The sequence below is a fragment of the Zophobas morio genome, unplaced genomic scaffold (assembly GCF_036711695.1).
Source record: "Zophobas morio isolate AGI-343-1 ecotype UQ-CSIRO unplaced genomic scaffold, CSIRO_AGI_Zmor_V1 ptg000004l, whole genome shotgun sequence".
NCBI lineage: Eukaryota > Metazoa > Arthropoda > Insecta > Coleoptera > Tenebrionidae > Zophobas > Zophobas morio.
In genome coordinates this window covers 18,087,333-18,148,280 of record NW_026972109.1, presented here as the reverse complement: position 1 = coordinate 18,148,280, position 60,948 = coordinate 18,087,333, and the positions used below count along the sequence as shown (strand labels likewise).

Below are 60,948 nucleotides of genomic sequence, written 5' to 3'. Positions count from 1 at the left end.
GTTTCTCTGCAATCGTGAACACGTTTTCGTGTTAGGTATTTCTAAAGAGTCTGAGACAATATACGAATAATATTGTATTTATGTTTTATGCAGTACTTAATTACAAGTAGCTGTGTGAAAAATCTTAAGCCATACCTCTGTTTATTCCAAACACCTAGATATTTATTGCGGCTGTATTTCATACATGAAGCATACATAATCTTAAAAAATGTTAAGAAAAAAATACTTACCATAACTGATATCGAAATGTACGGAAGAAATCTTTAAATATTCGTGAAAATTATTGACGCGTTGGATGTGCAATTTTTTTTCTGTCCCGAACAGTGAAACCATTTTGCAATTATACTATAGAGTAGTGTCACTACGATGTCTTAAACACCTTTTTTTATAATTAAGGTTATCAAAAATGTCTTAACAAATATCTAGGGCAGTGTTGTGTTTAGCTTTAAGTGCTAAAAAGGAGTTGTAGAGTCTTAATAATAAATTCGGTTTTATTTGCCTAAATAAATTTATATTAATACAAATATTATGTTTACCATTATAACCATTATTTTTTTTTTTATTATAACTATGTTCAACATTTACCTCTTACTCTTTACTACGGAAGGTTCCCCATGCGTGATAAAAGGAAGTAATATATTCTTATCCCTTGTAAAAAATTTTCAATGTCTATATGTTCATCACTGTCGTGTAATAGCGGGAGTGTGCGGATAATGGGCGAAAAACCGACCACTGGTACTCCAATCTCTCGTAAATGACGACGATCTGTACGACCCGGGAAAACTTCGCTGTGAATCTCTAGGTCACTATAATAAACCCTTGTTTTATATGACCTTTACGGTACAAATACGTACAAACCCCGAACTTCATATTTAATAGCCCTCCAATACTTATCGTTGAGTTGTGTGTGGGGAACCTGTTGTTCCTTGGCTAGATAATCAATCCTTATATCCCCAGAAATGTCTCGGCACCATTGTACCATTGTTGTATGGAAATCTTCAATATTCTGTCTTTCGAGGGGAATGCGACAATCAAAAATTAGCACAAATTCTGATTTTAGCATATTATTCAAATCAGGACCACCCTAGAACATGCATTATACAAAAAAATAGTACTTATTACACAAGATCGTTTCCTACTTCAATCTTTGTTAGATTCATGGTGACGACATTTGCAAGCGTCCACTCAGGGTTGTCTTTCAGTTTTTGCATTTCCTCCAATCTGAAAGTGAAAAATTTCTTCAAAACACGAGTCATTTTTTCTCCCGCACTGTTGGCCAAGATAAGCGATCCATCTCCAAGGTCGCCTGGACAGTGTATCCGTACATCTAAAAACCAATATCACTTTCGGTTTTTTTATCTGTTAAACCTTACTCCAGAAACATCTTTCCCCAAAAAACACCGTAATGTCATCATCAGGAGTCGCCATTCCTGCATCTAGCGCATACCCAATATTAAGTTTTGCAAAATGCGGCGAATGCACGAATTTATACATTCCATCTAAACCACCTATCTCTGCATCTACAAGAAACTTTATTCAACATGTCAGAAAAAATCGTGTTTTACCTGGCATAAAAGTTATATAGATCGTTCGTTTTAACCTTTTATTAGCCAGCTTTAAGCGCCTCACAGCTTCAAGATATTGCATGCCAACACATTTTGAATCTTGAGCCCCCCTAGCATAAACTCTGTCCTCACCACCACGAACGACACTATAAGGATCGTTATCCCATTCATCAAAAACTCGTGTCACGTCCATGTGGCTGTTGAGAAGAATTGCTGGAAGGTCCGGTTCAGTTCCCAACCATTTCATCAAAACGATGATTTTGCCTGACACTATTTCGAATTTTTCCAGGCGTAGCCGCAGCTGCCGGGCATGAAATTCAAGAAAGTCCACGCAGGGGCCTGTGAATCAAATGAAGGTATAGGATTTAGGTTTGTTAATACTCACCGTATTGAGCACCAGGTTGTGCGGTATTAATTCGCAAATAGCTCCTAAAATTATTTATCGCGAATACATCGTTATCCCTATTCATATGGACAGACATTTTGAATACTTTATTGCGGTTTCAGTTGTAGGTATGAAAAAAGGTAGACATCAAGAGAGTTTTATGATAATTTTTTCGTATTATCAGATTACAGAAATAAACACGTTTTTAAACAAGGTTAATTAGTTAAATGTTTCCTACTCAGGTTAGAATTTGGCTGTAGATTTCAATTCCCTTCGAAAACGTTTTGATATTCAAATATACATTGTGGTTATGCGACATCTTGGTATCATGGCTGAGAAATCGATAGCACACAATGATAATCCTCGAATACAGCGACCATCCGTCGTGTTTTCGCATATTTTGGTTTTCAGTTTCAAACCTCTTTATCTTACGCCAAGTCCATCTTTCTCCATAGAACAAGTAAACTCGTTCTTTCTCTAATCTGCAAAACCGAATGCTTTGAAATCTTGCAGATATTTTAAAGTTACGATAAGCATGATAAATATTTATGGAAAATATATTCGCTTTTCTCCTCCAAACAATTGATGAATTTTGACGAATATATTCCTATCTAGTGATTTATCATTCCATTCACATTTTTTGGAATTGCTTATACATGGTGACTCAAAAAAAATTAATGAATGCTTGAATTTATTTTATCGATTTAATCAAGAACTGCAAAACCGAATGCTTTGAAATTTTGGGAATAGTTTAAACTTATCATAAGCATGGTAAATTTTTGACCAAAATACATATTCCTCCTAACAAACTGATGACGTCGCCTCCAAATATTGCTGAGTAAATCCTGTCTTAAATGTGCACAATATGATGAGTGTGTACTAGTGATTTATCACTGCATTAATATTTTTTAGATTTGCTTATACAGGATGTCTCAAAAAAATTAGTGACTGGGTCAGTTTATTTTCTTGGTTAAACCAAGAATTGTAAAACCGAATACTTTGAAATCTTGCAGACATTTTGAAGTTATTGTAGGCATGGTAAATTGTTAATCAAAATATATCTGTTTATTTTCCCCCTAAAAATTGATGACGTCATCTTAAAATTTTCCCGAACAAATTCGACCCAAAATGTGCAAAATATGATGAGCTTTTACTTGTGATTTATCACTGCATTCATATTTTTTGGATGTGTTTAAACACGTGGCTCAAAAAAATTAATGAATGAGTCAATTTATTTTATTGATTAAATCAAGAACGGCTCAATCCATTTTCCCAGAAAATTCTAGCAATAAAATAATGTTATTTTTAGTATTACACTGCACGAATCCATGTTGTCCTTGTTTTTTCTTGCACTGGTAATACGTTGTGGCTATTTTTATTTTGTGCTGTGACTAGTATTATCCATGTTGACGACGTCGTCATGAATTTTTTATTGGTCAAATTAAGAACCTCATTTTCTCGAAAATGTGAAGAATATGAACGTCTTTATATAATAATGATAAAATAAGAATTATAATATTCAGAACATTTTGTTCGATTGTGGTTTAATTAATAATTTTAGTCCTGTGTTTTGAGAAGACAAATTCATTCAACTCAGACTAACTTCTACTTGACATTCTTTCGATGTATAAACATAAATAAACATTTATCAGGAAGCTATTATCTAGTGTTGAAGGACAAGGGTTATTAGAGATGGATTATTTTAAGTTCAGCATGGTGAATGATCAGAATCTGACAACAGACTGTCAGTCAGTAGCGTAACATGCACATTTCAGAAGGGAGCAGTTTTTAAATTAATTTTTTTAAATCACAAACAATAACACAGGGAAACATAAACTTTAGTGAACTGGTCAACACGCTAGCGCGAATGCACTAATCTAAACAGGTACAGAAATCCATCGCAGGTTGAAAAGTTCATTATTACAGAGAAACGATGACAGACGCCCATTCGAAAATGCTGGATATGTTTCATTGTACTTGAGGAGCGAGGGAAGTTCTGTCGAAACAACTTTTGACGAATTTTTTAATTTTCATAATTATATAAAATCGAATAGAATAATTTTTCGTTTTCTTCATATCCTTTTTTTTAATGTTTCTTTCGATTTTATAATTGTTCATTTATTCAATTTTTCAAATTTTCAATTAATGATTTTTCAATGCCTCGATTTTCCAATTTTTAAATTTTGCAATTTTTGGATTTCCAGTTATCCGATATTCCGATTTCTTTAATTTTTCGATTTTACAATACATATTTTGTTTTTTAGATTTTACACTTTTTCGAATTTTACGTTTCTCAATTTTTAATCTTTCGCTTGTTCAAATTTTCGTTTCTTCAATTTTTCAGATTCGTGACTTCCAGTTTTTAGATTTTTCAAAATTTTCATTTTTGATTTTACAATTAATGCAATTTTTCCATTTTTTGATTCGAGAAGTTGAAAAATTGAAAGATTAAAAATCGGAACAAATTGAAAAATCAAAAAATTGCAAAATCGAAGAACTGAAAAAACGAAAAATTGAAACATTGAAAAACTAAAAATCGAGAAACTTAACAATCTAACAAAAAAGAAACGGAAAACTGGAAGGAAAATTGTAAAATCCAAAAATTATGGAATCGTCAGAATTGTAAACTCGAGAAGCTGTAACACTGCAAGATTAAAAAATTGAAAAATTAAATTTGGAGGAACTGATAAACCCAAAATCGAATATTTAAAATTCGAAAAATTGATAAATCCCATAAATGAAAAAGTTTTAAAATGCATTAATTGAAAAATGGAAAAATTCTAAAATCGAAAAACTAAAAAATTTTAAACTGAGAAGAGTTGCATTTCGTAAAGTTGAAAAATTCGTCAAATTATATTAAAACCATGAATTGTTAAAAATTTTATCATGAACTGCAAATTTAAAAACACTAGTTGACGAATTCGCCAAAATTTCACATTTCCGATTAATAAATTGTTAATTGACTGGTCTTACATTAATTATACTCGTTGCAGGGGGACCGTGGCCTCGAATGCCATTCAATTTTGTTTAAACAATTGTCCTTTTATAAAATTACATTCTAAATGAAACCTACCATTATTACTTTCCGAAGCTAAGGAATTATAGTAATCATGTCCACTGGATAAACGGCCAGTTTTATGTTTTCTCGACGTTTCATGGCCCCTAAAGTACGCAAAAAATAATCTCCCGTTTCCATCTGGCTGTCTGTCTGACTGGTGTGTATCGATTTTTCTTAGACACGTAATCGTCATCTCGAAACTGCTGGACCGATTGTTGTCAAATTTGGTATGTGTATTAGAAATATCATGTAGATGGTTAAACGACAACCAAAAGAAGTCTATGTTTATATGATTTATGTATAGTAGTGTATGTTTTATGCAGTACTTAATTACAATTAGCTGTGTGAAAAAATCATACGATATATCTTTTTTGATTCCGAATACCTATATGTATATCTATTGCGGTCATGTTTTACACCTGAAGCATATATAATTAAAAAAAAAATGGTCTAAAGAGTTTAGACAGTGCTTCCCTCGCTTTCAGAACCGTGTCTTTATGTCCATCATAGATTCTTCTCATTAAAGTTCTGTGACTGGATATTTCAAATAATTCGCTTACACTCTGGAAGTCACGGCTCGTTCGTAATTTGATCAATAATAACTTGACTGATTCATTAATTCTTTTGATTCACCCTGTATATGCAGATCTAAAAAATATGAATGCAATGATAAATTACAGATATAGTCTGATCATATTTTGCACATTCCCGAAAGGATTTTTTCGACAAAATTCTGAGATGACGTAACCAACTTTTTGGGGTTGATAAACAGATACATTTTGATTAAAAAGTTAAGATTCTTACAATAACTTCAAAATGTCTGCAAGATTTCAAAGAATTCAGTTTTGCAATTCTTAATTTAATCAATGAAATAAATTGAGTCATTATTTTTTTGAGACGCCCCGTATAAGCAAATCCAAAAAAATTTAATGTAATGATAAATCACAAGTATTGTCTCATCACACTTTGCACATTTAAGATAGGATATATTCAGCGAAATTTTGAGGTGGTCATACATTTTTTAGGAAAGATGAACAAATACATTTTGACTAACCATTTACCATGTCTATGATAATTTTAAAACATCTCCAAGATTTGAAAGCATTCGATTCTGTAGTTCTTGATTAAATAAATAAAATAAATTCCAGCATTCATTAATTTTTTTGAGGCACCCTGTATACGCAAATCTAAAAAATTTTAATGGAATGATAGATCACGAGTATTGTCTCATCATATTTTGTGCATTTTCGACAGGATTTATTCAGCAAAATTTTGGGGTGACGTTATAAATTTTTAGAGAAGGTGAGCAAATACATTTTGATCAAAAATTTACCATGCTTATGATAACTTTAAAATACCTTCAAGATTTCAAAGCATTCGGTTTGGTAGTTCCTCAGTAAATCAAACAAAATAAATTTGCGCATTCATTAATTTTTTTAAGTCACCCTGTATATGCAAATCCAAAAAATTTGAATGAAATGATAAATCACAAGAGGAGACTCATCATATTTTGTACATTTTAGATAGGATTTACTCAGCAAAATTTTGGGGTGACGTCATCAAGTTTTTGGAAGGGATAACCAATTATATTTCGACTAAAGATTTATGATGCTCTTTATAGCCTGAAAACATCTGCAACATTTCAAAGCATTCGGGTTAGCAGATTCAAAATTAAATTGCAAAATGTTTTATAATTTTGATTTTGACGTTTCGGGCAAAAACCCAATTCGGAGTCGTAAACTACATGTGTAGGACTATGTTATTTTATACAATTTAAAATCCATTTACTAGGTACAATTTTGAAGTGGCGTCATCGCATTAGTGGTGGGGATGATTAGAGACATTTTGGTTAGCGTTTTACCATCTACATGATATTCCTGATATAACAAAATTTGACAACAATCGGCCCAGTACTTTCGGAGATTATCTGTCTAATAAATATCCGTGACGGCAGACAGACGGACAGACAGACAGACAGACAGACAGACAGACAGACAGACAGAAACGGGAGACCTATTTTTTCTTCCTGTAAGGGTAATGAAAGATCGAGAAAACGTAAAAGTAGAGAGTCGGCCGACGGACTAACTAGATTACAATACCTCCTTTGCTTACGCTCTGGAAGTAAAAATGTTAACAAAAAAAAAAATACTTACCGTAACTAATATCGAAATGTACGGAAGGAATCTTTAAATATTCGTGAAAATTATTGACGGTTTGGGTGTGCAACTATTTTTTTTTGTCCCGAATAGTGAAGTCATTTTAAAATTTACTTTACTACTAAAAATATACAATAGAGTACTGTCACCCCGACGTCTTAAATACATTCACTTCTTTTGGCAATCAAGGTAATTAAAAATGTCTTGACAAATATGTAGGGTGGTGTTGTATTTAGCTTTAAGTAATAAAATGTGCCGAAGGAACAGATAACAGCTGTTTACTAAGGAATTGTGGAGTCTTAATAATAAATTCGGTTTTATTTACCAAGATAATTTTTTTATTAATATAAATACTATGTTTATTTTTATAACCATTAATTTTTTTTTAATATGTATGTTTAACATTTACCTGTTATTCTTTACTACGGAAGGTTCCCCATCTGTATTAAAATATTGTAATAAATTTTTATCCCTTTTAAAAAATATAGAGTCTCTATATGTTCATTATTTTCGTGTAAGTGCACCGGCGTGAAGGGAATGGGCGAAAAACCGACCACTGGTATTCCCATCTCTCGTAAATGACGACTATCGGTACGACCCGGGAAAGTTTCGCAGTGAATATCTAGACCACTATAATAAACCCTTGTTTTATTTGACCCTTTAAGTATAAATACGTACAAATCCTCAACTTCTTTTTTAAGAACCTCCCAGTACTTATCGTCGGTTTCTGTGGGGGGAATCTGTTCTTCCCTGACTAGATATTGAATCGATACATCATCAGCAACGTCTCGGCACCATTGTAGCATTGTTTCATGTACTTCCTCTGTATCCTCTGTTCCGAGGGGAATGCGACAATCAAAAGTTAGCACAAATTCTGATTTTAGCATATTCCGTTGAGGACCACCCTAGAACATGCATTATACAGAAAAGTAGTACTTATTACACAAGATCGTTTCCCACTTCAATTTTTGTTAGATTCATGGTGACGACATCTGCAAGCGTCCACTCAGGGTTGTCTATCAGTTTTTGCATTTCCGCTGTTCTGAAAGTGAAAAATTTCTTCAAAACACCAGTCATTTTTTCTCCCGCAGTGTTGGCCAAGATGAGCGATCCATCTCCAAGGTTGCCAGAACAGCGAATCCGTAGATCTAAAAACAAATATCACTTTCGGTTTTTTTCTCTGTTAAACCTTACTCCAGAAACACTTTTCCCCAGTAAACACTGCAATGTCGTAATTAGGACTCGGCCTTCCTGCATCTAGCGCATACCCAATATTAAGTTTTCCAAACTGCTCCGTCCGTACGAATCTATACATTCCTTCTAAACCACCTACCTCTGCATCTACAAGAAACTTTCTTCAACATATCAGAAAAAATCGTGTTTTACCTGGCATAAAAGTTATATAGATCGTTCTATTTAAAAGTCTGCCGGATATCTTTAACCGCCTCACAGCTTCAAGATACTGAATGCCGACACATTTCGAATCTTGAGCGCCCCTAGCGTAAATTTTCTGATCATTAGTATCTAAATAGGCACTAAAAGGATCGTGCCTCCATTCTTTAATAATTTTTGTCATGTCCATGTGACTGTTAAGGAGAATTGCTGGAAGATCCGGTTCAAGTCCCGTCCATGTCATCAAAACGATAGGTTTGTCTGGCACTGTATCGATTACTTGCATGGATAGCTGCAGCTGCCGGGCTTGAAGCCTAAGAAATGCCACGCAAGATGCTGTGAATCAAATGAAGGTATAGGACTTTGGTTTACTGATACTCACCGTAATCAACATCTGGTTGTGTGGTACGAATCTGCAAATAGGTCCTAAAATTATTTACCGCTATATCATCGTTTTCGGTATTTATATGGACAGACATTTTGGCTACTTTAATGCGGTTTTGGTTGTAGGTATGAAAAAAGGTAGACGTCAAGAGAGTTTTTTGATAATTTTTTCTCATTATCTGATTACAGAAATAAACACGTTTTTAAACATGCTTAATTGTTAATTAGGTTAGAATTTGGCTGTTGATCTCAATTCCCTTTGGAAACGTCTTGATATTTAAGTATACATTGTGGTTATGAACAGCATGTGACCATCCGTCGTGCTTTCGCATATTTCGATTTTCAGTTTCAAACCTCATTATTTTACGCCAAGTCCATCTTTCTCCATAGAACAAGTAAACTCGTCGCTTGGAGTAGCTACTCCTTCAGTCTACCCATGTTCTGTCTCTAATTTAAAAACTCTCTTTTAATATTAAGTTTAAAATTTTTGCTAGAAGGGCATGTGGAGATCGCTTTTTTTATCCTTGTTATTTTCGTCTTCTGAGAACTTCCAAACACTGGTCCCACAGATTTCATGTTTTGTGTCCCCAAAGCTGGGGCATAAATGTTATTTTGTTCGTCTATGTCGGCACTGAAAGGTGTGTGAATCTAATTATTTTAGAAAACGGGAACCACATCTACGTGACTGTTGACTAGAATGGTATGGGCAAATTCTGCCAATACGATTATCAATTATCATGAGGGGTTCGACATGGTAGGTTTTGATGGGAAGGCCCTGAGTAGTATTTTAGATCATTTATGATACTGTTTTCTCAAAGTTTATCTTCACTGAAACGATCTGGCTATCCATTTTTGCTTTCACTTAACCATTCAGTAAATGCTGATTTTCTCGTGAACAAGTGTTCGCGCCTGGCGTAGGTATTTAGCGAATTAATTAAAGTAAAATTACTTATCTCTGTTTTTGAATGTTTTATTTTCGCAATTAGCGTACGTTTAAGCGCATTTTTCAATCCAGTTAGTTTTAGTTTTTCTTTATCTCAGGGGAAGATTTCTTTGATTTCCACTGAATTTTTAGTTTTAATTGTTTTTAGCAGTTTTGAGAGTACTTGGCTAACGTGTAAATACCCAGTCGCAGTTTATTAAATGATTAAGTACAGTCCTCGAATTCTTATCTTGCAGTTTTCTAGGTTTAATTATCACACACGTATTATTATTGTTACGAAAGAAACCCCCGGTACTACGCCTATGGGTTTTAGTATGTACGACGATGAGGATTCATCGCCGGTGACGGCGGCCGAGCGGCATTCGTCAAAGAAAAGCCTGGAAGCGGAAGTCGCGATGGGCAATCCAGAAAGACCTCGACTGAGGAACATCTAGAAGAGAAGTGTGGTTAAATAGGGGTCACCTCCGGGAACGATTATCATTCAGTCAATTCAGTCGTATCGAGTCCAGTCAAAATTTGAGCCTGATTGTAAAAACATAATTAACTCTTATCGACAAATAAGATCTAAGAACTTCAAGGAGGGGAAAAGAACACCCAAAATTATCAAGTTTATGTAGCAAAATAGTATGAGAAATTCTGTCAAACATACGGGAAAAATCCCGATAAATAACAGCAACCTGTCCACGCGCGTTGATTCTAGATGTTCCACGTTTAATGTTCAAAAAATTGTAGCATGCAACAGGATTCGACAGGATATTTTGCTAAGTTTTAGAAATGTAAGAATGTAAGAACGATACTATACTTGCCAAGAAAAATTTTTATCGCATCCAAATATGTTTATTATAATTGTAACTACATATTTTTTATTCTAACTGCTCTTAACATGTATCCTTCGCTTTTTCATTTCTACACAACGTTCCCTAACGATAGTATAATATTGTAATATATTTCTATACCTTTTAAAAAAGCGTCAAGCGTTAAGTGGTGACCATCCTCATGTAATGACACAGGTGTGTTGTTAATGGGTGTAAAACTTAACGCTGGGATTCCGAAGAGTCTAAAATTGCGACAATCTGTATAACCCGGGAAGATTTGGGTCTTCATTTTTAACCCACTAAAATAAACCACAGTTTTATGTGAGCTTATAGGTAGCTACAAATACGTACAGTTTATCGATCGCTTCTTTAAAAGCAACCCAATATTTATTCGAACCGTCAACTTTTGTGGGTTTGATTTGTGGCTCTTGCACTGCATATTCAATCCATGTATCATAACCAACGTCTTTGCACCATTTAGTTATTGCTTCTTGGAACAGTACAACATCCACGTTTTCGGGAGGAATCAGACAATCAAAAGTTAGCACAAATCCTGTTGGTACCAAAAAGTTTTGGATACCACTCTACAACATCCATTATATAGAAAAACAATATTTATGCAAGTCGTTTCCTACTTCGATATTTGTTAGATTAATGGTGATGATATCTCCAATCGTCAGATTAGGCTCCTCTTTTAATATTTGCTTTTGCTGCATTCTAAAAGCGAAAAATTTGTTTAAAACACGAGTCATCTTATCGCCAGCAGTGCAATCCAACAAAAGACCGTGTTGAGCGTTACCTGGACAATGTACTCGAATTTCTAAAAACAAACATCACTTTGGTTTTTGATCTGTTAATAAATCTTACTCCAGATACATCTTTCCCCGTTAAACACCGTAAACTCGTTCGTAGGACTCGGGAGTCCTGAATCTAGTACAAATCCAATGTTTAATTTGGAAATTTCATTTGTCGTTATGAATCCTGCCATTCCTTCCAAGCCTTTCAGCTCTTCATCTACAAAAATCTCTATTCAACCCGTAAGAAAAAAATCGTGTTTTACCTGGCGCAAAACATAAGTGAATCGTTCGTTTTAAAGTCACTCCGCTATTCTTCAAACGTCTCACAGCTTCAAGACATAGAATGGATGCAGTTTTCTTGTGTGCACTGGTTCTAGCGTAAGTTTTTTGATCATCAGTGTCGCCACCAAAAGGGTTGTTACTCCAATTGGTTTCACGAAGTGGTACCACGTCCATGTGGTTGTAAAGGAGTATTGCTGCGAGAGTCGGTTCTGTTCCCACCCATGTTAACACAACTACGGGTTTGTTGGACATCGATAAATGTATTTGTATGGGTAGATCCAAACATACGGCTTGAAATTGAAGAAATCTCACAAAGGCTTCTGTGAATCCAATGTAGGTAATAATTTTGAATTATTGTTGGTACTCACCGTAGTTAACATTTGGTTGTTCGGAAGGAATTCGCAAATATTCCCAAAAATTGTCAACCGCTATTTCGTCAAAGGAGTAATTTTTGTGCTGAATTGAAGACATTTTGGCTGCCTTAACGAGGTTAAGGTTGTAGGTGTGTAAAAAGTTAGACAACACGAAGGTTTCATGATGCTTTTTTTATTATCAGATAACAGATATAAGCGCGTTTTTAACAAGGTTAGTTGGTTTTGTTTCCCACTGAAATTAAAATTTGGATGTAGATCTCAATCCCTTTTAGAAATAGCTCGACATTCGAGTATTCATTGTGGTTATATAACAATATTGGGTGAGAAACCGATGGCTGATATTCCAACACCTCAGATGTAGCGACCGTCGGTAGCTCCGCCACATATTTCGGTTTTTAGTTTCCGCCATCTGGAAAAATTGTTATTGTTTGGTTTTTTAAATGCTGCATCTTACAGTTTATCGGTGGTTTCTTTAAAGGCAACCCAGTAGATGTTGGAGTTGTCACCAATTTCTTCGTCTACAATTAAAAATATAGTTATTTACGACACTGTGTTGTACACATATCACCGGAAACAAAAGATATCTGAATCGTCCTTTTCAGGGCAACTCCCTGTTGTTTCAATCTTCGAATAGCTTCCAAATATTGAACACCTATACTCTGCATATTCTGCATATCACGGGCATAGAACTTTATTGTGTTTATCTACATCGGCATTGAAAGTTTTGTGGGTCCATTTGTGTTCAAAAACTGGGACCACATCCATATGACTATGGAGTAAAATGGATGGTAGATTCGGTTCAGTTCCCACCCATGTTAACACGACGAATTTTCGATTTTTCGACTTTCGATATTTCGTGTTTTCTACATTTCGCTTCTTGGATTTTTCGGTTTTTCGAAATCTCGAATTTTTGTTTTCTCGGTTTTTCGATTTTTCGATTTTTACGTTTTTAGAATTTTCGATTTTTCGTTGTTTAATTTTTTTAATTTTAATTTCTTAATTTTTCCATTTTTCGACTTTGCGATTTTTGGATTTTTGAATTTTAAATTTTTCGACTTTCTATACATTGCTTTTTCTACATTTCGCTTAAAATTTTCGATTTTCCAGTTTCTCGGATTTTCGTTTTTTAAAAAATTCCAGGTCCAAAGTTTTGGCCTGTTTTTGCAAGAATTGGACACATTCAACTGAAAAAGTAAATAAAAAATGCAATTCAAACTTGAGGTGGTAACTACCGTAATTAATGTTTGGGTGCACAGGCGGGATTCGTAAATATTCACAAAAATTGTTAATAGCCTGTGTGTCTAAAGGATTTTATTATGTGATAAGACATGGTATTAAATTGTTGACGAAAAAATTTACACTTCTTCTTAAGTGTGTTTTTGACAATGTTCCTTATTATCAGGCAGCAGAAACAAATTAGAACGTGCCTTCACGTTTAGTTAATCGATTAAAATTTTCCACTGTGGTATCCCGAGTTGAAAAACATTTTTTTTAAATCTAATTCTAGAGAGTTTTGTAGAGCAGTGTAGGTAGAGTTCTACATATTTTTAGCGCATCACTTCTTATTTCGATGTTGTGATGTCCGAGAAAAAAACAACGACGCGAAACCGCATTTGAATAATTTTAGTTCGAAAAATAAATTAAGAGAATCGTTAAACATAGGCAACCATGTGCAACTTCAGTTAGGGTGGTAGCCCGTTCTAGGGAACTAGGGAATACCAATCTTTAAGTCGGTAGTGGTAAGGGGTTGGTAATGGTAGTAATGCATGGGAAAGGAGACTCGTTTTGGTCCCTTCTGGTGAAACGGCGCGAGTGAAAATAAGAGTAGGGTTTAGTTTACAGTTTCATAAAATAGTAATTGTTTAAACGAAAATTAATTATTAATTTTTCTAATCTGAAACGTGATTTTCGTCGAAGTCAATAAGTGATCTAATTTTTTATTTTATTTTTTGGAAATTCAGAGTTAAAATGTCTAGTGGTTCCTCCTATAGCCATGAAATTGTTCATCTAAACCATGTTTTAGGAAATTCACTTATTCAGGTTTCATTCTTTTGTTTATCAACTTATAATTAAAGTTTCTGGATGTTTTTACTGAAGTAAAACTCGCTCGAGATTGCTAATAGTTCATTTATCGTATTTAAACTAATCTAAATGTTGGTTCCTTTTAAGAAAAGGGATCTTGAGAAGTTGCAATTAATTTCATACCTTCGTGGGCTCGAAAAACGGGAAGAGTTTAATATTTGCTCACAGCTTTACTAGTTTATTTCAAGTCTAATTTGTGACGGGCCATCACTAAATTAGTTCACGAGAAATTTGCAACAAAAAGACGAAAAACAAATCCTCAGACCATAAAAAAAATTCGCAAATTTGCAAATCTTAATTATTATTTAACACGTCCTAATCTGCACATAATACTATCAAGCAGATAATAATCAGACTCAACCACCAATCCCCGAACGTAAGAACAAAATCCGCATATTCGTAAATTTCAAACATCATTGCGCTTGTCAGACATTGCAAACAACACGCGCAGAACTGTTCACCCATAAAAACCGCCAATCGCAATCACTTTCATTAGAATTCGTATTCAAATTAAAACACTAGCAGGCGAAACCTAGACGCATAATAAACAGATCAAAGAACGCCGCTTTACTAACAGAGATGCAGCAGGCTGACGCAACGTAGCGATGACTACATGGGAATCATGATGCAAGTTGAAAAAACCGACAAATTTAAGATACCGAACTCGCGTAAATCTGTAAGAAACCAAATCTTATTCAAACGAAATTACACCTTATAAAACAGCAAAATAAGACCTGAAAGTCGCGTTCCGAGTAACCCATAACTTAAGTCTTTTTATTGCTCACTAACGTCGCAAAATCCTTATAAAAGCAGTAACACAGAAAGCGAATTTCATTCAAGTTTCGAGTTGCCGTGGGCCACGCTGTCCGTTTGCTGATCGATTTTTCTACCATTTTTGGCTGAATTTTGAAGAAATCCGGACTTAAAAATTTGCTGAGACCGAGAAAAAGAAAATTTTCCATGCTGCTACTACCAGTCTGACTTAACTTGTCTCGCTCTCGCTACCATAATGTGTTCTCGATTTCGACCGTACCTATCAAGCGTTAACAGATGTTACCGATCACCTTTTATGAAAATTAATCCAAAGTTTTCTTCGACCCGTGCGTCGCGACATGGATATTTTAGATGAGTTTTTGGGAAGTTTCCAATGCGGAACCACTTTAATCTGATTTCTTTGCAGTTGATAATTTTACTTTGAATTTATTACCGTTCAGTATGATCTTGTTCTCTGATTGTTTTGCGATAAAGCCCATTTCATGTGAATTTAATGCTTCCACCGTACTTTAAAGCATTTATGATACTATTTTCTCAGCGTTTATCTTCTTTGAAATGCTCTGGTTATACATTTTTGCTTTTGATTTATTCTTTTACTAGCTTTTCGCCCGCGGCTTCGGTCGCGTTGACGATTCGTTGTGTTTCAGAGCATTATTACCAACCTTTAAGTAAAAAATGTGTTGAAGGGCGTTAATACAATTCCCAGTAAAAATCGACATAAAAATATTTTTGCTCATAAAAACTTTGTCACTACCTTTCATATTTTTAGGGATGGAGTCTCGAAACAATCTGAAATACGTGTTTCATTATTTGTGTTGAAGACTATTAATACCAAGTTCCCCGTAAAAATTTAAATTTACAGTAAAAATACTTTTCCCATACAAACTTTGCCACCACTTTTCATCCCCTTCGGGGTTGAATCTCGGAAAATGTTTAAATACGTGATGGATTATTTGTATTGAAGAGTATTTAATATTAAGTTTCACGTAAAAATTTAAATTTACAACAGAAATATTTTCCCATACAAACTTAGTCTCCACATTTCACTCCCTTAGGGGTTGAATTTTAGAGAATGCTTAAATACTTTCACTATTTGTGTCGAAGAACATGAATACCAAGTTTCACGTAAAAATTTCAATTTATAGTAGAAATATTGTTTCTAAGTATACAAACTTAGCCGCCCAAACTTGGATACCACTTTTCACCCCCTTAGGATCGAATCTCCGAAAATGCTTAAATACGTGTTCCGTTATTAGGGTTGAAGAGCATTAATACCAACTTTTAAATAAACATTACCATTAAAATATGTTTGCCAATACACACCCCTTAGGGGTTGAATATCGGAAAATGCTTAACTATGTGTTTCATTATTTGTATTGAAGAGAATTAATACCAGGTTTCACGTAACAATGTAAATTTACAGTAGACATATTGTACCTATACAGATTTTATCACCCATTTTCACCCCCTTAGGGGATGAATTTCGAAAAATCCTTTCTTAAACGATGCCTCCAGTATAAAATGAGCATTTCTCCAAATTTCAATTTTCTAGCATTAGCGATTTGGGCTGGGCGTTGATAGGTCAGTTGGGACATTGCCTTTTATACATATACAGGGTGTTATTGAAAGGTACGTACAACAAAATTGACAGCCTTAGCGAAGTCTAAGAAGTCTAAAAAACTTAGTTTGCGTTATCAAAATTATAAGGAGAAAATTAACGCTTATCCAACCTTTTTAGACGCTACTCAAGGATAAATAATAGGGATGTACCGACTAGTGGCCGACCGGTCGGATAAGCCGACTATTCGGCCGTTTTTCATCGTCGGCTGGCAGTCGGCGACTGGTCGGCTAAACAGCCGATCGGTCGGCTTTTTTTTATTAAAATTGAAATAGTATATAAAATAAAAAAACCCGGTTTACAGAACCTCAATTGAATATTTAATTGCGATTTAATTTTTAACACCGCGTCAAAGTACCATGTGATCGACTCTACGCCAATCAGACGTCGCTAATGGCCTTGTTAAATGCGCGATCAAATTAATCTCAGTTAAAATATTGTATAAACTGGCCCTAAATTGTGTTATTCTTTATTTTTGTACTGAGTTACTACAAAAAAATTAAATGTTAGAATTATCCAAACAAATTTAACACATTTTTTGGAAAACAAAGGAACTTTAGTTATTCCTTTTATTAAAATAAAACAAATTTTTACGGTAGTCATAGAAACAGAAAAAAAACACACTGTCTGTCGCATTTATAAACCGGTTTTAGCAAAGCCGAACAGTCGGCCGACTAGTCGGTTTTTACTGGCCGAACAATCGGCTAGTCGGTTAGTCGGCCAGACCTACAGTCGGTACATCTCTAGTAAATAGGTAAAATTAATTTATTTTAGTAAATCCTAGCAACTGTAACAATATTGAAAAATAAAAGACCTTTTTATGCTACAGAAACGAAAGATGACCTTTTTATCAGAGGCGTACAACGAATTTGGACATAAATTTTAATAATTTTTATTTCCAAAAGGGGAATACTTTTATCTGAACTTTTTTTTACTTTTAGCATCCATACTTCGAGACCAATTGCCGATTTTATTTTGTACGTACCTTTCAATGACACGCTGGATATAGATTGATAGATTAAGCTTGTAGTTTATATTTTTCAATATATGTATCAAAATCTTAGGAACGTTTCCCCCACATGCAGTTTAGATCTTCCATTTCCAAGGAAATGGGCCTACACCTAAATAAACAAGTTTGTTAATGTCCAAATGGTCGGTCGCGGTCAAGAACAATTTGGGCACGGTATATTTTTCAAAAGTCACTGAACGGTTAATAAACACTAGAGAATGGCGCCGACGCAATTCTGTCAAGCTTTAGTGCGTAAAAAAATGTCTACATTGTTATTTCTAATTTTTAATTACAATTATTCTTCAAAATTATAAAATATTTATAATTTTAAAATTTCCGCCAATATGACGTCACGTGCGTCTTCGTCTGGCGAACCTATCACGTGATCAATCCTGAATATTTAGCTAATTACGGAAAATGTGGGTGTGGTTAGTAGCCAGTGGGAAAGGCTAGGCCAATGACGTCACCATGTTTTAATAATTACGGTACAACGGGGAGGGGGTTAAGCTAACACTATGGCTTAAAATAAAATAATCTCATCTATCAATTTACTAGCACATTTTGACATAATATTTATTATAGGCGCTCGAGTTAAAATATTGGTGTGGCTGAAAAACGTGGAATATGAAACTGTATTTTATTTAGAGGGTAATATGGAACAATCAATTTTATTATGCAGCAGTTTAATAAAAAATTTAGCACACTGAAAATATCTTCTGGACTCAAGGGACTGCACTCTATGGCGTTGTAACAATAAGTTCATTTCAGTCGAGCATCATATATGTTGATTCATGTAGATGCAAAGTAAAGAGATTTCAGAAGACCAGGATTATTAAATTCGTTATAAACACGCATTATAAAACCCGATGATTTATTTGCTAAATTACTTACGTCCTCAGTGTGAATATTTAAAAGTGAGTAAAAGTTACACGTTACATCAAGATCTCTACAACTGACTTTTTCTCAAGTTCAGGTCATTAATCTTATAAAAAGTCTCAATAGAATTGGATTTAAGTGTATATGATACATAAAAATATTTATTAGTGTTCAAAATAAACTTTTTTTCGGCGCAGAATTACATGAAGTTGTCAGTCCAGTCATTAAATGAGAAAATTATACGACGTATTTTTATGGCATCAGCAAAAGCAAGACCAGAGATAACAATAAATCGTTAAGGAAAATGCTGAAAAGCAGCGGGCCAAGATTTGAGACTTGAGGAACACCGGTCGTTGAGATAAATTTATGAGAGGAGAAACCATTTTAAAAAGATAATTAATTCGATTCGACAGATAAGATCTAAGAAGTTCAAGGAGGGGAAAAGAACACCCAAAATTGTCAAGTTATGTGGCAAAATGGTATGAGATATGCTATCATACACACGGGAAAAATCCAGATAAATAACAGCAACCTGTCCTTGTCGATCCAATACCTCATTGATTTTTTGAATAAAAACCGCCAGATTTGTTATAGTGGACCTTCCATTCATGAAACCTTGCTGGTTCAAACCGACAAAAGACTCGATAAAGGATTTGTTCTAATCCCTTAGCAAAATTTGATATAAAGATTAGCCTATAGTTGCTTAAAAATTGTGGACTAGCTTTGTTAAAAACAGGAATAGTTTTGCCTGTTTTTCACCTCTTTGTAAAATTCTTAAGTAATGAAAGGGGTTCAGCAAGAACAAAATTCTATTTCATTCGGAGTAATGGAAGTAACCATAAATGAAGACATTGAGTTAGAATCAAATTGACTATTTGAAGCGTCCAAAAACGTTACCATATGTCTCAGCAAATGCATCCACTAGATCTTTAGGATCCGTGTATTTATTGCCATCTTCATCGCTTAGTTGATTTTAAAAGCTCCACGTTTAATGTTCAAGAAACTCTATCATGCACTTGATATTTTGTTGAGATTTACAAATGTAAGAACGATACTATACTTGGCAAGAATTAATTTTTTTTATCACATCCATATATGTTTATTACCATTATAACTAAGTACACATTTTTTATTCTAACTGCTCTTAATATTTATCCTTCGCTTTTTCGTTTCTACACAACGTTCCCTAACGATAGTATAATATTGTAATATATTTCTATACCTTCTAAAAAAGCGTCAAGCGTTAAGTGGTGACCATCTTCATCTAATGACACAGGGGTGTTGTTAATGGGTGTAAAACTTAACGCTGGGATACCGAAGAGTCTAAAATGGGGACAATCTGTATAACACGGGAAAATTTGGGTCTCCATTTTTAACCCACTAAAATAAACCACAGTTTTATGTGAGCTTGAAGGTAGCTATAAATGCGTACAGTTTATCGATCGCTTCTTTAAAAGCAACCCAATATTTATTCGAACCGTCGACTTTTGTGTGTCTGATTTGTGGCTCTTGCACTGGATATTCAATCAATAGATCATAACCAACGTCTTTGAACCATTTAGTTATTACTTCTTTGGCTAGTGCAACATCCACATTTTCGGGAGGAATCAGACAATCAAAATTTAGCACACAGTGTTGGTCACCACTCTACAACAAGCAATATAAATATACAAAAACAATATTTAGACAAACCGTTTCCTACTTCGATTTTTGTTAGATCAATGGAGATGAGATCTCCAAACGTCTAATTAGGATGATCTTTCAATAATTCGCATTTTAAAAGCGTAAAATTTGTCTAAAACACGAGTCATTTTATCGCCAGCAGCGATACCTTGACAGTGTACTCGTATTTCTAAAAACAAACATCACTTTGGTTATTTTGAGCTGTTAATAAATCTTACTCCAGACACATCTTTCCCCGTTAAATACCGTAAACTCGTTCGGGAGTCCTGAATCTAATGCAAATCCAATGTTCAGTTTATCAAATTCTTCTGTCCTTAAGAATCTTAACATTCCTTCAAAACCATCTACAAAAATCTTTATTCAACACGTAAGAAAAAAATCGAGTTTTACCTGGCGCAAAACATAGGTTTATCGTTCGTTTTAAAGTCACTCCGCTATTCTTCAAACGTCTCACAGCTTCAAGACATTGAATGGAGGCAGTTTTCTTATGTGGACTGGTCCTAGCGTAAGTTTTTTGATCATCAATCTCTCCACCAAAAGGGTTGTCACTCCAATTGGTTTCAAAAAGTGGTACCTTGTCCATGTGGTTGTTAAGTAGTATTGCTGGGAGAGTCGGTTCTGTTCCCACCCATGTTAACACAACTACGGGTTTTTTGGACATCGATAAATGTATTTGTAGGGGTAGATCCAAAATTAAGGCTTGAAACTGAAGAAATCTCACCAAGGCTTCTGTGAATCCAGTCTAGGTAATAATTTTGGTTTATTGTTGGTACTCACCGTAGTTAACGTTTGGTTGTTCGGAAGGAATTCGCAAATATTCCCGAAAATTGTTCACCGCTATTTGGTCAAAGTAGTAATTTTTGTGAACTGAAGACATTTTGGCTACTTTACCGAGGTTAAAGTTGTAGGTATGAAAAAAGTTAGATAACAGGAAGGTTTTTTTTATTATCAGATAACAGAAATAAGCGCGTGTTTAACAAGGTTAATTGGTTTTGTTTCCCACTGAAGTTAAAATTTGGATGTAGATCTCAATCCCTTTTAGAAATGTGTCGACATTCAGGTATTCATTGTGGTTATGTAACAATACTGGGGTGTTATTCATGGGTGAGAAACCGATGGCTGATATTCCAACACCTCGGATGTAGCGACCGTCGGTAGCTCCGCCACATATTTCGGTTTTCACTTTCAGCCCTCTGGAAAAATTGTTATTGTTTGGTCTTTTAAGAGCTACGTCTTACAGTTTATTGGTGGCTTCTTTAAATGCAACCCAGTATATGTTGGAGTTGTCCAACTTGGTGGGAGTCACTGGTGACTGTTTATGGTCAAATTCTACCCAAACCCCTTTACCGGCATTTTTGCACCACTGGTTTATGGTTTCTTCCCACTTTTTAAAATCGACTCGTTCTGGAGGGATGCGGCAGTCGAAAGAAACAACGAATTCTGGAGGGATTACATTGGTTTGAACGCCCCCCTGCAAGAACGACTTTTCAGTATTCTGTAAAAAAAATCGACCCACTCTTACCGTTATTTTCGTTAAATTAATACTGGTGACGTCAGCCCTAATCCAGTCAGGGTTATCTTTGAGCATCTGCAATTGTTGATTCCTAAATTCATAGACTTTGTCCACAATGTAAGATAATTTTTCTCCTGCCGTATTTTCCAGAAGTAAAGATCCATGTCCTGGATTTCCAGGGCAGTGGATATGAAATTCTAAAAAAATCGTGACTTTTCTTATATCGATAATAATAATGTCGTACTTACGCCACAGGCAGCGTTCGCCATAATAAACTTTAAATGTTTCATCTGGACTGGCTACGCTTTCGTCCAAAGCTACACCTACATTTAATTCCTTGAATTCCTTAGTCTGTACAAATTTTTTCATCCCGTCTAAACCACCAATTTCTTCGTCTACAATTAAATATATAGTTATTTACGACACTGTGTTATACACAAATCACCGGGAACAAAAGTTACGTGAATCGTCCTTTTCAGGGCAACTCCTTGTTGCTTCAATCTTCGAATAGCTTCCAAATATTGAATCCCTACACTCTTCATGTCCTGTGTACCACGAGCATAGATGTTATTGTGTTCATCTATATCGGCACTGAAAGGTTTGTGGGTCCATTGGTCTTCAAAAACTGGGACCACATCCATATGACTATTGAGTAGAATGGATGGTAGATTTGGTTCAGTTCCCACCCATGTTAACACGACAATGGGTTTTTTAGGTACTACGTTGTGTACCTTGATGGGGAGGTCCAGACTTTTGGCCTGTTTTTGCAAGAATTGGACACATTCATCTAAAAAGAAATAAAATCAAGAGTCACACTTGAATGTGTAGCTACTCACCGTAATTAATATTTGGGTGCACAGATGGGATCCGTAAGTATTCACAAAAATTGTTGATAGCCTGTGTGTCTAGAGGATTTTTTCTAGTCGATGGAAGTTGGCACGAAGACATATTAACACCGAATTTCAAATACAAAAGAATTATTGCTAAATATACAGATTTACTTGGTGTTTATGTAGATTGTTTTAATGAATAGGCTTTGTGTATGATTTATATTTATATTGTGTGTGATAAACTGTGGTATTAGTTTGTTTACGAAAAATATTTGGAATATTTGATAAGAACAGTGCTTGTTTTCGCGATGTGTTTGTCTTGTTTTGCACTTATTTTTTAGTGAATAGGAAATTTATACGTGTAGTACTGAAGGTTGACCGCAAACATACATTTATTGCTTATCTGTGTGAGGAATGTCAACGTAATGATGAGTGGACTGTCATAGAACTGTGGAGTAATTTAGTTATTTATTGATACATATTTGGAAAATACTAGTATTTACTCAATTTTGTCACTTTTGGTCACCACGTTTTGTTTTTTTACAAGTCGAACGTAAGCTAAAGAAGTTTTCTTGAGGTTTCATGACACCTGCAGTGCGAAATTATAGGTCTCCTGTTTTCGTCTGTCTGACTGCCGAATGTCCGGGTTTTATTAGACAGATAATTTCGGAAACTACTGAACCCCCATCGTTTTCAAATTATGTACGTGTATTAGTATTATCGTGTAGATGGTAGAACGCTATCCAAAATTTGGCTAATCATCCTTACCGTCATAGGATGACGTCATCTCCAAAATTTACATTAGATCTTAATTAAATTTTATAAAATAAGGTATTCGTGAGCTAACTTGTGGTTGATGAATCCATGTTGAGTTTTTATCCTAGACGCCGAGATTTTTGGAAGAAAATAAAAAACTTCAATTTTTCTCAATTTTGCAAAATTCTATTCTGCAACATTTTGCCATAACTTAATTTTTTCATATTTCATTTTTGGAATTTTTTCAATGTTTCGCTTCTTCAGTTTTTCAATGTTTCAATTTTTGATGTTTCTAAATATTCGATTTTTTGATTTTTCAACTTCCGATTTCTCGATTTTTCGATTTCTTGATTTTTAGACTTTTCGACTTCTAGATCGAAATATTGAAAAATCGAAATTTTCGATATTTTGATACGCCTATTTATCGATTTTTCGATTTTCAGATTTTCAATTTTTCGATTTTACGGTTCTTTATTTTTCAATTTTTGATATTTCAATTTTTTTCTTAAATTTTAATTTTTCAATGTCTTGATTTTTTGGTTTTCGATTTTTCAGTTTTTCATTTTTCAAATTTTAAATTATTAGTTCTTTTAAATTTTCCAATTTTTCGATGTTTCGATTTCTCGGTTTTTCGATTTATCAATTGTGTTATTTTTCAGTTGTTGGATTTTTCAATTTCTCGGTTCTCAATGTTTTGATTTAAATTTTAGATCTTGCAATTTCTCATTTTTTTTGATTTTTCAATTTTTCGATTTTTCAAGTACATATTCGATTGCTCAATTTTCAACAATTCAATTTTGTGAATTTTTTCATTTCTGGATTTTTCAATTTTAGATTTTCCGGTTTTGCGATTTTTTAACTTCTCGACTTTTCGTTTTTCCTGTTTCTCGATCTTTTGATATTTCGATTTCTTGATATTTTAATTTCTCGTTTTCTCGATTTTCCGATTTTTCGGCTTTTTGGTTTTCGATTTTTACATTTTTCGAACATTCCATTTTTCGATATTCAAATTAAGTGTTTTAATTTCAATTTCTCATTTTTTCAATTTTTCGACTTTTAGATTTTTGGTTTTTAGAATTTTCGATTTTTCGACTTTCGACATTTCGTTTTTTATATATTTCGCCTCTTAGATTCTTCGGTTTTGGAAATCGCGAATTTTTGATTTTTCGATTTTCGCATTTCCGGTTTTCTAATTTTTCAATTCCTCGGTTCTTCGATTTTTCGTTTTTCAATTTTTCGATTTAAATTTTAGATTTTTCGATTTTACGGTTTTTTAATTTTTTATTATTTCAATTTTTCGATTTCTCGGTTTTTCAAGTTTTCGATTTCTCAACTTCAACACAATTTTGGGAATTTTTCCATTTCTGGATTTTTCAGTTTTTCAATATTTTTAATTTTAGATTTTTCAGTTTGTTGATTTCTCGACTTCTCGACTTTTCGATTTTTCTTTTTCTCGATTCTCTGATGTTTCGATTTGTGGATGTTTCAATTTTTCGTTTTCCCGGTTTTTCGATTTTTAGACTTTTTGGTTTTTCTATTTCTACATTTTTCAACTTTCAATATGTCGTGTTTTGTATATTTTTTCTGGTTTTCATTTTTTCGAAAATTTGATTCATCGAATTTTCAATTTTTCGACATTCGGATTTTCAATTTTTCTACATTCGAATTTTCAATTTGTTCCCTTTTCGATTTTCCGATTTTTCAGTTTTTCAATTCTTGGATTTTTCAAGTTTTCGAATTTTGTATTTTTCAATTTCTACATTATTTAGTTTTTAGGTTTTCAATTTTTTTTACATTTAGACCTCTCAAATTTTCAATCCCATTCTCGAGTTTTTTAATTTTTCATTTTTTTACTTTTAAATTTTTTGACCTCTCCCCTTCTCTATTTTTCGATTTTTTAACTTTCCGGTAGGATTTATTCGAATTTTTCGATTTTCCAACTTTCTATTTTTCCATTTTTCGAAATTATTATTTACGGCATTAGTCTTTGCCCTAAAACAGTAAAACCAAAATTCCCAAAATCAAATTTTTAGTTTTCTAAAGAAGCGATATTTATTAGGCTTTACTTCAAAGGTGAGGGAAGTTCTGTTTGTTATTGGAGAATCGTGAACTAGATAGGTTCAAAATGTGGAAAGTGGAATGAGCACATTCTTGTTACTTACGATATTTTATTCTTATTATCAATTACCAAAAACAAAAAGTAGAATCCGTATTTAAACAAGATTACTTGATTTTGTTCCCCATTGAGGTTAAGATTTCGCAGTAAATCTCAATCCCTTTTAGAAACGTGTCGACATTCAAGTATTCATCGTGGCTATGCAACAAAATCGGGGTATTATTCATGGGCGAGAAACCTATGGCCGGTATTCCAACATCTCGAACATAGCAAGCGTCGGTTGCTCCCCCACATATTTCAATTTTTAGTGTCAGTCCCCTGAAAAATTGGCTCTTATTTGGTTTTCCTTAAGTTATTATTGCTTCGTACATTTTATCAGTCGCTTTTTTGAAAGCAACCCAGTAGATGTTGGAGTTGTCCAGCTTAGTGGGAGGAATAGGTGACTCTTTATGGTCAAATTCCACCCACACTCCCTTACCGGCCTCTTTACACCACTGGTTAATCGTTTTTTCCCATTTTTCAAAATCAATCCCTTTTGGAGGGATGCGACAGTCGAAAGAGAGGACGAATTCTGGAGGGATTACGTTCGTTTGGACGCCTCCCTTCAAAAACACTTTTAGTACGACATAAAACCCTTTTTTGGATGTCTATTAATTCTAACCCTTACCGTTATTTTGGTTAAATTGATGGTCGTGACGTCAGCGGTGATCCAGTCAGGGTTATCTTTCAGGATTTGCACTTGTTCATTCCTAAATTCATAGACTTTCTTTAAAATGTAAGCCACCTTTTCCCCCGCCGTGTTTTCCAAAAGTAAAGAACCATGCCCTGGGTTGCCAGGGCAGTGAATATGAAATTCTAAAAAATTCATGACTTCTAATTTTCACAACAATATCTTACTTACGCCACAGACAGCGTTCTGCATAATAAACCTTAAACGCGTCAGTTGAACTGGCCGCACTTTCATCCAAAGCTACTCCCACGTTCATTTCCTTGAATTCTGTGGTGTGTACATATTTCTTCATCCCATCTATACCACCAGTTTCTTCATCTACAATTAAAAATGTAAATATTTTTGACAATGTATTGTACTTAAATCACCGGGAACAAAAGATACATGAATTGTTCGTTTCAGGGCAACTCCTCGTTGCTTCAATCTTCGAATAGCTTCCAGATACTGAATACCCACACTCTTCATATCCTGCGTACCACGAGCGTAGATGTTGTTATGTTCATCTATGTGGGCACTGAAAGGTTTGTGGGTCCATTTATCTTCGTAAACTGGGACTACATCCATATGACTATTTAGAAAAATGGATGGTAGGTTCGGTTCAGTTCCGATCCACGTTAGTACGACTATGGGTTTTTTAGGTACTACGTTGTGTACCTTGATGGAGAGGTCCAAAGTTTTGGCCTGTTTTTGCAAGAATTGGACACAATCATCTGAAAAAGTAAATAAAAAAATGCAATTGAAACTTGAGATGGTAACTACCGTAATTAATGTTTGGGTGCACAGACGGGATTTGTAAATATTCACAAAAATTGTTAATAGCCTGCGTATCTAAAGGATTTTTCTTGGTCGGTGGTAGTGGACACGAAGCCATGATTGTAAAAAGTTTCAGTCACTCTCTATTTTCCGTTAGTACTTCAGTCACATTACATATATTGTGCAATTATTTTAATGATTAAGTTTGTGCAAGGTTTATATTTATATTATATGTGATAAGATATGGTGTTAAACTGTTAGCAAAAGAGATTTACACTATTTCATAAGTGCTTGTTTTTGACAATGTCTTTTATGGTACCTACTTTTTAGTTGATAAGTTAAAATTCAATTGTACTACATGTAAAAGTCTCTGCCAGAATAAAATTATACTTAACGAGGATAAAACAGATTTAAAATGATTTGCGCAGAATATTGTTGACTTTTAACTACATGGAAAGGCTTTGCAAATATTAATGAAAATTTTTAACGCTGCTTCGTCAAAATGACGGTGTTCAAAATCAAGATTTCGAAAGTGAAATGAGGGCATTTCTGTTAGACTGTTAATTTAAGCTGCTTATTATCAGGCAACAGAAACAAATTAGAACGTGCCTTCAATCTTGGTTAATCGATTAAAATTCCTCACTGTGGTGTCCCGATTTGAAAAATTTCTTTTTTTTTTAATTTAATTCTAGGGAGTTTTGTAGGGCGCGTCACTTCTTGTTTCGATATATAAAAAAAAACAACGACGCGAAATCTCATTTGAATAGTTCGAATTTGAAAAATAGATTAAGAAAATCGTTAAACATAGGCAACCTATGCAACTTCAGTTAGGGTGGTAGCCTGTCCTAAGGAATTAGGGAATGCCCATCTTTAAGGCGGTTGTGGTGAAGGGTTGGTATTGGTAGTAATGCAGGGGAAAGCAGACTCGTTTTGGTCCCTTTTGGTGCAACGGTGCGAGTTTAAACACGAAGTGAAAATAAGGGCAGGATTTAGTTTACACTTTGTAAAATAGTCATTGTTTAAACACAAATTAATTATTAATTTTTCTAATCTGAAATGTTGTGTGTGTTTTATTTTATTGTTTGTAATTTCAGAGTTTGTGTTAAGGTTTTTAACTGTTCCTGCTGTAGCCATGAAATTAATGTAAACCACGTGTTAGGCAGTGTTGGGTAGTATCTAGATGCATTTTTGGGTATCTAGTATCTGTATCTAGTTAAAATCGAATTTAAGCACAAAATATCTGTATCTAGATACAAAATTAATGGCGCAGATACAGATACATTTTTTTATTTCACTTTTTTTTTCAGTAGTTATTAGTTGAGTTATACTAGTAGTAATTTTTAATACTTCATGTTGGTGATTTTGGTCACATAAACAAAAATATAGGTAAGAGGTCCACTAATAGTGTTCTGTCACGGAAATTTTCATATTTTAAATACCATCATTTCCTACATTGTAGCCTTCAGTACTTATACATCTTTTTAAATATAATCCTGAGGGGTAATAAATCTAAGCCATGGTAAGATGGTATTTTAAAAACCATAAACCACAATTCACTATTCGCTGCGTTTTACGCTTATCGGGGCAATGCATTTTATCTGTGTACCTGAGCAACCCGGGTCCGGTACGCCCGGTGGTTGTATTTGTGTAATTAAATAAGAGTAATTTTAATAGTAAAAATATTTGTTTAAGGTATGTTATTATTTTTAGAAAATAATAATTGCGTGTTACATAATGATTAATTTTTTCAATTAGCGCAAATTAGTTCTGTAATCGACTAATCGAATGTTCAATACATACATTTCTCTCGCATAAATCGCATATTTGTTACTGTTTTATACCTTTATTTTTCAGACAAATGTAGCATCTTTTCCTGTTGCCACATGTGTCATTTCTTCACTTTTTCATTGTTGGACCTAACGCGAGGCGGGCTTGGCAGGTCTGTTTTGCCCTAGAATGTGCCGATTATGTTTAAATGTAAATCTTGGACAACAAAATTAATATTTTTACAACCCTCGTTAGAATAATTTATCGTGATATATTCTCAGAAATCGTGAAACGAGATTAAAATAAAATGAGTTTCAACAAAACTCTGAAAATTTAAAGTTGCACTCTGGTGATTCCGGCCGGCCAGGCAGCCTTTGATCCTATAAGGGGTTTAAATACCTTTCTAAGAAATTGTACTTATTTTTCCTCAAACGGAACCAGTAATTCTTCCTAAAATGTATATACCTGCCGCACCGGGATAGACGATTACCGGACATAGTCATAAAAACATCGTAAGCCTATATTAAAGAATAATAATTTATGACAGGTTGCCGACAACAGACCTTCAGCACAGAATAATCATTTCCCGTATTCTTTTGAAATATTAATTTTAATAATGCTGGAGATAATTATTAGATATACTCAAACACAATTTGGACACTGTAGTATGGGAATAAAAACAAAAAAATATTCTTTTTAAGCGTATGTAATAAATATTGCACAATTTGCGACACATCAAACAGCGAAGCGATGGCCTAAGTATTTGCAGGAAAAAAGAAAAGATTTTTCAATCTTGAATAACTATGCTACAGTAAAATGTTTATGTTTTAAATTTAATACCACAATTCCTTCTTCTGCACCTGTGGAACGGGTGTTTAGTAGCGGAAACCAAATTCTGACACCAAGAAGAAATAATTTAGGTGGCAATACGTTCGAAATGTTGTTAATTTTAAAAAATTCATTAAACAATACATAACAAAATACATAAACATGTTTTCAGTTATTTTATTCGCCAAAGCTTCAAAAAGTATCTGTTTTCTTGTATTTGTATCTAGATACATTTCGAAAAAATCGAAAACAATCTGTATCTAGATACTTTTATCTTCCATATATCTATATCTGTATCTAGATACTTTTAAAAGTATCTGTCCCCAAAACTGGTGTTATAGGAAATTCACTTATTCAGGTTTTATTTTTTTGTTTATCAATTTGTAACTAAAGATTCTAGATATTTTTACTTAAGTAAAACTCGCTCGAGGTTGCTAATATAGTTCATTTCTGGCCTTTAAAACTAATCGAGAAAAATTTGAGAAATTGCGATTAATTTCATACCTTCGTGCGCTCGAAAAACTTTATCTTACAGCTTCAATAGTTTGTTTCAGGTCTAATATTTTCTTGCAGATTTAATACTTTGCAGCTTGAATTGTGATTTTGATAATATTAAATATGTGTTTTTTTTTGTATGGGATGTGGTTGATTGTTTGAATTTGTTGATAAGGTGTGGCATAATTTAATTTCATGTACCTAACTTATTTCTTGTTAAAAAATCTTCATACAGAAATTTGTTAACTTTGCAGTCCAGTATTTATTTAATTAACATTACTTGTAAAAAGGAATAATGATGTCAACACGGACAGTTTTCTGATTTGTTGTCAGTTTAGCCCTTTTAATCAAAAATCAACAAAAACGGACGAGATGAAGTTTCTTGGTCAAGCGCGACAATTTTAGCAGGGGGGATTTTAGCTCTAGTTTGCCTCGGAAACCCTTTTTAAAGCGATAGTCCATGAGGAAGTGGATGATACGGTCAATTATGTGAGAGTCTTGCACCGTAAGGGACTTATTTAAAGGCTCTAGAGAAACTGAAAAAAGATATTCTTTCCTCATAGCAATTACAATATGATTTTCAAATTAAACCTGACCTCTCAAATTCTTCCATGCTTCGTAATATTATGGTAAATTCTAATTCAGTGGCTGAAACTAATATTAAACAAACAAAAAACAGTCATAATGCTCTGCAAATTATATACCAGAACGTACGTGGATTAAGAACTAATGTCTCCTTAATCGATAATCCTTATGATGTTAGCTGTCTTTCAGAATCTTGGCTATCAGATGATATTTCAAATAATGAGCTGTTTTCCTCCGCATATACAGTCTTTCGTTGTGATCGTCGTTTTGGTCGAGTAAATCGAACACGTGGTGGTGGAGTTGTTGTTGCAATAAAAAACTCTTTTTCAATAAGTAAATTGGATTTGTCAGAGTTAATTAGTAATATTCCCTTAGTAAATATATGTAGTTGGATGCAAAATTAATTTTTTAGCTTATTGTTTATATATTTTGGCTCTATATATATCCCCACATATGCCCGTCCAAGACTTAGAATCATTTTTTGAATATCTTGAGAACTATGTATCAACGGAAAACAAAATTTTGATTGTTGGAGACTTCAATATTCCAAGTTTCCATGATCAAAGTAATGATTCTGTAGCTATCTTATTAAATCAGTTTTTGGCATTAACAAATCTGACTCAGCTTAAAAAAGTATTAAATGACAATGGTAGGATTTTAGATCTTGTATTATCTAACATAACAGATGTAGCTGTCATGCTTCATGATTCTTCTCCAGTAAAGCCGGATAAACATGATCCGCCACTACTTATTGATATTCTATTAAGAACACCTTCTACAATGAACTTTCCTCTTTGTGGTATAAACAGGAAGTTTAATTTTAAGTTATGCAATTTTCACGAATTGTATAGAGCCTTATATGCAACGGATTGGGAGTTTTTATATAATACTGATGATACTAACGATGCATGTTTGCAATTTTATAATAAAATAAGGGTCTTATTGGAGCGATAATATACCTAGAACTGGTTCGCGAAAAAGATACTATCCTGTTTGGTTTTCTAGTGATTTGAAAGTTCTTATAAGAAAAAAAGAAAAAGCACTTAAAGAACACAAAAAAGAGAAACATAGTCAACATAAGAAAACATTCAATGAATTGCGAGCCCTGATAAAACATCGGAAAATGTTAGACTTCAGTACTTACTTAGAAAATGTCCAATCGTCGATCAAAAACAATCCGAAGGAATTATGGTCTTTTATTCGGAAAAAGAAAAACACTACCAGACTTCCATCTAACATGACGTATAAAAATAGAAAATTAGACAATGCCCAACAAATAGTGAATTGTTTTGCTGAATACTTTTCGGATAATTTCATAGTTAATGAAAAAATAGATCAAAATATCGGTTTATCTGAAAATAATTGCACGCTGATCTTTCATTAATATCCGAGGAAGAAATATTTGCAGCCATTAAAAAATTAAAAAATGATTTACTCTCTGGACCTGATCAGATCAAAACATTTTTAATTAAAGATTGTGCGAATCTTATATTAATAAAAATGAATCGCCGAAATGTATGTACGCTCATAACTTCAGAACGACTGCACCGAATTGGACGATTTTTTTTTACGTGTACCTTATCGTCAGGACAAGGTTTATATGTAAGAAAATTTATAAAAAATAAGACGGCTAGAAGATAAAAAATTTTTAAAAATTTTGCATGGGAATCGCCACTTCGAATGAATTTGAATAGTTGGCGTTCCTGACGGACCTGTCGCCTGACTGACGTGTCATACGAAACTATTTCTTCCGTGCGATTGTGAAAAGTATTATTGCATTTCAAGTCGTTGTTTGTTTTTTTGTAACAAAAAACGTCGTTTATTTTAAGAAAAGTGTTCGTTAAAGTGAATTTAGTTACGCATTGCGAAAGTTTCTTATTAATTTTGATCTGCCATTCTGTTTACGTATATTCACTTTGTTGGTTTCGACAAAACCTCAAACTTTACCGTTATTCGAGTATTTAATTTGAAATTTTCAATATTTTACAATTCTCAAGACAAAATTTACAGATTTGATTGACGGTGAAAATAATTCTGTGTCGTTTTATGCCGAGAAGACACAAGCTGACATACGTCCACGAAGTCAATCAAATGTGCGACGAACTACCTCAGGTACAAATCGCAATGATTTATTTCATGGGTAATTCGGATACGGAAGTTGATCAGCGTTGTGCTCATAATCAACATAATAGTCAAACATTGAAGCGAGACATTGGGTGGTATGAATAAAACTGAGTAGATGCTCATATTCGAAGTACGAAGTACCTACTTGCAAACATTGTATCTCCCCGGACACAAATTGAACATCTACGCGTTTTGTGAGCATTTAATCTAAAAATGAGCATCGGTGTGGCAAATGACTATTTGTCCTTATAAATAATAAATTAAATGTAATATATTTTTGTTGCGTTAAGAATACAAAGTTAACAAAGTTAGTTGAGTTACAAAAGTCTCTTTTGCTCCACGTTGGCCACCAACGAGCGATTTTCAAGATTTTTGTGAACCTTTGCTGGTTTTGAATTTGATAGTTGATGCTCAGCAAGAACCACGGGAAGGTCTGGAGCAGATCTCGCTAGGAAAGGAGAGGACTAGGAATTGTTAATGAGGGATAGAACGTTATACAGTACAATACAACGGAAATACAATACAGGTACCTACAATCTAGCTACAATACAGAATACACTACAGATACAGATACAATTCAGATACAATACAAATGCAAAGTTAGTACCCAATACACCACCGGAAGAAATTGCACCAAAAATTGAGAATGTTGCAAAATGAAAACCCAAGCAAGCACACCGATGGAACTCGGGACGAAATCTATTGGTCGCAGCGCTCACACGCCCAAGGGAGAACGCAGCCTCATAAATCCAAGGTCGTCTTACCTCATTCTCAAAGAACGATGCAACCCAGCGTCTAAGGGCCAAAAGAACCCCCCCAGGCCAAAGCGTCTGACGACATGGAGAATTCAAACCCGGAACCAAAGAATGCACTGTTGCAAAATTAATACCCAAGCAAGCACACCGATGGAATTCGAAACGAAATCTATAGATCGCAGCGCTCACACCCCAAGGGAGAAAGCAGCCGCATAGATACAGGGCCGACTGACCTCATCCGTTTAGGATGATGAACCTCATCCGTTTAGGATGATGACCCAGCGTCTAAGGGCCAACAGAACCCCCCCAGGCCAGAGCGTCTGACGACATGGAGAATTCAGTCTCGGAACCAAAGAATGCACTGTTGCAAAATTAAAACCCAAGCAAATGCACCGTGAAAACAAAGCATTTGCACCACTGGAGCTAAATTGGCAAGACCCAAGTTAAGTTAGTAACACATACAATATACAGTACAAAATACTTCAATTACAAAAGTTACAATATACAAATTTCTCCACGTTTGCCAACAAAGAGCGATGACTGTGCTCGCTCGTTGCTGTTGCCCAGCAAGAATCAAACAATACGAGGAGGTCTGGAGTGCGTCTTGCCATTAAAAGAGAGGACTAAGGTTTGATAGCATGGGTGAATGACACCGTATTTTGTAAATTTGGACGCCGTAGTTTAAAAATGATGCATACGGTATTTTGTGAATTATGAACGCTGCACTTTGTATATTCCAAAGCCGTACTTTATCAGTCCTGAATGCATGTTATTAACAACATATTTCAAAAAAACTCGGGCATTTTTGGAAAAATATCCATTTTCCTTCGTGTTCACAGCACGTAACACAAAACATTTTCGCTAATATTTATTAACAATAAATTAGAAATTCGCGAACACGTGCTACTTTTAAGCTAAAATGAAGATCCAGTGTTGCTGCTACCAGACCGGAATTAAAACTAAACACAGAGGATGGAAAAATTGACCTTTTATCAGGTAGCTCACGTGACAATGTGGTCATCGTACGTCACGATGAGATTCCAAAAATTATTTTTCATATTTTAGATCAGAAATTGTACATTTTCGGGGTTAATTTAACAACGTTTAAACAAACTAATTTGTTTTTGCTAACCTCGTGTTCTTAGGAAGATGGATTTCGGTTTAATTATCATATATTGATAGTTATCATATTTGAACATTATGAATTCTATTAATTATGTTTAAATTTTATTTAATTATATCGCGAAAATGTATCCAAAATGTAAACATTGTCGACCAAACGAATCACGGAATCCGATAAATTAAAACTGAAGTCGTACTTACCCTGTTTTCGGTCTTTTTCGGAAAAATATTTATTTTCGTCCGTGTTCACAGCACTAACACAACAAATTTTCCTTAATATGTATTAATAATAAAATTGAAATTCGCTAAAACGCTCCACTTTTACGCTAAAATGACGCGACGATCTTGCCGCCATCAAACAGAAGTTAATACTGAACACAAAGGACCGTAAAACGTGACCTTTATACAGGTAGCTCACGTGACATTGACGTCATCGTACGTCACCATGACACTGCAAAATTTATTTTTCATATTTTGGCCGGGAAAATACACATTTTCGGGGATAATTTAACAATGTTTAAACAAATTGATTTGTTTTTAATAATTTCGGGCTTTTAGGACAACGAGTTTCGGTTTAATTATCATATATATTTATGCTTATCATATTTAAACATTATAAGTGATATTAATTATGTTTAAAATTTATTTATTTATATCGTTAAAATGTATAGCTTTGATCAACCGATTTCAATCGTTTCGAAAATGTCTCCAAAATTTAAACAAAGTCGGGTGAACGAATCACGGCATCCGATAAATTAAAACTGAAGTCGTACTTACCCTGTTTTCCGTCTATTTCGGAAAAATATCCATTTTCGTTCGTGTTCACAGCACTAACACAACATATTTTTCGTAATATGTATTAATAATAAACTAGAAATTCACTAAAACGTTCCACTTTTACGCCAAAATGAAGCGACGATCTTGCCGCCATCAAACAGAAATTAATACTGAACACAAAGGACCGAAAAACGTGACGTTTATACAGGTAGCTCAGGTGACAGTGACGTCATCGTACGTCACGATGAGATTGCAAAAATTATTTTTCATATTTTGGCCGGGAAAATGCACATTTTCGGGGATAATTTAACATTGTTTAAACAAATTGATTTGTTTTTAATAACTTCGGGCTTGTAGGACAACGAGTTTCGGTTTAATTATCGTATATTGATGCTTATCATATTTAAACATTATAAATGATATTTATTTATTTATTTATTTATATCGTGAAAATGTATAGCTTTGATCAACCGATTTCAATCGTTTAGAAAATTTTCCCAAAATTTAAACATAGTCGACCGAACGAATCACGGAATCCGATAAATTGAAACTGAACTCGAACTTACCCTGTTTTCGATCCTTTTCAGAAAAATATCCATTTTCGTTCGTGTTCACAGTACTAATACAACACATTTTCACTATTATTTGTTAATAATAAATTATAAATTCGTGAAAAGAGCCCTACTTTTAAGCCAAAACGGACTCTGATGTTGCTACCACCAAACCAAAATCAAAAGTAAACGCAGAGGACCGAAAAATGTAACCTTTTTTCAGGTAGCTCACGTGACAGTGACGTCATCGTGCGACACGATGAGATTGCAAAAATTATTTTTCATATTTTAGATCAGAAATTGTACATTTTCGGGGCTAATTTAACAATGTTTAAACAAACTAATTTGTTTTTGCTAACCTCGTGTTCTTAGGAAAATGGTTTTCGGTTTAATTATCATATATTAATAGTTATCATATTTAAACATTATGAATTATATTAATTATGTTTAAATTTTATTTAATTATACCGCGAAAATGTATAGCTTTGACCCACCAACTTCAATCGTTTCGAAAATTTATCTAAAACTTAAACATTGTCGAATAAACGAATCACGGAATCCGATAAATTAAAACTGAAGTCGTACTTACCTCGTTTTCGGTCTTTTCGGAAAAATATCCATTTTCGTTCGCGTTCACAGCACTAACACAACATATTTTCCGTAATATTTATTAATAATAAAGTAGAAATTCGCTAAAACGCTCCACTTTTACGCCAAAATGAAGCGACGATCTTGCCGCCATCAAACAGAAATTAATACTGAACACAAAGGACCGCAAAACGTGACCTTTATACAGGTAGCTCACGTGACATTGACGTCATCGTACGTCACCATGACACTGCAAAATTTATTTTTCATATTTTGGCCGAGAAAATGCACATTTTCGGGGATAATATAACACTGTTTAAACAAATTGATCTGTTTTTAATAAATTCGGGTTTGTAGGAAAACGAGTTTCGGTTTAATTATCGTATATTGATGCTCATCATATTTAGACATTATAAATGATATTAATTATGTTTAAAATTTATTTATTTATATCGTGAAAATGTATAGCTTTGATCAACCAGTTTCAATCGTTTCGAAAATATTCCCACAATTTAAACATTATCGAGTAAACGAATCACCGAACCCAATAAATTAAAACTGAAATCGTACTTACCCTGTTTTCGGTCCTTTTCGGAAAAATATCCATTTTCGTTCGTGTTCACAACACTAACACAACATACTTTCCGCAATATTTATTAATAATAAAGTAGAAATTCGCTAAAACGCCCTTCTTTTACGCCAAAACGACGCGACGATCTTGCCGCCATCAAACAGAAATTAATACTGAACACAAAGGACCGCGAAACGTGATCTTCGGACAGGTAGCTCAGGTGACAGTGACGTCATCGTACGTCACGATGGGATTGCAAAAATTATTTTTCATATTTTGGCCGGGAAAATGCACATTTTCGGGGATAATCTAACAATGTTTAAACAAATTGATTTGTTTTTAATAATTTCGGGCTTTTAGGACGAGCTTCGGTTCAATTATCATATATATTTATGCTTATCATATTTAAACATTATAAGTGATATTAATTATGTTTAAAATTTATTATATAATTTATATCATGCAAATGTATAGCTTTGATCAACCGACTTCAATCGTTTCGAAAATTTTCCCAAAATTTAAACATTCTCGACCAAACGAATCACGGAATCCGATAAATTAAAACTGAAGTCGTACTTACCCTGTTTTCGGTCCTCTTCGGAAAAATATCCATTTTCGTTCGTGTTCACAGCACTAACACAACATATTTTCCGTAATATGCATTAATAATAAACTAGAAATTCGCTAAAATGCTCCACTTTTACGCCGAAATGAAGCGACGATCTTGCCGCCATCAAACAGAAATTAAAACTGAACACAAAGGACCGAAACACGTGACCTTTATACAAGTAGCTCAGGTGACATTGACGTCATCGTACGTCACGATGAGATTGCAAAATTTATTTTTCATATTTTGGCCGGGAAAATGCATATTTTCGGGGATAATTTAACATTGTTTAAACAAATTGATTTGTTTTTAATAATTTCGGGCTTGTAGGACAACGGGTTTCGGTTTAATTATCATACATTGATGCTTATCATATTTAAACATTATAAATGATATTAATTATGTTTAAAATTTATTTATTTATGTCGTGAAAATGTATAGCTTTGATCAACCGATTTCAATCGTTTCGAAAATTTTCCCAAAATTTAAATATTGTCTCAGTGAACGAATCACGGAATCCGATAAATTAAAACTGAACTCGAACTTACCATGTTTTCGGTCCTTTTCGAAAAAATATCCATTTTCGTTCGTGTTCACAGTACTAATACAACACATTTTCACTAATATTTAAATATATAAATTAGAAATTCGTGAAAAGAGCCTGTTAGTGCCTCTGGCGGGGACCTGTTTCACCCCTCTCCACCCGTAAGGGTGGGAGCCAGGGCCACCACCACCTTCGAATACAGGGAACATGATTCACTATTCATCATTGACTCTTCAAGCACTCTTCAAGCGGTTAACATAGTCTTTATATTCAATCTCTGGACCTAACGGTCATAATATCATACTCGCTCTAGAACACACTTGTTATTTATTTAATAAAACTACAAAACGACTGTCCGCTGCTCTTATTCATAATCCAACAAGCTTAACATGGTCCTTCGAGCCGGATCAGCGACAGAAAATCAGTAACAGTGATAAGTGATAAGTGTAGTTCGATAAATCATCATCGCTTGGAATTCAACATTCCACCTAAATCATCAAGTATTCAAAAATTGGTAACGGCCGCGAGTGCAGTGCAAATCATCGAGGGTCATTCATCAAGAAACTCAGGTAGGCTTTAGTTTTGTCCATTTTGCGTAGTGCATTATTCTCGTACTGACGATGTCGAATAACGAATCTCTCTGGAAATTTATCGTTCTTGTTAACGATGTACATTCACATGCGGAGTTCATCTCGGAAGTTACAAACCACCAAAAAATAGGCGAGTTAAGATGCAGGTTGGAAGATTTGAAACGGGTACAATCGAACGTACAAAATCTTATAGTTGAACATAAATCGGAAATCGTGGTATTTTTAGATGACACGAGTAGCAAAGAATCTAACAAACCCGCAGTTTATAATCTCGGACCCGTGCAAAGCTATATCCATGAATTATCGGAATTATATACTGCTCTAATCAAAAAAGCCGATTTGTTGTATCATCTTCCTTTCCCGAATTCGTTTAACGTAAATACCAACAATACTCATCTCGAAAAACTTTGTGAAAATCTAAAACCCATAAAAGTGGACAACATGCTAAATGGAGAACCCATTAAACTTCATAAGACTACCAATGCTCGGGTTAATGTGCGGTTTACCCCTGCACTATTCATTAAGTATAAAACTATCGATAACAAAAAAGTCATTATTTCAGAAACGCATAAGTTAATACCGAATTCTCACAAATTATTATCAAATTCAATATCCAACAAACCGAAAAATAATCCTGATAATAATTCTTGCAACTCTATGGGCATGTCCCAAACTAAGATAGATAGCACATCCAATCCAAAATCAGACACCGCGTTGGTTCCAATAAAAAATCCTACAGATAATTTGAAAGATTGTAGCTCATTATTGGATACCGGTAAACAATGTGAATCAAAAACCAAATATTTGGGTAAATCATTAAAATCAAACACAAACAAGGTACAAGTAAGCAATAATCAATCAATCCCGTGTTTTATATGTTCCCAAATGCACAACATATTCAATTGTACAAATTTTTTAAGTTTAACGCTCAACGATAGAGTGGAACAAATAAAGAAAATGAATCGTTGCTTCAATTGTTTAAGAAGTAATCATGTCGCGAAAAATTGTTACATATCAAGGCGTTGTAAACAATGTCATAAGAAGCACCACACGCTTTTGCACACAGAAACAAACAATAACCTTCCCAATAATGAAATCAAAAATAAACCAGATGAGGATTCCGATAATCTTGAAGACACCTCGAAATGTAATTTAGCTATTCCGTCTAGTGTACTTTTATCCACAGGTTTGATTCGCGTAATGGGCCAATCAGGTAAAGTAAAAGAATGTCGCGTTTTTTTGGACATCGGGAGTAAATCTCAATTCATCACCGAAAATTTGGGCAAGGCTGTGGAATTACATATTCATAGCATCGACACGTCAATCGTAGCAATACTCGATAAGAAAAAGCATTCAGAAAATGTTGAACTTAAAATACAAATTCATTTTATTAAAAATCCACCGGCGCATCAAAATACCGCGCTGGGGTTGATTCTTAATGGCAGTTTTGGGCATTTAAGAAATTCACGTCATCACAAGATTAGTTTGAGTAAAATCATTTCTCATTTCTTGGAAGTTGAAACCGTCAAAACCGGAAGCAGGTTATTAAGCAAAGGGTTTAAAACCTCTCTTTGTGCAACCCCTTTTCAAATTACCACCGGCCAAACACCCGATGGTCGTTTCGTAATTAAACTCCTCTTCTCGGAAAACCAGCCACAATTAGAGAATTCCGTAAAAATGCACCCAAAGTGGCTATTATCAGTTGAGAGAAAGTTGGGTCGTTCCATAGTCCCTTATTTCGAAAATCCGCTTCAATTAAGAAATTCCGGAGAAGGGGTTATCCAACCGTTATTGTTCGTAGAGGGTCGTAATCATAATCTTACCAAGGGTTTTATTGTCTTTCTAAGGAAGTACCCAGACCTTGTACACCTAAAGGTACTTAACGGAAATTCCTTAAATAATACTATTTACCTGCCACACAATTGTGTTTCAAATCCCCACGTTTCTTCCAATAAATTCTACAAGGTTGTTGACCGTTCAAATCTTAGCTCAAACAATTCAAGCCTAAATGACAACTCATTAACAGTCCCCGTTTTGCAGTCCGAACTTTTCACAATTCTAATTCAATTTCGCTTGCCCCAATTTATCATCACATGTGATATATCGAAGATGTACCGGTGCGGTTGGCTTCACTCTGACGACCGCAATTATCAAAAAATCATGTGGCTAAAATCTCCTGAACGCAATCATTGTTTTTATGTCGATAAGGCATTGTTCGTTTCAAATTCTATAGTCAAATTAATCGAGCCCAAAGATGAGTTAAAGACCGTTCTAGCGAAGGCAAGTTTCAAGATAAGTAAATGGCCGTCTAATTGTCCCGATATACAAGAATGCGCTCAGGCTACATCCAATAGTAATCGTTTAATAACTGACAAACAACATAACAATAAAACCTTAGATATCAGGTGGGATAACCAAAAAGAATCGTTCTTATATGCAGCATTCATTAGTCACGACGTTACAAATTTCGTAGGTACTAAGCGCAAGCTAAGCGAATTGCTAGTAGGGAAAGAATTTCAGAATAAGCTAAAACCCGAAAATATCAAATGGAGTTTAATTCCCCCGCGTGGGCCTAATTTTGGTGGTTTGTGGGTAGCGTGGATTAAATTCGTAAAAACTCACATCCAGCGCGTTATCGGATACAACCACCTAACGTACGAGGTGATGCATGCGCTTTTGGTCAGGATTGAAGCTGTCCTGAATTCGCACCCTGTGACGCCGCTTTCCAGCGACGTTACGAAGTTAGCCGCACTGACTCCGGGACATTGTCTCGTTGGCCATCCATTGACAACTCCAATAGAAAAGGACCACACTACTATTCTTGTCAACAGCCTTTCCCGTTGGCAATTGAGTGAATCCTGTCACCAACATTTTTGGAAGCTCTGGTCCGCGGAATATCAAACGACGCTGCAGAGGAGATCCAGGTGGCAAACCCTCTCAAGAAACGTTCCCGGCACTGGAGCGCTGGTACTACCGATCAAAGAAGACAACCGGCTCCCGTTGCGGTGGCGATTACAACGAATAGTGCGAGTGCATCGCGGCAAAGACGATCTTGTTCGCGTAGTGTTTGTGCAGTGTCGAGATTGCATCATAAAGTGCGCCAATTCGGAAACGGCATTTCCATTTACTAATACGGGTTCTGGTTATCTACACACTATTGTAAATAAAGTTTGTCCACTCGTATTGTACCTCATAAAGAGTTGTAAATGTCTCTTTCAGGTGTATTCCATGTATGAGTAATATTCATTCTTATTGTATGTGGGCAAGTGTTGTAAATCGCTATTCTTAGTTTATTGCCCATATTGTATAATCACTGTGAATCCATTCTATACAATGTTAATTGTAGTAAATCTTACTTATGTATTCTCATTCGAATTGATCATTACGACACCTATCATGTTATCACTCTAACATTCTATTATTTGGTATTAAAACAATGTAATTGTTTCAAGGCGGGGGGTATGTTAGTGCCTCTGGCGGGGACCTGTTTCACCCCTCTCCACCCGTAAGGGTGGGAGCCAGGGCCACCACCACCTTCGAATACAGGGAACATGATTCACTATTCATCATTGACTCTTCAAGCACTCTTCAAGCGGTTAACATAGTCTTTATATTCAATCTCTGGAGCTAACGGTCATAATATCATACTCGCTCTAGAACACACTTGTTATTTATTTAATAAAACTACAAAACGACTGTCCGCTGCTCTTATTCATAATCCAACAAGCTTAACAGAGCCCTACTTTTAAGCCAAAACGGACTCTGATGTTGCTGCTACCAAACCGAAATCAAAACTAAACGCAGAGGACCGAAAAATGTGACCTTTTATCAGGTGGCTCACGTGACAGTGGCGTCATCGTACGTCACGATGAGATTGCAAAAATTATTTTTTGTACGACCATTGCTTTTTCGATTATTTACCGTACAGGTTTCCATAGCAGTAAGTTCAGTTTACGGGTTGCTACGACTAACAACCAAGAGGCGAACGGTAAGCAAATTACTTACTGTTCAGCTGAACGGTAAGTAATCACGCATTCAAGATTTTTTAAATTTTAAATTCCATGCTTGTTCGACTTCGATATTTTCGCTTTCAGAATCACTCATGATTGATATTTTAAGCAAATAAATCACTCACTAATAGTCGCGGAAAGAAAATTAACTCGAAATCAAGCCAGATCAAATCTAAATCGACAGCGGTCAAAGTGGAAACTGATTTTTAAAATTGTTATTTATATTAATCGAAACCATAGTAACAAATTTTAAATTAAAAAAACGACCTTGTTGGTGTTTGATATAAATTCTTTCAATTTATGAATTTGATAAAAAGACGCAAATATTTTGATGGTCGTAACAAAAAACATTATAAGCATCACGAACGATAAGGGGGTTTACTGGTCTCAGACAAATTGGAGACGTCGCTTCGCTCCGTCTCCAAACTTTTGTCTTCGACCAGTAAACACCCCTTACCGTTCTTAATACTTAATATACTATTTCATATTTTTGCTCAGAAATTGTACATGTTCGGGGTTAATTTAACAATGTTTAAACAAACTAATTTGTTTTTGCTAACCTCGTGTTCTTAGGAAAATGGTTTTCGGTTTAATTATCAAATATTAATAATTATCATATTTAAACATTATGAATTATATTAATTATGTCATTTCTGCAACTCTTGAGTTATTTTCTAAAATAAATTGACTGATCCATACATTTTTTGTCACTGTAAAAGCAAATCTAAAAAATATGAATGCAATGATAAATTTACAAAAATATACTGACGATATTTTGCACATTTTAGATAGGATTTATTCGGCAAAATCTTCAGATGACGTCATCAAGTTTTTGGGCTTGATAAACAGATATAGTTTAATTAAAAACGTACCATGTCAAACAGTAACTTCAAAACGTCTGCAATAAATCTAAAAATTTAGTTTTGAGACACCCCCTATAAGCAAAACTAAAAAATATGAATGGAATGATAAATCACAACACAAGTATAGTCTCATCCTATTTTGGATATTTTAAAAAGGATTCATTTGGCAAAATTTTGGGCTGACGTCATCAATTTTTTGGAGGAAGTAAGTATTATTTTGAATAAAAATTTATTATGCTTATCAGATGTTTAAAACATCTGCAAGATTTCAAAGCATTCGGTTTGCAGATTCAAAATTAAGTTGTAGGTGAAACGAAGTTCACGGGGTCAGTTAGTATATTCATAAAGCCTTTATTTTATCTATTCAATTTATCATTGAAGACATCTCAATTTCCGGGAATATGGAAAATTTCAAGAGTTACTCCAGTACTTAAGCAAGGTGATCCATCCCTTATCATTAATTATCGTCCCATCTCAATTATTTCTAATTTTTCAAAGATCTTTGAAATTGTTATGTATAACCGCATATTTCCCGCAATATCTAGATCCATATCACAATTTCAACATGGGTTTGTCCACGGCAGATCAACCGTTTCTAATTTGGTTCACTTCACACAATCTATTGCTGAAGAACTAGACGAGGGAGGACAAATGGATGTGATATTTACAGATTTTACAAAAGCATTTGATCGTGTGTGTCATTTAATATTGATTGATAAATTGGATAAATGGGAGTTTTCCAGTAGTTTACTGCAATTCTTTTCATCTTATCTACATAGACGTCAACTAAACGTGGAGTATAATGGTTTTAGATCGGAAATATTTTATGCTACGTCGGGAGTTCCGCAGGGATCAGTGATAGGTCCATTGCTTTTTACAATTTATATTAATGATGTTATTGAGGTCATTAGGAACTTACAAGTGCTGCTTTTTGTAGATGATCTAAAAATATTTCATACTATTATATGATTGTTTTAAATTGAATGAAGATATGGATAGACTATTATTATGGTATAGAACTAATCAATTAGAGATTAATAAGTCGAAATGTAATATCATGTCTTTTACAAAAAAAATTAATATAATATTGTTTGATTATAAAATTATGGATCAATCAATTTCTAGGTGTAGCACAATTAGGGATTTGGGCGTATTGTTTGATCAAACACTTAGTTTTAATGATCATATAGAGCAACCAATTGAGAGTTCATTTAAAACTTTAGGCTTTATAATAAGAAACTGCTCGCATTTCAAAAATGTAGTTGCCTTAAAGGCTTTGTTTTTTGCATTTGTGAAATCGAAAATGGAGTATGCATCTGTTGTTTGGGCACCATATTATGTATATCAAAGAGAGGATATCGAAAGAGTACAAAAAAAATTCTTGAAATATCTACTTTTTAAGGAACAGGGAAGATATCCACCAAGAGGAATGAATATTATGGTTCTCTTGCAAAAGTATGATGTTCAACTACTCGAAGATAAAAGACGGTTGGCAGCAGTTAAATTTATAGTTAACATCGTTCAAGGAAAAGCTGATGTGCCATTTATTTTATCAAAACTTTCTTTTGCAGTTCCGCGGCTGAACTCAAGGCAGCATATAACTTTCAGGATTTCTACTTTCAGGACAAATTTAGGAGTAAATTCACCAATCAACGTAATGACAAAACTAATAAATGGAGTTAGCAATATGTGCGATGTCAATTACGATGGAATTAAGAAAATACTTATGCATGTTTAAATGAAGTAAATAACCGATTTTAGTTCAGAACAATCATATTTATTGTTTTAGGATTTTGGATTTATATTTCGTTTATTTATTTATATTGTAATTGGGCAGATGCCTGTTGGACAATAAAGCATATTTATTTATTTATATGTGTTGTAGCCCGAAAAGCACGACCTAATATTGAAAACTGAGGAGGTCTGTCATAGATAAGAGCCATCGATCCTGTAACCGCAATCTACAATTTGGACTCTTTGGACTAGTTTTGTTCATACTTAATTTGCTGCCCACACATCCGTAATAACTTGTGTTTTTGAATCCAGTTATTTTAATTTAGATTTCTTTCTCCTGTTATTTTAAATTTGTCATATTCAAATATCTACATTAATTCGTAATATTTAATTTCATTGTTGAAAGTTGCAGAGGATCTAGCACTTGGGAAATAAAGCCGGCTTATTTCGCAATTGTTTTTACCTTTCCATGGAGGAATAAACGAATAATTTTGAAAATTAACAGGGCATCCACTTCGTAGTAAAAAATAGGGGCTTTTCACAAGTCAGATAAAGATGGACTTCAAAATTACGACAAATTTTAATGTATGATTTTAATTGAGGTTTGCATAATGAGTAGTGAAAAATGTGTGAAGAGCGCATATAAATATAACATATTACATGTAGATGTAAATTTGCGTGGTTAAATTTTTGAAAAATAATTTACCTTCCTTGCTCCTTCGGGTCGAAAATTTTTAGAACACATTTTATTAGTCACACAAAGTTCAATAATAAAACGTGTTTTTCAAGTTTGAAAATAGTAACAGCAATTAGAGAAAAATTAATGTCAAAAATTAAGTAAGTACTTATACTCATAATTTTGATCCAAAGTTCAACGGTTTTTGACCATGTACTGTTATCAAGGCGAGCATCATTTCTGAATCTTTTTTTAGAAAATTTTGCTATCTTAATTTATAAAAAGCATTATTACAGTTCATTATTTTAAGGGCGTGGAAATATTCACCCAACCCAGAATACACATTTCACAGTTAACCTGACAATTTTCATATTATGTGTTAAACAATTTTGAAATAATGTATGTTTTGCAAAAAAAAACGTCAAGTCATTTTGGCTAAAATGTTGTTTTCTTAAAGTGTCATATTATTGTTAGCCTAAAAATTTGTGTTTCATTTGTTATGTCCCAGCTGCAGGCTAAGGAAGTATTGTAATCGAGTCCATTGGGCGACTGGCTATTTTTATGTTTCCTCGACGTTTCATGACCCCTAAAGTACGAAGAAATAGGTCTCCCGTTTTCATCGGTCTGTGTGTCTGCCGTCTCTCCGGATTTTATTAGAGGATAGTCTCAGATACTACCAAACTGATTGCTGTCAAATGGTGTCATCACCAAAATATACATTAGTAAATATTATTTTGATCTAAAAAATAAGATACTCCGGCACATGTAGTTTATGAATCCGTGTTGAGTTTGTACCCTAGACATTCAGATTTTTGGGGAAAAAATCAAAATTGTATAATAACATTAAATTTAACAATTTAACTTGGAAATTCTAAAACGGAATAAATTTTCCTTAAATTGGTATTATAGAATTACATGCTCCTGCATGTGTGATTTAAGGATCCGTGTTGAGTTTTTCCCCTAGACATCCAGGTTTTTGAGAAAAAATTCAAAACTTTCAAATTTAATTTCGAAATTACAAAACCGAATGCTCTAAAATCTTGCAAACGTTTTAAGGTTATAGGAAGGATCATAAATCGTTGATTAAAATTTATCATGGCCTCCTCAAAAAGTAATGATCTCATCTTGCAATTCTGCCGAAGAATGTTTTTTAAATTTGATAAATGAGGCACATGTGATTTATGAATCCGTGTTGAGTTAGTTTTTAGTTCCAGATTTTTGAAAAAAAAAATCTAAATTTTGAAATAATATTGAACCATTAATAAAAATGTTTCGGACATCTTACAATTTGGCCAAAAGTTTTTCAAATTTATGAGTGTTTTGGGGAAAAAATGAGTGTGGTTAATTAATTAATTAGTCCTCTCATCTGCGTTGGAGAGACAAAATCATCAAATTTCATTTTCTTTTAACCGCTGATGCTTGTAGTCGAATTCTTTCGAAGTATAAACATAAACAATCGAAGTTAACAGGCGCGGATCCAAAGGGGGGGCAATGGGTGCAATTGCCCCCGCTTGACACACGACCTAGGTACTTTATTTTGACCAATTTCAAAATTTTGAAATCATATTTCATTTTGTAAATACAGTACAACCTCTATGATCCGAACCCACGATTATCTGAACATCCAGTAGTCCGAACAGAGGCTATTTGAAGTCGATGCCGCTTTAATCCGAACAAAAACTCTGCAATCCGAACTAAACTTGAAAACATGCAGCGACTTCCAAAAATGACGCAAGATCTTTCTGCATATGTTGTATGGAATATTTTGAAATTTTTAAAAATTGCGATATTTCAAAGCACTGAATTAATTAACTAATTCTGGAGAAACGTATGAAGTTATCGGAGACCCGAAATCTACAAGAGAAAGTATTTGGTTAAATTTCGAAAATCGTCGAAAATGGGTCGAAATTTGCATGACAAAAATTTTATTTTTGAAAAATTTTCCAAAAAATTCTAAAAAAATTCAGGGATATATAACCCTGATTCCAAAAATATACCATGTTTATGGTAACGGAGCAATATTTTCGGAAAATTCGCTGTGAAATTCGAATTTTTCGAAAATTTTTAAAATTGCGATATTTCAACTGGACGATACTGGAAAAATGGTTTAAGTTATTGAAGAAATGAAGCCAGAAGTGACTTCTGAGGTCCAAAATTTACAAGAAAATATATTTAGTTAAATTTCGAAAATCGTCGAGAATGGGTCGAAATTTGCATAATGGAGGTAATACGAATACATAGTGGAAAATTTCATTTTTGAAAAATTCATCTAAAAATTCTGAAAAATTTCAGGGTATAGATCCCGGGGTGTTTATTCCAAAAAGATAGCGTGTTTATGGTCACGGAGTAATATTTTTTTAGAATGTATCTATTACCCATTGTTGCTTAAGAATTCTTTAATTTTTGTTTAATAAAACTTAGGTTTATTTCTTGAAGTTTGTTTTCAGTTGTATATGAAGTTGTTATTCAATTTTCAGATTTTTGGGAAAATTGCTGATCCGAACAAATCGTTAATCCGAACACACCTTTTTCCCAATTAGGAATTAAGGTTATCGAGGCTCTACTGTACACTGTACGTGTAATGAAAAGAATCAAATGTCACCCATGTTATGTAAAAAAGAATATACTAGCTAAAATTTTATAAATTTTTTTGTTTAGAACGAATTTCTGGTGGATAGGTATAGTCACACAAAAATTGCCCCCCCCCTGAACGAAATCCTGTATCCGCGCCTGGAAGTTAAGCATGTGCTGAGAAATTGAGAGTATCAACATAGTTTCGTGCGAATTACGTGCCTAAAATATATTTCATATTGACCATATTTTTGCTTTATAGAGGTTATCAAAACGAAAATCGCAAAATCAAATTTTATTTATTTAATTAAGGCGAAGTTCTGTCGAAATAGCCTTCAACCAATGTTTTTACACATTTTATTCGAATTGATAATATAATCAACGTCACCATTAGCGATGCAAAAAAACGGTTTTTATTTGTTTATTTCTTTTTGTTTATAAGTTTACAAAGTTGTAATTGGTCCATCCATAAAGACAAACCCATGTTTTGTAAGTTATACCAATTTTAATAAAAATAGTTAAAGCTATCATTGGAAAAAACAAAAATACTTATTATAAATTATGGCCAACTCCATTAATCTCTAAAGAGATATATTTTGCCTCTGTTTTTCTTAACATACGTAGTCTTTTTTTCACAAGAAGAAACTTAAAACATGTTTAACGTCATCGTAAATTTTTGTAGGGAAATATGGATTCTGCAATTATGCTCCGCCCAGGGCCGGCTTAACACGGTAAGCGAAAGATGCACCGCATCGGGGCGCCCGTGACAAAGGGCGCCGGGCGGCGGGCGCCGCCTATGCTGTTATATTAACTCTATAAAAAAAATAATATTAGTTTTGCATTGAATCACTACCAATAAAATATTATAGCACTAACAGACCAAGGCGCCCATCGAAAACTTTTCAGAAAAAGCTACATTTTAACATTCCACTATGACCACCAAAACAGATCCCGAGAAGTCAATTCTTGGCACTTTCAGACTGTAATAATTGAAAAAAAATGCCCCTTTGGGTTGGGTGATGAGACCTTTAGATCAATACCGACAAAAAATAACCAGATTTATGATGCATTATCTGGGTAACAATTTGACGAGACAGCGGTATGACCACACCCAGATGTTTTTCCTAACATTTGTCACGTTTGTTTTTACCATAAGTCCATGTCGGCATACTTAAAAATTTTATTTTCCAAGTCTAGTCGGTTGGTTTTGGTTGTGGTGATTGTTCAACAGTTTTGTTATATTTTTCACTGTTCCTCTTTGTAGCCGAATTTGGTTGTGTGTATCATTTCGTGGCTTTTTGTCATCATTAATTTTAAATTTAAATTTCGATGAACATTGAGGTAAGTCTAAATTAAAAATAACTTTGAAATCGTATCAATTTTACAATATTAAAAATTGAAAAACGTTTGCAATATAAATATTTTTTTATTTATACTATATATAGATTAGGAAATATCGGTGTACCCGATATTTAAAATTTTATTGACAATAACGAGGCGGACAGTAGTACTGTGGTAAGAAATATTTATGGCTCACACCAGTCCCCCCGAATTCGTAGGAGAACATTTAGCAGGTAATTGTACGCATAGGATCGGACTTCCGCTGCTTTAGAAATTTAAGGTCTGCGGATTACCGCCATGCGACAACTTTAAGTTGTAAATATCTCTTGCTATTGTACTACTGTCCGTCTCGTTATTGGCAAGAAAATTTTATAGGGTACAACGATATTTCCTAAACTATAGAAAAGTTATTGCCCGCAGCTCCATTTGCGTAGAATTTGCAATTAGGACTCATCATTTTTCATACATGATCGTTTTCCGGGTTGGAACCGTGTAAATTGGGTTTTTGGGCTCAACGTTTCGCACACTTTTCATCTTCAGGAGCAGGGTTAAGAATAAGGCAAAAGAGCACGGTAACTCAGTATGTTAACCATACCAGAGGCGAAACTCTTTTGAGAAATTACACGGTTCCAACCCGGAAAACGATCATGTATTGATTTCGACCGTGAAAGCCTCCGAAATTATCATTTTTCATCTCGTTCACTCCTCTCTCCCCAGTGAACCCGTCTGACTTAAAAACTCACGGCATTTCTGCACAAAGCTTCATCTCCTATTTTGTCCCCGTAGGGGCGGAAATCTTTTCTTAATGGGTGTTTATGACACAAAAGTAACCTACTGTCCAAATTTCATGTTTGTAGCTTCAGTAGTTTAGGCTTTGCGTTGATGAATCAGTCAGTCTGTCAGTTAAGACAAACATTTTTATATATTAAGATTGATTCATCATAATTTTATGCATGTTTGTTAATAAAAAGTATCTCTCTACAAAAATATGTGATTACAAAATTTTATTTGTTTTTTTTTTACAATTTTTTTTTAAGGGCGTTGAACAGTAAGTTTGCATCGGGGCGCCTGGTCCCTTAGAGCCGGCCCTGGCTCCGCCCCTCAAACAATGTTTCGTATGATAATTTCTTATAGAGAAATAAGGATTTTGCAGTTAAGCTCCGCTCTTCGGCCCACGACGAATAGAAAAAATTATCACAATTGACATAGGGTGGGTGGGCGGGGCTTATATTTTGCGTCTGTTTTTCTTAACATACGTAGTCTTCTTTTCACAACAAGAAACTCAAAACATGGTAAATTTTATTGGTGAAATATGGATTTTGCAATTATGCTCTGCCGCTTGATCCTACAACGAATGAAAAATTTATCACAATTGAGATCGGTGCGGACATTGGTGGGACTTAATTTTTGGCTTTCTTTTTTACATAATACATATAATTTTCTTTGAACAACACAATGACTTAAGAACTTGTTTTACATGGTAATTTCTTGTAGAGAAATGAGGATTTTGCAGTTAAGGTCAGTCCCATGCTCATGACGAATAGAAAAAGTCATCACAATTGAGATAGGGTGGGTGGGCGGGGCTTATATTTTGCCTCTGTTTTTCTTAACATACATAATCTTTTTTTCACAAGAAGAAGCTTAAAACATCTCTTTAGAAACTAATTGAGTTGGCCATGCTTTAATTTTATTATGGCGCCATCTGTTAACGGGCTATAGAATCAACCTGTGACATGTTTCATAACCTAACTTTAAGGTAGGGGGGAAATCATATCTTCATATATGTATGTACATTTTATGTATTACAAATAGACGATAACTTATTTATTAAATGCATGTTCTTAGAAAAAAAGAAAAATTCATAAAAACTTACGGGAATAAAAGAAAGACAATTTAAAACAAAAAAACCTATCCTATGTTTAAAACCAATAAAACAAATGTTTTTTTTACACTCACATCACTAGTCACCATTAGGTGTTTTTTTTAAAGAACTATAAATGTATCTTTTTCTTTTCGTTAAAATTTTGCGTCTAATTACTCGTATTAAATATGCATATATGCCTGTTGTGTTTATTTTATATGTGCTTTGTTTGGATGTGTCATGGGGTTTACTTTCAACCCTAGAGGATGTAATCTGTGAATCGATTTTTTATTTAATCCATTCTATGTAGTCTTTGTTAAAAATTCTTGATAAATTGGGACGTAAGTAATTAAATGTTGCTTGTTTCCTTGCTGGTAATTCTGGTACTTATCCAGATATCGTTCTTAGTTCAAGACATATAGAATTTGATTTTTAATTGAACTAAAAGCACTAGATTGCGTGGCAAAAGTGGAACGCACGGTTTCCAGTCAAAGTCAAATTTGCCCAAATAGATTTTTGTAAATTTCTAAAGAATCCCGCGTCTGCGCGAAACGAACAGTTTAATTATATAGTCCAGAGTATAATATGCGGCAGGTTTTTGAGCATAGAGATGGGAAATAAATCCAGATTTTTAACAGTTTTTCCGTCTTCAGAACGGAGGAATAAATTACACGCCTCCTTACTTTTTATTAATTTTTAGTATATTGAACAGAATGATGGTAAAATTTTGAGTTTTAAATGAAATTTTCAAAATGCGCTCTTGCTCGGGATTATACTTGCTCTTTAATTCCAGAACATGATTAATCAAAATAATCTTGTTATTTTAGTAGAACCTACAATGCACATATTTTTTTATTAAATTAAATTTATTTATTATTACATTTTTAATTCGTCCGTTATACAAAGATTTTACGTAGTAAACGAAAACACAGAGGGAAAATAAAACTTTCCTTCAATTAACAATACACGCATCTGCTACCGCGCAACGTATCGATTTCCCCGAAATCATATGTTAAACGTCTTTTCGAACAAGAAGCGTTTTCAAAATGACAGCACTAGCACCGTTCATTTATACTTTGTTAATTTACACTTCAACCGCATCAGTTTTATTGTGGAGCAAAGATACAGTGGAAGTTTCGCCCCTCGACACATTCACTGATGAAGATCTCCTAACTTTGGTTAAAAAACTGGGAGACCCGGAACTGGTTATATACAAGAGCTCGTCTGAATTACTACCAAAATTTGAAGAACTTTTAGACGGTTACCACAAAGCTTATAACCCCAACGATGACATAAACATAGAAAATGCGACAGGTTTGTGACTTATCTCAAGTGAAGTATGAAATGTTCGTTTTAGAGATTTCAGGGTTAGAAGACTTGTCGCTTTTGGAAGCAAAACAGCAAGAGGATTTGTCTACAGGTGTTAAAATTTTATCGGTCCTTGTCGTTCAAAATATGCGTCGAAAGCGCGATGTGACGTCTCCTTCTAGCTCGACTGAGCCGTCTGGAATGTCTCCAACAGGACCAGTGTTATACAGAAGCCAACATAAGGATAGTTTTTACAGTTTGATTTATTCGTCGCAACCTCTGCTTCTGAGGAGTGCAAATTCTACCATAGAACTAGGAGCTAGTGTTTCTGCAACTATTGCTATACAAAGCAAGGATTCGTCGTCACGGCTCGACACAACTATTTTAGTTGGAGAGGAAAAAATCATTCTTCAGTTCACTTTCTCGTGGCAGAACACGTACTGGTCTTTAGCTACCGTGAAAATGAAGAGCACCATGAGCAATTCTTCTACTAATTTGACAATCACGGAACCTTTTCAGGTTCCAATACGTTTTTCGTACCATTGTAACGGCATAACGGTTTTTGCTGACGCAGACAGAACAACCGAGTTACTCATATATGATATGCAAGCGCAACCAGATTCGAAAGATGGCGCTTTTGGCGATGTGTACGATTGTGTAGATTTTACTACAGCACCTATATGGTCGGGACTTTTTGTCACAGCGATTTTAGGACTAGGGTTAATTATAGCGCTAATCGCAATCAGCGAAATTAAAACGATGGATAAGTTTGATAACCAGAAGACGAAACAACTAGCCATTACTGTTTCAGAGTAATCTTTATTTAATAAATAATACTTAATTAAATATTTACAAGATGTTTCCCTCATTGATTAGGACGGCATACATATCAACTAATGCAAAAACTACAACAAACACATTAGTTGTTATTTTTAGAGGAAAACTTCATTCAAACTTCAACAGTATGATGGGATCATGAAACTTGGTTTTGAGTTCTGAAGAGGTTTTTTATCTTTAGGACACACCGTGATGCTAGAAAATTATTAAATATAGTAGAATTGGTTACAAAAAGACACTATTTTTTACCTTTCTCCAATTTCAAGAGCGATTATATTGATGAATTCTACGTAGATCATAGGTACGGCCAAAATCCTCCACGTTAATGGGTTGAAAACGCTATTTTGATGTTGCCATTCCACTTCTACAGCTTTTAGTTTTGAAATTTGGTCGGTCGGAACTATTGCTGTGTATATTTTTCCGGGCTCGTGGTAGCCACCTTTGTTTAAAGGTGCCGAGATGGTTTTGGGACCTTTACCATCAGTTGTAGAATGCATGGTGAAAACTAATTGGCCGACTTCGCCTCCATGTCGCACACTTTCGTCGGATGTTGAAATTTTTACTGTTACTTTGTAATGAGCTCCTATGATGAATGGTTAATGAATTAAATAAATGTGTTTTTATAAAAGAGCTATATTATTATCCGCGTTAAAAAATACTTACTGCAATAAGGTCGTTTTTCTCCTGTTATCAAATACATTACTAGGTTAGTATCTGGCTTAATTAATTGTTTTCTGATTAAGTCGTTGTAATCTTTTCGCCCGTGATAACCAAATCGGATACATCGTTCGTTTCTCCTGCCACAGTCAAAACATTTCCCAGCCAAGAACTCCTATAATTCAAGTGTTATTATAGTAAAAAAATGGTAGCACCATAACCCATAACTGTTATATGGAGGGGATGATACAATGAAAATAAGAATTTCCGCTAAATCAATGTGTGCGTCGCGAAAACTCCCACTGGATATTTTATTAATCATAACACATATAGTTATTGAGGTCTAATTTCATGTTTTCACTTGTCGGTCGTCTGTTGTCTATTTTATTACATAGATAATCTCCAAAATGACTGGATTGATTGTTGTACATTTTTATATACAGTGTGATATATCGATATCTCATTAATAATTATTATTAGATATGGAAAAAAAGTCAGAGACTACGTTGTAGGCATCCACTAAAATGATTATAGCCTATTCAGAGTATTTTGTTTCTGAGGTATAGTACACAACATTGTTTTTTTATATAGAATATCCTATATATTTTTACATACTCTTATTAACTAACTTTTTCCTAAACTGTATAACCAAAGTTTATTTTTGAAATTTCTATCCAACGTTGCCACGTTATTAATTTTTTTAGCAATGCAAGGGTCCACAAAAAAAACGCAATAACGTTATTTTTAAGATCTGTGTTACAATATTTAATTTATAGAAAGGTAACGTACAGGCTTTGTTATGGTATCAATTAAGTGAAATATTAATATAGTGTTTAAAAAAACCTTTATAATTTTCAAATATGAATACTTCAGTTTTTCACATAGAACACCCAGTATTTTATTATTGCACTTACATTATTTTTTATAATCTTAGTAAAGGAGTTCAAGAACTATCGACTTTAAATTTAACAAAAAAGAAAGAGAACAGAAAACAGAATAAGATGCAGTAATAAAATACAGGATGTTACAACACTCCGTATATTAAACCCCATTTTATTTATATCACAATACAACGCGGATTTTGTAATACAGATTTTAAAACTAACACTACTGAATTTTTTTGTCAACCGTTGGAATAAGGTAGCTTCATGGCATTGGAATTTTGAAAATAAACTATGATTATAAAGCTTAAAAAGAGATCAATCAGAATATCACAAAAATATCTAGGATATACCATTTGAAAAAACTAAGTTGTGATTTAAAAACAGATCATTCTGTATAGTTGAAAATAATTTTAATATAATGTATGGTCTTCAAAGAACTGTACAACTTTGGTCTTGGACTTTTTTCTATTCTTCATAATTAATGAGATATCGAGGAGTGAGTGCTTAGTGACCCACCTTGTATATATTTTAAGAACACTGTGTAGATGCTAGAACGCAATACAAAACTTATCACTAAAGAATTGATGACATCATCTCAAAATGTTTTTACTAGTAAATTTTATTCAAATGTACAAATTAATATGCTTTTGGATCTTTGATTTATTAATCTTATTTTTAACCTTATGCATGTATGTTTTTGGAAAAAAAATTAAAATTGTACAAAAAAAATTGCAATTTAATTTAGAAACTACCCCCAAAAACTTTGAAGATTATCGTGAACATGGTAAAATGGCACAGTTTAACTTGTTCATTCCTTCCAATATTTGACGTCATAACAAAATTTTATGATTTTGGCATGAAATTTCTAGTGATAATATGCACCTTTATTTCTGGTTTAAAAGTTAACTTTGACAATAGTAACATTGGTTTAATGATACGAACCAACGATTATTAAATTTATTCATTCTTTGCCTCTAGAAAGTTAATGACGTCAGCGCAAAAAATTATTAAATGTTTGTTAAAAAAATGTTTTCTGCCATGCAACGTTGCTCTGCTTTAGTAATAAATTAATATTGAACTCTGTATACAGGACATTAAAAAAATGCTCAAAGTCAACAATTCCAGAGTTTTTTTTTTTTTTAATATAAAATTTGATATGTGAAATTTTATTTATTTTTTCATAACCCCTTTAAATTAAAAAATGTCCATGGAGATGGGATTTGAACCCATGATGGCCTATTGAAACACGTGGAAATTATTGCACATCCATTTTTGTAAATAATTGCGATAAAAAAATTAAAGCTGACTCATAAACTACACAAGTACAGGAGTATCTCTATTTTTATACATAAAACATTTAGATGATATTTACTAAGCAAAATCCTGAGGTGACGTCATCAAATTGTTGGTGAAAATGATTATGTTAATTTTAGTTAGCGTTTCACCATCTAGCTTACGATCGGGAAGTAAAACGCTCATGAATGAATCACCAATTTTATTGATTAAACCAGAAATGATTGATCTAATTTTCCAAAAATTCTGTGAACACAGTAATATTTTTACTTTACTTTACAAAATAGCATACTTCTGCACTTGGGGTTTATGAATCCGTGTTGAGTTTTTAGTCTAGACATCCAGATTTTTAGAAAAAAAAAATCAAAACTGTACAACAATATTTTGCAATTTATCTTTAAAACTACAAAACCGAATCCTCTGAAATCTGGCAAACGTTTTATGGTTATTGTAAAAATGGTAAATGGTTAATCAAAATTATTCAATAAATCCTACCTCAAATGTGCAAAATGTTATGAGTCTACACTTGTGTTTATCAAGCATTTTTATACAGGGTGATTAAAAAAAAATTCTAATAGAAACACTCACTTGAAACATTTATTTACTTTAACATTAGACACATATCTTGATTTTGACTTATAGTGGTTATCATAAAAAAATTGGTCGAGCAGTTTAGGAGATTACGTGTTTAATAAAAGACGATACAGACAGACAAAGAGACGGAAACGGGAGACTACTTTTTTCGTACTATCGGGGTCATGAAATGTCGAAAAAACCTAAAAGTGGCAATTCGTCCGATGAACTTCGCTTGCGTTCGGGGAGTAATAAAATAAAGTTCTCAAAATCAAATAATTTTTCAAAAAAGCTGAATATGTCGGTCGTATTATACATAATACACGGTGGAGCGAAATTCTGTCTAAATAACCTTAGACCAATTTTTTGTGTTAATACATATGTAGGCATTATCGCAATTATCAGAAGAATAAAGTTTATACAATTTGAATCAATACATTTTGAAATCTCATTGTTATTTTATTTGGTGGGATCTAAAATTTTTAGGAATTCCTGGATACGAAGGAATCTTATATTTTCGTTTATGTTATTGAATTTTCAATGGATTTTTTAAAAATATTTATGAGATAATTTACCTTTCAGAAAGTATATTTTACAAATAAAACAATAATAGAGCAAATGTTGACAGAAATAACACAAATACGAACTGAAATAGTATCACTTAGTTTTAATTATCTCAATTCATACAGATATCGACGAACATTATTACTATATTTACAACAATCAATAATCGTTATGTAAATAATTGTTTACGTTCCAGGCTCAATTTATGACTATGCCGCCTTTCTGAAAGATTGACTATACTATGGACAACGAGAAAAAATTGTCACTTATTTCAACTTTGAAGCAGTACACACACAGTCAAATCTGTGTGCAGAAATAATTATCCTGCTGATAAAAAGAAATTTCCAATATATGTATCAAGTTTTTGCATTTTAATACTAAATCATTAATGGATCTATCCAAATTGTGCATACAGGTATATATAATGTTTTTAATTTATCCCCATTATTCTTTCTTTTATTACTAAAATCAAGATTAAGTGCTCAAAATAATTTTTTTTGTATAATATGTACGTATAATATAATAGAAATGTGTTTCACTAAAATTATCTGAACTTTCATTTGTAAATTTTTCAAAATTTAGTTAGTGTCATCGTTTTTTCACTTCAGATGCGTATAGTGGTCACATATTTGCGATTAGTAGACCAAGTCGAATAAAAATATAGATAATAATAAGGCACAATTTTTAAAAGACAATAAATGTAGCAGTAAAATTAACAAATATTAAAAATCATTAAATGGATATTTTGTGCTTAAAGTTTATTTTAAATTATGTTAAACTTGATAACTTTACTTTCATTAACTTCAAGTATCATGTGTACGAATTTAATTTTGATTTCCTGTCAGTTTTTTATGCAACGCACGCCACATCGCCCCAATATCAGATCGCTTATAACAAACATATTTACCTCATATGAAGGACACCTCACTGTCAAATATCGACACCCTCCCTTCGGTTTAATACTTTCAAAAAAAATCTCATGGCTTCTCAAATGGTTGCATCCCAAGTACCTGCGTATACCTAAAACCCCAAATTAGTAATAAGAACCCATCAGTTGTGAAAATCTACCCAAGAAGAAACTTCCTTTTGCATCTGCAATGTATTGAGCCACACTTTTACCACACCCCGGCTGGTTACTACCCCCATTAGGATAGTAATCCACGTGTCCAATTTTTTCTATTATTCCTAAACCTCCTCGAATAAAGTGACTGGCGTCGGTGTGGACCACATCCACATAATAGGCGGCACTACGATCCAACCGAATGGGCGGTTTAGCGTTGGCGAAGTGCGGTTCGGCTGGGTCTAGACCACTAATACGTCCTAGCGTTAAATTATAATTCTAAAACACACTACTATGTTCTAAATGTCAAGAGAAATTTTGCCCGAATACCTGTTGTAAGGCATATCCGACGTAGCCACACATGTGAGCCCCCAGAGAGTGACCAACACAGTGCACGTGATCCAATTTTTTATACCCTGTCTTTTTCGACAGTTCGTATATGAGATGGGTAGTTACAGCTCCTACGAGCCTGATATTCGCCACCGCTTGCGTGTAATGGGGCCCAGAACCCCCATGCCAGTCCACAACGATCACCGAGCAGTCCTCAAGGTCTAAAAATTCGTTGGCCATTTCTAAAACCTACCTAAAGTTTTTACGAGTTTTGACGGGGTCACTCTGGTTACCCAAGGGATTCCGCCGCCTTCCATGTACCCATGTGCGATCACATAAATAGGCTTGAAGAAATCGATGTCTGAGTCCCCGAAAACGTCGAAGTCGTTTAAATCGAGCACATATGACGGCGTCCTATGTTTTCTAGTGTAGTAGGGAAACCTCGGCTCCGTCTTCAAACTGTTTGTTATTTTTGTGTCACATGTTTAGTCACACCTACCTTTTCTAATTCTTCGGGGAAGAGCGAAACCGGTCGATGTTCGGAAGTCCACGGTGGCGTTAATTGAAAACACCCGTAACTACCGTAGCACTTTGAAGCGTTGTTGGCTGGAACAATACCTATAAATCAAATTGGTTTGCCACTCACTAGCTAACTAACTTTTTCCGATTTCCATGAAGTAGTAGTTGTAGGAGTCGTCTTCGTTTTGGTAGTTGCTCTGGTTCATTACGAACATGAGAGTTTTTACAAAAATGGACATGTTGGCCGGCTGCATTGTGAATTTTGGTTATGCACAGTGCGGATGTTGTTCAAACTTTTGGTTTGACGAACCGATTATAACGGAACTGAAGTTCTTATCTTGGAAACAAAGTCCGGAGGTCAATCGGGGCATTTTTCCATATTTTGTCTAGTCGCTCTTCGTTTGACGTACGAATCCCGAGTCAAAAAAACACGAATGTTTCGTAATGGATTTATTGTTAATAAAACTGTGTTTACAAACAAATTCAACATCACAAAATGAGGAATGTAAAAATTTGGATCATACTAATAAAAACAATTAACACTCTATTATTAGATGCAATATTAACAAGGAAATTATTTTAGGATGGGACTAACATGTAGAGAGAAGAAGTACATTGAAAGACAAACGATAGAAATATCTAAGAACTCGATAAAAATCTAAATGTCAGAGATAAAAATTTAATGGCGTCCACCTCCATAGAAAAGAGTGACAACTTCCTAAGGACTATCTCATAACAATTGGCGATTTCTCCAGAAATAACTATAATTACTTAATGTGTTTGACGTCGCTTATACCTATTTGTTTAACACATTCATATCACCGATCTCCAAAATTAAACACATTAAATAATAATAGCCCGATAAATTAAGCTACTTCCTACAATAAATATCTAAGTTTACTTAGTTTCTAGTTACAGATAACAGTTACGATTGAAACAAACAACTTGTTTAGAATTCTTGCAGGAGTGCATTTCTTTGAACACGATTATTCGTTTTTTTCTTTTAAATTTATACACAATGTTACTTCTTTAATTGAACTTTTCCTCGTCCGTGTTAACGATAACCGTGACC

At 33.9% G+C, this 60,948-nt stretch overlaps 7 protein-coding genes and 1 pseudogene across 10 annotated transcripts in view; 1 reads left to right on the top strand and 7 right to left on the bottom strand.

The window, feature by feature from the left end:
- Positions 1–7,586: 7,586 nt before the first annotated feature.
- Positions 7,587–9,035, bottom strand: LOC135136272 (aminoacylase-1B-like). Its single transcript, XM_064065483.1, has 6 exons — positions 8,939–9,035; positions 8,551–8,892; positions 8,359–8,505; positions 8,125–8,312; positions 7,843–8,069; positions 7,587–7,794 (listed from the first exon to the last, which is right to left on the bottom strand). Exons 1-6 carry the CDS (start codon positions 9,033–9,035, stop codon positions 7,587–7,589), a joined length of 1,209 nt encoding a protein of 402 aa, XP_063921553.1.
- A 1,716-nt stretch (positions 9,036–10,751) lies between these two features.
- LOC135136263 (aminoacylase-1-like) lies at positions 10,752–13,462 on the bottom strand (annotated as a pseudogene).
- Positions 13,463–19,658: 6,196 nt separating this feature from the next.
- Positions 19,659–20,983, bottom strand: LOC135144167 (aminoacylase-1-like). Of its 3 annotated transcripts, none has more exons than XR_010283027.1 (5): positions 20,584–20,983; positions 20,412–20,537; positions 20,213–20,362; positions 19,892–20,157; positions 19,659–19,833 (listed from the first exon to the last, which is right to left on the bottom strand). XR_010283027.1 is itself a non-coding variant. In XM_064076155.1 (4 exons), the coding sequence occupies exons 1-3, from the start codon at positions 20,852–20,854 to the stop codon at positions 20,259–20,261; spliced, it is 501 nt and encodes a 166-aa protein (XP_063932225.1). In that variant the 5' UTR covers positions 20,855–20,983; the 3' UTR covers positions 19,659–20,157; positions 20,213–20,258. The 3 variants fall into 3 exon arrangements, 1 of the variants encoding a protein (XP_063932225.1); XR_010283022.1 differs by having other exon boundaries at positions 19,659–19,890; positions 19,943–20,157; XM_064076155.1 differs by having other exon boundaries at positions 19,659–20,157.
- Positions 20,984–21,118: 135 nt separating this feature from the next.
- On the bottom strand, positions 21,119–22,732 carry LOC135144150 (aminoacylase-1-like). The gene is made up of 6 exons (XM_064076142.1): positions 22,543–22,732; positions 22,152–22,493; positions 21,955–22,101; positions 21,716–21,903; positions 21,432–21,664; positions 21,119–21,386 (listed from the first exon to the last, which is right to left on the bottom strand). The coding sequence occupies exons 1-6, from the start codon at positions 22,652–22,654 to the stop codon at positions 21,176–21,178; spliced, it is 1,233 nt and encodes a 410-aa protein (XP_063932212.1). The 5' UTR covers positions 22,655–22,732; the 3' UTR covers positions 21,119–21,175.
- A 2,708-nt stretch (positions 22,733–25,440) lies between these two features.
- LOC135144156 (aminoacylase-1-like) lies at positions 25,441–27,093 on the bottom strand. The gene is made up of 6 exons (XM_064076149.1): positions 26,898–27,093; positions 26,507–26,848; positions 26,310–26,456; positions 26,076–26,263; positions 25,778–26,010; positions 25,441–25,726 (listed from the first exon to the last, which is right to left on the bottom strand). The coding sequence occupies exons 1-6, from the start codon at positions 27,007–27,009 to the stop codon at positions 25,516–25,518; spliced, it is 1,233 nt and encodes a 410-aa protein (XP_063932219.1). The 5' UTR covers positions 27,010–27,093; the 3' UTR covers positions 25,441–25,515.
- Positions 27,094–52,857: 25,764 nt separating this feature from the next.
- Positions 52,858–54,624, top strand: LOC135144112 (V-type proton ATPase subunit S1-like). Its single transcript, XM_064076110.1, has 2 exons — positions 52,858–53,165; positions 53,209–54,624. Exons 1-2 carry the CDS (start codon positions 52,898–52,900, stop codon positions 53,973–53,975), a joined length of 1,035 nt encoding a protein of 344 aa, XP_063932180.1. The 5' UTR covers positions 52,858–52,897; the 3' UTR covers positions 53,976–54,624.
- LOC135144058 (pancreatic lipase-related protein 2-like) lies at positions 53,865–60,227 on the bottom strand. Of its 2 annotated transcripts, none has more exons than XM_064076006.1 (9): positions 60,016–60,227; positions 59,857–59,975; positions 59,651–59,809; positions 59,358–59,606; positions 59,036–59,306; positions 58,875–58,987; positions 54,660–54,828; positions 54,246–54,579; positions 53,865–54,191 (listed from the first exon to the last, which is right to left on the bottom strand). In XM_064076006.1, exons 1-9 carry the CDS (start codon positions 60,128–60,130, stop codon positions 54,116–54,118), a joined length of 1,605 nt encoding a protein of 534 aa, XP_063932076.1. In that variant the 5' UTR covers positions 60,131–60,227; the 3' UTR covers positions 53,865–54,115. The 2 variants fall into 2 exon arrangements, with proteins under 2 accessions (XP_063932076.1, XP_063932084.1); XM_064076014.1 differs by having other exon boundaries at positions 59,857–59,963.
- Positions 60,228–60,311: 84 nt separating this feature from the next.
- LOC135144134 (GTP-binding protein Di-Ras2) overlaps positions 60,312–60,948 on the bottom strand; it is a 14,894-nt gene continuing 14,257 nt past the window's right edge. Inside the window, exon 3 of the mRNA XM_064076129.1 lies at positions 60,312–60,948. This exon is cut by the window's right edge and continues 1,745 nt beyond it. The gene's annotated coding sequence lies outside the window, so the exon portion shown is untranslated.

What these genes read in the sequence shown, in the direction of transcription:
- LOC135144150 (XM_064076142.1), bottom strand. Translation starts at nt 22,654, where the DNA reads ATGTCTTCGTGCCAACTTCCATCGACTAGAAAAAATCCTCTAGACACA. An exon ending in TCACGTAACTTTTGTTCCCG is followed by an intron (nt 22,102 to 22,151) that starts GTGATTTGTGTA and finishes ATTTAATTGTAG; the next exon opens with ACGAAGAAATTGGTGGTTTA. An exon ending in AAAGAAGCCACCAATAAACT is followed by an intron (nt 21,387 to 21,431) that starts GTAAGACGTAGC and finishes CAATTTTTCCAG; the next exon opens with AGGGCTGAAAGTGAAAACCG.
- LOC135144058 (XM_064076006.1), bottom strand. Translation starts at nt 60,130, where the DNA reads ATGCAGCCGGCCAACATGTCCATTTTTGTAAAAACTCTCATGTTCGTA. An exon ending in AAGGCGGCGGAATCCCTTGG is followed by an intron (nt 59,607 to 59,650) that starts GTAACCAGAGTG and finishes AACTTTAGGTAG; the next exon opens with GTTTTAGAAATGGCCAACGA. An exon ending in AAAAGGAAGTTTCTTCTTGG is followed by an intron (nt 58,988 to 59,035) that starts GTAGATTTTCAC and finishes TTGGGGTTTTAG; the next exon opens with GTATACGCAGGTACTTGGGA.
- LOC135144156 (XM_064076149.1), bottom strand. Translation starts at nt 27,009, where the DNA reads ATGGCTTCGTGTCCACTACCACCGACCAAGAAAAATCCTTTAGATACG. An exon ending in TGCAGAACGCTGTCTGTGGC is followed by an intron (nt 26,264 to 26,309) that starts GTAAGTAAGATA and finishes TGAATTTTTTAG; the next exon opens with AATTTCATATTCACTGCCCT. An exon ending in AAAAAAGCGACTGATAAAAT is followed by an intron (nt 25,727 to 25,777) that starts GTACGAAGCAAT and finishes CCAATTTTTCAG; the next exon opens with GGGACTGACACTAAAAATTG.
- LOC135144167 (XM_064076155.1), bottom strand. Translation starts at nt 20,854, where the DNA reads ATGTCCAAAAAACCCGTAGTTGTGTTAACATGGGTGGGAACAGAACCG. An exon ending in AAACCTATGTTTTGCGCCAG is followed by an intron (nt 20,538 to 20,583) that starts GTAAAACTCGAT and finishes AGATTTTTGTAG; the next exon opens with ATGGTTTTGAAGGAATGTTA. An exon ending in CGGGGAAAGATGTGTCTGGA is followed by an intron (nt 20,363 to 20,411) that starts GTAAGATTTATT and finishes GTTTGTTTTTAG; the next exon opens with AAATACGAGTACACTGTCAA.
- LOC135144112 (XM_064076110.1), top strand. Translation starts at nt 52,898, where the DNA reads ATGACAGCACTAGCACCGTTCATTTATACTTTGTTAATTTACACTTCA. An exon ending in AAACATAGAAAATGCGACAG is followed by an intron (nt 53,166 to 53,208) that starts GTTTGTGACTTA and finishes TGTTCGTTTTAG; the next exon opens with AGATTTCAGGGTTAGAAGAC.
- LOC135136272 (XM_064065483.1), bottom strand. Translation starts at nt 9,035, where the DNA reads ATGTCTGTCCATATAAATACCGAAAACGATGATATAGCGGTAAATAAT. An exon ending in ACAACCAGATGTTGATTACG is followed by an intron (nt 8,893 to 8,938) that starts GTGAGTATCAGT and finishes TTTGATTCACAG; the next exon opens with CATCTTGCGTGGCATTTCTT. An exon ending in AAAAAAGAAGTTGAGGATTT is followed by an intron (nt 7,795 to 7,842) that starts GTACGTATTTAT and finishes GGTTTATTATAG; the next exon opens with TGGTCTAGATATTCACTGCG.